Source organism: Solanum stenotomum, chromosome 2, assembly GCF_019186545.1.
Source record: "Solanum stenotomum isolate F172 chromosome 2, ASM1918654v1, whole genome shotgun sequence".
Lineage (NCBI taxonomy): Eukaryota > Viridiplantae > Streptophyta > Magnoliopsida > Solanales > Solanaceae > Solanum > Solanum stenotomum.
This window is the reverse complement of record NC_064283.1, coordinates 59,077,453-59,149,541: the sequence shown is the minus strand read 5'-3', so window position 1 is coordinate 59,149,541 and position 72,089 is coordinate 59,077,453. Positions and strand designations below refer to the sequence as shown.

Below are 72,089 nucleotides of genomic sequence, written 5' to 3'. Positions count from 1 at the left end.
CTTATTTTTTACCATAAAGATTGAATTTTTATCCTTTATATGTCATTTAATCGCCATTTACCCTTTGAATTATAAGTAGGTATTACTTAGGTGTAATTGTTAGACATGAATGGAGTTTAATGGAGATTCAAAATGGATATTACAACCAAATCCTACTAATTGAGATTGATATTTAGTTGATTGATTGATTCATGTATACCTTTGGGATGAGAAAAATAGCAGTTTATTTGAATAATGGTACCAACTTATAACAAATATTAAGGTCAAACTTCAAATTTATGTTTTGAAATTAGTAGTGAAATATGTCAAGATTTTCACTTCTAAGTTCTAAAAATAGTCACATGGAGTGTTCCCATTTTTGGGTATAGATTTGGTAGATGAACATGGAAAAGATGAGGGGATAAAAAGGAATTTTGGGTATGGACCTTTATAGTTGCCATGTGCCATTAATGAATACTGTGTTTTCTTGAATTTGTTAGTGTCATATTTTGAAAATTGGTGCTTGTTATGATGTAGACACTGAATGCTGGTAACATGATTGCTTTCAGTGATTGTGATGCATGATCTTGCGTATGCATTTTTATAGTAGTCTTTTATCGAATGATTTAATCTTAATGAAGCTTGGTTGTTTTCGGCAGGCAGAAACATTACTGACATACTTGAGGGAATCAAGACAAGAAGCTTCTACTTCAACTCCTTAGCGAGGTAGCTTAGACGGTCTTCTACATTTGAGTATTTTCTGTTTATAGGAAGTTATTTGAAGAGTTTGTACAGAGTGGTTTATAAATTTAGAAGTTCATGACATATGTCAAGGTAATCAAGAAAATAAATATCAAGTTAGTTTAAGGAAACTGACCAATTTAGGTAAATTTTTAACCAAGTTATTACATAGGAGCTGGCAAGGGTGGTGGGAAGGGTTCTCATGTCCCTTTTGAATTATTATCTGTCAGGTTGTTTGGTAAGAATTTGATAATGATCCCTTAGTTTTGTTTGGGTGGTCCAAATTCTTCTGAAAGGGTTACTAATTTTCTGATTCTTTAGTGTGTAAAAAAGCTACTATTTCAGTATGCTTTAGTCTTTTTTGGTTCTTGAACAATATGTCCAGTAATGAGATATTTTCTTGATTTTCTATGACTGAAATATGTCAAAGCTCAATTTTTTTCTTCAAGGTTGGGTTGTTGGCATTTTTACAGCTATTAAATTTGTGTCTCCATCTATACAACTAGAAGAGTATCAGATGTTTATATTTTCCGTTTGGTGTGAATACAGAGGGTATAGCAGCCCCACCTCTCCTTATTAGCATCATTTTTCCTAATATATACTTGTAATTATCTTATTATGCTTATATTTTGTCTATATCCATAGTGCATTATGACTTTTTAGCTGGCAGAGTTTGCTTAAGCTTTAGTCAATTGAGATGTGTTCAAAGGTATGCTTAAATGAGTTGGTTAGCCACACCATGTGGTCCTCCAACCCTTTTTGTTTTACACTGGTATACCAACTAGTTGGTGCGAATTTCGACTATTCAAACCTGATACCTGTCACTTGGTGTTCGGATTTGAACTTGAGAACTCATCTTTCTTCTTGTACTTTATAACCTTTGCTAAGATTTGACCAGATTTGAACCTGGAAATTCATGGTTCTTCTTCCACTTTAAACGGAGGATACGTATTATTTCTCACCTGCATAGGTATCGGTGCCTAATATTTTTTGCCTACAGAATATGAACTGAGAACTCATGGTTCTTCTCTCACTTCATTGACCACAAGACCATTTCATCGGGCGTGTGTCCCCTCTTCTACATTTTTTTTTGATAATCCAATACTTAATTCTATTTGGCTCCAATAAAGTTAAATTCAGGTGATAGTGAAATAGTTTTTGTTAATGTATCATGCCATGGGACCCTTTGGAATACTAGTAGTATCTCACAACTCTCAAACTGTGGCATATGATATGTTTGATAAAGTTCTCTCTGAGTCATTAATCATTTAGTAGTACAAATAGAGGGTTGTGACAGTTGAAATTTAATTGCTCTCCACTTTTATATGGACCAAAATGAGCACTGCATTTGCTCAAAGGCATGGGGTGGAGGTGGGGGGTCCTTTTGAATTATTACTCCTTGTTGTAAAGGGTATAGAAGTTGCTGTGGATTGGTCCTACTTGTAGCCAATGACCTATGCAAAATGGTGTAAACAGTGTGGGCTCTTTTTTATTTTTTTAAAAAAATGATAGGTTATGTCCAAGCCAGCTTGTGATGACTTCGAGTATTTCTCGAGATATCTCTCACCAATACAAGTAATCTTGTTGACCAATATTTAGATAGATGGTAGAAATCATCTAAGGTATTTTACCTTCGCTAAATGATGATCCTGCATGTATTTCGTGTGTATCCCACTGGCGATTTGAAAAACCCCGTGAATTGGTTTGGGTTCCACAGACCCCCCCCCCTCCCCCACCCAACCCCTCCAATAGTTGACATCAACGAGTAAAATCTCTTTATGCTTTAACTAAAAAATCAGTTTACTCCTCACATATTTATGACTTATTTTAAACTACAAATCTTTAATGTCTTTCTTTTATCTTAAATCTTGTTTCTAGTCAAATACTTTTACATAAATTGGGAGAAAAAACGTACCTTGTTTGTTATAACATGTTGTGTTGTTTCTATAAGTACATTTGACAGATAAAGAGGGCATTAGTTGTCACAACAAGTTGTATCATTTGTCTTGCTGTTTGGATGGGACAATTTCACTTTCAATATTTCAGTTTTCTAGCAATCTTCGAGAAAACAATGGGCAGTAGGTATAATCCATAATATGTATAAATATATACATGTAATTTCTTGATTCTATGAATTCTGTGGGTGGATAAGAATCTGCAACGCACTAGACCGCCCGTTGACGATCCTTTACTCCGACAATATCTAGGGTTCCTTGAACAATGTGATATCTCACACCGGATAAATCCTTAACCCTTTCCCCTCTTACTAAGACTACATAATGTTCTTGTGAATTATGGCCAATATCGGGTATATAAGCAGTGATTTCAAATCCAAAGGTTAATCGTATTCTGGCATGTTTCAATTGAACACTGTCCATTTTTTATTATTCTCAAAGGATAAGATTATTCTCTTTACCAAACATATGCGGATTCAATCACGATTTTATACATAAGAAGAACAAAAGATCTTTCTTGATCAATCCAGGGCGGCTTCTCCTATGTCGTGTCAAATTCGCATCAGAAAAAAGAGATTTGTGCTCTCCTATAAAGAAATAAAAAAAATTGGGGCGTGGAAAGGACACAGTCGATGTAGAATATCACTTGCAGAACTTATTTTCCATATTACCCCTCGAAAATTTATATTCTTCATTTTTAAGGAAATTTTATTTACTACATATTGAACACACCCTTAATCCTAAGGCGAAATCACTAATAGAAGATATATTGCATATCGTCGAGCTATTTGGCAACTTTGTCTATTCAGCCTTGACGTAACAATAAAATTTTATCCCCATGTGATTACATGTTCATGCGATGAAAATAGTTTTTCTTGTAGAATGCAAGAAAAGACTACATACAATAAGCTTAATGCTTAGTGAGCTTTTCAAGATAAGCACAATATGTCAAAACTTCTTTTATATTTAGTTTTTAATTTCTTTTGAATTTGATAGATAATAAGCCAAAGGAAAAGTATATGACAAGCATGAAGCACTCATAAATTCCCCCTTAATTTTAACCAAATTTGATTTGGACTCCTCACCTTTTCTTGATGGACCATCCCAACTATATTTTACAATTTTGAAGTGTTGATAGGGGGGCTAAAAGGGCCAAAAATTTATAATCAATCTAAATTTTTGAAAACAAAAACAAAATTGGAATCGGCTATATGAATCTTTCACTTACCATCATGATAACATAATATTATTAACACAACAGTGTGAAAGAATTTGAAACATCATTTGTATAGAAGTTTACCAAGAAACTGAAAAGTTGATCGAATTTGCAAGCAACATATATCCAGAAAGGGAAAGATAACAACTCAACAACCACCAGAACGGTTGTTGGACACTCTAGTAGAGAACGTAGAAACGAAGAAAAGAATCTCAACAATAAAATGAACATTTGCTTTAAGTTTCATAGTATCACCCAATATGCATTGGTACAATTATCGCAAGTATATTCCGTTATCCAACTTTACATCTCAATCAAATGCCAAATGTAGAAAAGAAGAAAGAAAATGAAGGCCTATAGTAAAGAAACACTATGTTCAAACGTTACAAGGAAGTCCCTTTACGTTGTAAACAATTGTTGACGATAAAGCTCTATAGTTGGTATTGAATTAGCTCTAAGTGAATGTACCTTTAGCCTGAAGTATGCTTAATCCACAATCTCTGACTTTGATCATGCTGTATTTTCCACCTACATTAAATATTCGATATCCAAATTCCATACATTAATCTTCCTAGGCAGCAATACCTGAAGAAAAAACAAGAGAATGTAAGTAAACGTAAGAAGGACGCCAACGAAGCAAGTTCATAGTAAATGCAGGACATGGAACATCATGGTCTGTGCTTTTGGCTAAAGTTTTGTTTCTAGTATCTAGTACAACTCATGTTGCTTGGATCCTTCAAAAATGTTGACGGGTGTGCGTCGGATCCTCCAAAAGTTATTCATATTTGGAGGATCTGATATGGAGTGGTGCCATTTTGTTGGATCCGAGCAAACATAGAGGACAACAAGAAGCATGTTATTGCTTATCAATGAGAGAAATGTTCTATGCAAAATCAGCAATAATATCATTTGGTTTCCGGCTAAATTCTACCCCCGCACATCCTCCTCATTTTGTTTACCCTTCCATATTGTAGAACAGTCCTGGTCTACCATTTAATCAGTTCTTGTGCATTTAAAATATATCAAAAAGTAATATTAAATAGAAAGACCCAAAAAAAGGAATAGGGAAATTACTTTTACCTCTAGTTGATCTATTTGCAACACTATAACCACCCACATAGCTGAGGGAGTCTGCACTCCCGAGTCCATAACTAAGAGCTCCAGCGCTGTCTAGCTCTGGAGAGGATGCACGCCAAGTAGAGTCCTCAAAAATCGAACTGCTTACCGTTCCATAAAAATCCCCAAAAGTGTTTGCATGAACACTTTGTGTTGGAGCATATGATGACTCAGCATCAGCATTGCTTCTTGCATTTTGTCCATACCCTGCCCCACCTGCAAATCCATTCTGTCCACCGCTGAAAGTGATGTTGTCATCGCTGAAAGAACCGTTACGTCCACCTTGGCCAGAAATTGGAGAGGTACCCCATGTTGTTCCAAGACCTCCAAAAACACCAGATAGTCCTGTATTCCCGCTTCCTGAACCAACAAACATGCTAGCGTTTGCAAAATTTGTACCATGAAAAAGACTATCATTCTCCCACTTGTTCTGACCTGTTGAATTCAACACAGGACCATTTCCAACTCTTCCAGAGCCATGCCCGACAGGAACATTGTATTTGTTTGAATTCTCGTTGTGAAAGGAATTTAAGTTACGTCCATAACCAAGAATGGAACTGAACTTTCCACTTCCACCATAGCTTGAGTTCAATCTGGAGTCTATTTCTGTTCCCATATTGTAGTCAGCTGGACCAAACAAAGAGTATCCATTGCGACCAACGGAGATTGGAGAATATCTACCTTCCGTTCCGACTCCATAGTTTCCCATCAGGCTTGGACTGTAACCTTGAGTGTACACATTAAGGAAATTGTTTACCCTGTTCATGCCATGGTTATATCTACCTACTAGTTGGCTTTGGGTTGGCCCAGGCGATAACTCTTTTGGAACAGCACGCTTGACTTCGACCCTTTTACCATTAAGTTCATGAAATGTTTTGCATAGTACATTGTCAACTGCTTCCTCTGAGTCATATGTGATGAATCCAAAACCTCTAGGCCTTTGTGTGTTATGGTCATACATCACCACGACATCTGTGATTTTCCCAAATTGGTCAAAATACTTCTTGAAGTCGCTCTCAGTGACTGAGGATGCCAAACCTCCGACAAAAATCTTTCTGGTGCGGGCAGGACCTGGAGAACCCTGTATGCTTCCGTTGGTTCGATTAACATGTTGATCGTCCCTCGGAACAGCTTTTTTTGCCTCTACCTGTTTTTGAAAGGGAATAATCAACAAAGTATACATTTGTTTCTTATCATAAGATTTCACATTATATCTGACTTTACCTAAAACAACACACGTTGTCTTGCTGAGAATACAATTACTGGACTATTTGAGTTTCCTTACCTTGCTATGGACGTACAGTTTTCTAAATAAGAGGTTACAAAGTCTTGACTGACCGTTCAAAGATAATTTTATGATAAATAGCCTAAATCAGCTGAGTTAATTCTGCTTAATTGAGCATGGTTTTCGATCAACATTTCCAAACACTAACTGCTACATCCTTTTATCTCATGCAACATGTTAGCTTTCTAACATTCAATATTTTATATTAGATCATTTGGAGCTAGTGACCAAGCGTGCTATAACTTGGTACTTGCATTACTTCCAATTGCATAGCTCCAAACAGATTCACATATGTAATACTAACACTCATCAAACCAAATCAATTTCTTCGGTCAAAGTGATGCGGTGTCAGCATTTTACACACATCCAACACATGGAACTGTGAAAATCTCATGAAAGTGCATTTCCAATGTATCTTACTGTAATCATAAGCTATTACAGGTCTCAAGAAAACAACAATTAGCATTCTCACAAATAAGAATCTCAGAGGGAGAATTTGAAAAAATCCGGACACAATTAGCATTCAATATGTTTCGTAGACAGCATGTGGATTTACTTGAAAATTGACATAACATTTCAATAAAAACGCCAAAAGAACACAATTAACCTTCGATTTTAAGCTTCATAGTCAGAGCATGTGGATTTGCTTAAAAATTTTGACATAACAGTTCAATGAGAACGTCAAAAGAACACCATATAGGATGTAATAAAAAAATAATAAGTCCAAGAATCACGGAGGTTACTTACAGTTCTACCATCAATAATGTGTTTTTCTTTAACAACTTTTTCAGCAATGGAAGGGTCTGCAAAGACAACAAAACCAAAACCACGAGCACGGCCAGTGATTCGATCTTTCATGATCACAGCTTCAACTACATCACCAAAAGCTTGAAAATATTCTCTGAGCCTATCATCATTTGTGTCCCAAGAAATCCCTCCAACAAATACTTTGCCACTCTCCATTTCCTCTCTGCAGATGACATTACGAAATCATCGATCCGAAAGTGAAACTTAACATAATTGTGAATTGATTGAGTCAACAAAAGACGATCTTCCAACTATAATTCAAATCATTCACTTGATCAAAGCAAAAGGCTTAACATAGGATCTAAACAACAACAATATACGCAGTGTAATCATACAAGAATTCCATAAGTGAGGTCTGGGGAGGGTATGATATATGCAGACCTTACCCCTACCTTGGTGGGGCAGAGTTTGTTTCCAATAGACCCTCAACTCTAAAGAAATGTAACCAATGTAGGAAAGTAAGAAAGAAAAGTGACAACAAAATAGCAAAATACAAAACAAATGTCGCAACAGATTATTAATACACATCGGAGAAAAGAAACTACGGATACCTGAATCATACAACTAGAAGTAAAAAAACAATATCATCTCAAACAAAAGAAACTACTAAGAACTTGGAGATTACAATACTCAATTAAAGAATGTATAATCTACAATTCAACTAGAGATCTCTAATCTTCAACCAAATCCAAATTCAACAAACCCCACAAACCAGAATTCTTGAAAAAGTCATAAAGATTGAAGCTTTGACTTGAAATATTCAACTATGGAAACAGACACAGACCCACAAACCATAATTCTGAATAAACCATAAAGGTTGAAACTTTACTTTATCATCAAACATCAAAAAACTATGAAAACAGATACAGACCCACAAACCAGAATTCTGAATAAACCATGAAGATTGAAACTTTATCATCAAACATCCAAAAACTATGAAAACAGACACAGACCCACAAACCAGAATTCTAATTCAACCGATTGAAACTTTACCATCAAACATCCAACAACTATGAAAACAGACACAGACCCACAAAACAGAATTCTGATAAATCCATAAAGATTGAATCTTTAATATGAAACATCCAAAAATATATCAATATGTATATATGGAAGAACTTAAAGAGGTCAAATTTACCAAAAAGATGAAGGCTCAGATTGAAGAAAAAAAAGATTGAAATTCAAGATCTGCTAGAGAGGCATAAAGCACAAGGCAGAGGGCTAAAATGCCCTCTTTTTCTTTTTCCTCTCTATTATTTTTTGCTTCTTCTTAAAATTTTTCAGTTTTGGTCTCAAATTGTTGGAGTTTTTATCAATGAAAAAGATGAAGGTCAGAGAAAAAAAGAGTGTGGTATAAAAAAAACTGATTGACAATCTGAAATGGCTAAAATTTATACGTATTATATATTATTATAGGTATATATACAATTTGCATATATAAGTTATAACCAACTACTATACTTATATATTTGTATCTATTTAATTAAAGTATATTAGTATATTATATTATACTTGGTTATCTCTTGGTGAGAAATGTTGAAGCTGACAAGAGGGTGGAAGATGGAGACTTTTGATTTCCCTTTATTTTATAAGTACTATTTGAAAAATAAATAGTTTATGGTCTAAATTATTTATTTTAGCGAGTTTCACATTTTAATTATTCATTTTTTTTTTCAATCTATTTTATGTATTGAAATATATTTCAACGGTAAAGTTACCTATTTTAAAATAATAATAATAATAATAATATATATCAACTGTTATTTATTTTTATTTTCTATCTCAAATATTATAATTATTTTGATAGAAAAAATAAATAACTAATAGTTAAAATGTGTTTGATAATTTAAATACAAAAAGAAAACAACTCATTATTATGTGGGAAACTTTGGGAAAAAGAAATAATTTAAATAACATTTCTATTATTATCTCTAAAAACCTTCAAAATAACTTAACGTCTTGAATTCGATTAATAAATTTAAATAACATTAGAATAAAACGTTTTATTCTCAAAATAAAACTTTTTGATTAATTTAGAATAGTTGGATTTCAAATATTATTTTTATTATGTGACCTTTTGTTATTAACCACGTGGAAGTATTGCCTTCATTTTATTTTATTTTTTTACCCACTGATTCTCAATTTTTTCAATGTCTCTCATTTTATTTTATTCCCTTTTCCTTTTGTGCTATTAGTTCTTAAAAAAAACGAATAATCAAACATGCATATAAAAGTGATGCAAAATAGTTTTTTTGGGATCTAAAATGAATAATAAAAGTTTTGGTTTGTTATGTTTCACACATTTTTTGTAATTTAATTTTGAAATAAAAGTAGATTCAAATTAAGAAAAATTATTTAAATACACAACTTATATTATATTATCTAAAATTCTCTACCACTTGAAAAAATTAGAAAAATTTCTACTTTACATAATGTTTCAGTCGGATACATCATTTTACGCGATATATTGAGACGTACATGATGAATCGGAACATTACTTTACGCAATGTACTAGTCGAATACATCATTTTATGCAATGTATCGAGACATACACGATGTATCGAAACGTTGAGTGATGTATCCGAAACTGAGACGTTATGTATTAGGACATTGAGAGATGTATCCGAAATCGAGATGTGATGTATCGGGACGTTTTGGGATGTATCCGAATTCCACCAAATTTAAGTGATTTTTGTAATTTGGAAAATAATAGAGATAGGATGTAATTAACTCTTTACTCGATGAGATTTGTGTAAAATCTACTAAATTAACCAATGTATTTAATAAACTAATGTTGCTATTCTAATTCTAGTTATATTCTAATTTCCGAAAAATGTTATCGGATTTACCACATTATCAATTTAATGATTTGGATATACTGTGTTATTGTTTCGAAAACGAATCGCCTAATTTTTATATAAGATAAATAGTATTCATTAAATTATTTTACACGTGCAGCCCAATCAATAACACTACTTCGCTCTAAAAAAAATTCCACAAAACATTTGTTTCCTTTCGCCGCTCACTCCAAAATTAATCAATTGCAAAATTAATAATGATGGATAATTGTTAAGTCGAACCAAATCAACCAATAATCTATCAGTTCGATAGTAATTTAATACGTATAATAGTTAATAACTAATAAATCAAATCATTAAATATAAAAATCAAACTTAACCATCCAATAAAGTTGATTTGACCAACAACAAAAAAAGTTGAATTCAAACACATTCAAATTCCATGCTTCTTCTTTTTCACCCCCATATATCTCATATTTGTCTATAAGTAATTAAAGGTTTAAAACTATTTTTTAAAAATGAAAGAGAAATTTAGGTAATTAATAGCAATAATTAAAATGAGAATCAAATTAATTTAATTAATCATTTCAAAAGTAATTGTGGCTTAGCTTTCTTCATGTGGAGGAAAGGGATGAACCCCAACTCAAACATTGGACGGTGGCACCCTGTCACATCCTCTAATACTAATAATAATAATAATAATTTAATTGAATAAATTTTTGTTGTTTTTGGCCCACAAAAAGAACAGAACAATTAATTGATTAAGACTTGATTAATTTAAACAAAATACCAAAAGGATGTAAATTTAATACAATCACATGGATGAGGCAAACAACAAGAAAGGGATTGATGAGTAAATATACTTCAACAACTATGTCTCGATCCTTGAATAAATTGAAGTCGACTGTGTGAATTTATTTATATTGTTAGTAAGTCTCAAATCGGATAAAGGAGGAAAGTTGATAGGTGAATAATCAGCGTAAAGCTATTCACATCACATTAACGAGAAAAACTATTCTGCAGGGGTATATTTACTGTGTTAGATTTGGAAAACTATCTTTCAAAGGCGGATCTATTGTATTAGGCATGTGTTTGGACTTTGGATGAACAATAACTTTTGCTTAGATCCTATGATTGTTTTCGGATTTTTTTTCTTTAATATTTGTAATTATAAATTCAATAACTACAACACATTATGGGTTTGGTGACAAATCTATAACCTGTATATATCATAAAATATTGGAATATATATATTTTAAAATAAAATAAAATGACAACTAATTAACAGTCCCTCTCAAACCGTTCCAATAACCTTTGCTTAGATTCTATGCTTCATCTTTAATCAAAAATTTTAGTTTAAGGTTAAGTGGAGGGTCTTTTTACGTAATTTTCCCTAAAAAATGGAAAAAATATTAGCAGGCCCCCTATAATGGATCTTAGGCGCAAATTTGAGTTAGTTGTTACCTTAACTTTATAGTTCATTTTACTTAACCATAATTAATTAACATGTGTTTTACTTCATTAAATCATGTAATAATGAAAATTGCATTAGATTGGTGTATACATCCAATGCGGGTAAGTTTTTTCCGTTTTCCTCTTGAGACCTCAAGTCAAAATATTTAGACATAGCACTAGTGTTCATACCTTCGACCTATGTTGCTCAAGTTCTTCAAAAATGTCGATATGTCTATTACATCCTTAAAAAGTAGCACATTTTTTTAGGATTCGACACAGATACAACTAACATATTTGAAAAGTTCGAGCAACGTAGCCTTCAACTATGCTTGAGATAAATGACAAACAAAGAGAACATATAAATAAAAACAAGAACAATGAGATATAGAATCCTTCAAAAGTAGCACATTTTTGAAGGATCCGACATAGGTACAACATTATATTTGCAAAGTTCGAGTAAAGTAGCCTTCAACTATGCTCAGGTCAAATGACAAACAAAGAGAGCATATAAGCAAAAACAAGAACAATAAGATGGAAACCTTAAAGGATGCCAAAACAGATTTATCATTACAAAGTTGGCACAGCAGAATACAAGTTCAACAGAAGTTCCAAATTCTGGTTAAGTAAGCTGGTAAGTTTACTTATGTTGCTCGGGCTCTTCAAGAATGTCGATAGAGGTGTGTCAAATCCTCCAAAAGTAGTGCAGTTATGAAAGACTTGACACATGTGTGACAACATTTTTGGAGAGTTGGAGCAATATAGCTTTCAACTACGATCGGGACAAATGAAAATCAAAGAGAACCATGTAAAAACTAAAAGAAAAACATAAGATAGAAACTTTATGCCCAAAACAGATTTATCATTACAAGTTGGCATAACAAACTAAACTTCTGGTTAAGTAAGCTGGTAAGTTTGGTTCATTACAACAAAATTCTCTGCTAATTTCATGTTTGATTAAACAGATGCCAACTGAGTTTATGGTGTCTACTATAGAAGAGCTTAACTACCTCTGCTAATTCCTACACTGGGATTTACAAGCTCGAGATTTCAGAGACTTACCTCTCTATAACAAGAAAAAAGTTTCAAAGAAACAGTCTCGGCTCTTCTGTTCTTCCAAATGCTAATATCAAGATCCCAAAGGCAACGAATGAGGTAATTGCCAAGCAGAAGAAGTTGCTAAAGCTCTGTTGTTCCATCCAATATAAAGCGCCCCCTGGCTTTCAGCAAGCCTATAATTTGAGCTATACTCCTTCAACATGACCTTGATGGTCTCAGCAACCAATGGACTCAGCGGGCATGGTGTAAATCCAGCCATCAAAAGTCTTGACCTCCACTTACCAAAAACTTCATGCCTTTCCACTCTATCGGCCCCTTCACATGCTATGAGATTGACAACATCCCGTGCAATACAATGCTCCTCTGATCTGATCCGCTGCATGTCATTCCTCGGGCGAGTTACATCGACTGATTCGAACATTGCTTTGTGGTAATCTAGAGTTTCACGGAACCTTGGAAGGAAAGGGGCAGTATTGGTGTTCATTTCTTGTTCAACTAGGGCCACGATTTTGGGAGACAAGCTCTTGACTAGTCTTAATAGGCGGTCTCGATGGTTCATAGTGCTTACGCTCTCGTCTGGCATGTGGTGCAACATGTAAGGGAAGTTAATTGCCAGGCTTTCTCCATGTCTAACTCGTAGGTTCTCTAGTTTGACCATACAGCCTGACAATGCAGCATTATGGAATTCGAAAGGCACTCCGCAGGACTTGGCAATGCTCGCTAACCTTTCGCCGATTAGCTGAAGTCCACCACCGCGTGCATGAGCTGATTGGGAATCATCAACGCCTGTGATGCGGAGAAATGGCGGACCACCAGGCCGACGAGCCAGATAGTGGATGAGGAACATCCATTGACTTCCCTGTGCAATTTGAAAATCAATGATATGGATTCTATTCTCGTTCTTCATGGCTTCGCTTATGACAACATTGGCGGACATATAAGCGAACTTGAAGTAAGGGGTGATGTGATAGAGAACTTGCATGTAGGACAACAATTCTGAGCTAGTTGGTTCGTTGCATTTAAGATTTTTGTATATGTTACTTCCGGAGGACAATAATCGTGCTCTTAGACCTTCCAACATGTATGCACTGAGTCGTTGCATAGGTTCCCCAGAAACCGATACCCTTTTCTCCAAAACATTCATCAGAACTTCTGCAGTCGAGGTATCAGCTTCATCTACTGCTTCAGCACAGGCAACAAGTAACTCTTTCAAGTCCAATCTTGAGGCTACATCCAATACTTGGTTCTGCCTTGTCAAGGAAAAATGTTTTGAGACTACACCATTTAACGAGCAACTGCAGCTGTCATCAATATCGGATTCAGGCCTTAGCAAATTATTATTCAGTTCCCGCAGCTCATGCTTCTTTCCGTTGCTGTCATCAACTGCTGAACACAAACTTACAGGTGAACCAGAAGTGTTCTCGTANAATGTTTTGAGACTACACCATTTAACGAGCAACTGCAGCTGTCATCAATATCGGATTCAGGCCTTAGCAAATTATTATTCAGTTCCCGCAGCTCATGCTTCTTTCCGTTGCTGTCATCAACTCCTGAACACAAACTTACAGGCGAACCAGAAGTGTTCTCGTAAGAACGACGTTGTTCAAACATGTTTGACTGAGAACATTGAGGAGAGAAAGGACTCCTGTTGGAAGAGATGCTTACGGAAGGATCTGCATCGTAGATGGCACAGTCAGTAGCCGGAAATGAGTCCATAGTGAAGAACTTTTCATTCTGTGTCTTTAAAGAAACCTCTGTTCCAGAGTTGCTACCATCGTTATAATTGCTGTTGTCAGAAGCATGGCAAGGGGTGTAGTATTGCTGAACTTGCTGCATTGGCTGATTGTACAATTTATGTACACCACACGGCCTTTGAGGTCCCTGAGATGCTTGCATCTGACAATAAGTAACTCACTCACTGTGGGCTGTGCCAAAGGAAGACACTGATCAGCAAATGTCTACACTAAAACTACTCACGACATCTCAAAAACCAAAGGCTCTTTCAGAAGAGAATGACTGCTGAATCTGAAGCACTAGAGCTAGAATGGATATCTCCAGTACACTGCCGATGCAGTTGTCAGAGCCAGCAAAATCTGCCAAGAAGTAAAACATGATCAGTATTCTTAGTGAGATCAAACTTTTAAAACGAATACTAAAGATCACAAGAGATTGTCACAATATAACAAAAAAGCCTTCCTTTTACAGCCAAAATGCAATTTTGATCAGTGTCAAAGAAGTTGTGGACAATATTCATGCTCATAAACAAAACAACACAGAATTAGGAAATGTTATGACAAGATTCCACATCATTTTGATGGAAAATTACGAAAGGATAGAATCAAAAGAAGAATATACCCAAAAAAAATGGTAATACACAAAGTATGATCATTCATCAAGGCCTAAAGCATTCGAGAAATGGAAATGCTTATCAGATCAGTAAATCTAACATTTGAAAACGTTGCACTCTCTCCTTGACCAAGACACATATATAGGAAAGAATTAGGGAAAACGTTAAGGGAGACTAATCAATGAAGTTGTTGTTGCAGTTCTAAATGAGGAACAATGAATTAGTTGAGGATTCAATGTAACTACCTGCATTTAGTAAATGAATGAAGAAAGCCAACAAATGCACCAGACTTGTTGGTCGATAACTCCGAAAATGACATGATAAAAAACACAAAGGCAGTAGTGGATTTACCAAGGGTTTAGAAACTTATCGAAAAATAATAAAAAGAAAGCCCCATTGTTGATTTTTTGAATAAAATGATACCCTTAACATCAAATATCCTTTTATATTACTACAAACAGTGGATTACCTTTAAACAAAGAGATAAATCTTCAAATTCAAGCACAATCACGAAGAATTAGCAAGATAATCGACAAATTATCAAACCTCGACTTAGGCTAGCACGGCTTGCTATGCTCTTCAACCTCCATCTCCCTAACTCAACCTCTTAATTTGTGGGGAAAAAAAGTCTATCTAAGGCTAGCTTTGAAACTGTAGGTTGTTGTTTTTTTGGTTATACAGTCAATAACAAATTAAATGAAACACGACGAAAAAGAAGTGAGCAGTTTGACTAGGAATAAATCTTCGTGTTTGTTTATCTTCAACCCTTCCACCCCCTACCCCACCCCACCCCACACATCTTCCCCTCGCTTTCCACAACTAACCAGGTCTACATTGATTTCCCCTTTCTTTACTAATAAGATTAAGATTTTTCTGTTTCTAACCCCAACCAGCACCTCAAACAAATATCTCTACAAAGATAACTCAGATCATTAACTCATAAACATCCCTCAGCTCTCAATAGGCACCCTTAACCAAAGGCTCAGATCGAGGTAGGAAGAAAAATCCTGGTAGGAAGCGCTAGAGCTTCCCTTAATAATGGGCCTTACACGGATTAATTTGGGACCCCAATGCAGTACCAAACACTGGATGAAAACAAAAAATCTCCAGTTCTACTGATTACTTAGCATGTAACATTGAACCTAAGTTAGCAAACAACAGAAGAAAAATAAAAAAGAAGCAACCTTCATACCTTAGAAATGGAAAACAGACAAACAGAAATGGAAAAGCAATAAAGCCGCAGTACAAATGACCAAAGCTCTAGTTTTATTTTTGGAAAACAGGGAAAATATATCCCTCAACTTTGCAATTTAGAGTGGAGATATCCCTCGTTAAGAAGTAGTACATATTTTCCCCTTCTCCCTTTATTTTTTTTGGAAAACAAATAAAAGAGAGACATAGACTGAACTCCAAGGAAAAAAGAAAGACATAGACTCCATATAAAAAAAATCTTTTCTTCTTTTCTAAGGTACGCGTTGAAACAGTAATTTCCTGGTTTTTTCAATATACAGTCAATAACAAATTAAATGAAACACGATGAAAAAGAAGTGAACAGTTTGACTAGTAATGAATCATCGTGTTTGTTTATTTCCTAAAAGATTGATTATCACCTTATTTCGTTGTTGTTACTATCCTTTCTACTGTATGTTGTGTATAGTTTTTCATTTCGCATTATTTTGTTATTGTTCTTCTAAACTAAGGGTCTATCGAAAAGAACCTCTCTCTATATATATAAGGTAGGAGTAACGTGTGCTTTCGCTCTACCCTCTCCAAACCCCACTTGGGTATGTTGTTGACTAAAACACTATACTTTAATTCTTTCCTTATTCATAGAATCAACTGAACTCCAAGGAAAAAACAGAAACATTGACTCCATATCAAAAAAGGCAATAACTTTACAAGAACCACTAAAGACTAACAACACCAGAAACTCAAACCAAACATTAAACAAATTAAACCAAAGGTCCATAGAAAATCAAACACTACTGACCAATTTTCCTACCCACCTCGACTAATTCCACGGCATATCTACATGGGCAGCTCAATGCCTTTAAAAATGAGGCATCTGCGAAAATTTGAAAGGCCCAATTTTTTTTTAGTAATTATAAGCCTTTTTAACAAAAACATATTCTATATTTTTTAATTTATTTGTCTTTTTTTTAGTTTGTTTTGAAACATTAATTAATATTTCTTTCTTTTTTGTCAATTTTTAAATTTAACTTCCACGTGATAGGTTTAAGACCACAAGATTAAAAAATATTTTGGTATATATATATATAGTTTAACATCATAGAAAAAATAAAGTTTTGTTACTAAAACGAAAGAAATTACGAACCTAAGACTTCACAGTTCTTAACCCCTTCATTGACCACTACGTCACACCCTTCGGTGCAAACCAGAGTTAAATAACTCATTAATAATTTTTAAAAAAACAATAGAAAAAGGGTAACAAGAAATTAGTTCAGTGAGTATGACAAACCTTCAAAACATTACTCAAAAAGATATATTTTTGAAGAATTCAGACGAAAGTTGGAACCTTTTTTTGCCTTCGGCTAAACACACATTAAAACAAACCAAAAGTCAGCAGTTGATAGAAACAATTTACACTAATTCAAAAATCAAACAGTTCTTAATAAGCCTAATCTTTCAAGAAACAATTTACTCTAATTCAAAAATCAAACAGTTCTTAATAAGCCTAATCTTCCAAGAAAAACAAGGATTATCACTCAATAAAGAATAAAAATAGAAAATTGCAACAAGAACCTACAATAACAAAGTATAGAGTATAATGCAGACCTTCGAGATAGAGAGAGTCCGTATACGAAAGGGCAACAGGAACATCATAGAATTAATTCAAAAGATCAATCAAAAAGATGTTTTTTTAAAAGAATTCAAATGAAACACATATTAAAACAAACAAAAAATCAGCATTTATAGAAACAATTTAGACTAATTTCAAAAATCAAACACTTCCCAGTAAAACTAATTTTTCAAGAAAACTAGTTTACATAACACAAGAACAAAAACATAAAAAGATAACAAGTCAAAAAGATGTTTTTTAAAGAATTCAAATGAAAATTGCAACTTTTTTTTTGCCCTTTTGCTAAACACACCTTAAAACAAACCATTCAAAACTCAAACACTTCCTAGTAGTACAATTTTTCAAGAAAATTAGATTATAAAACACCAACAAAAACAGAAAAGGTAACAAGATCATCATAGAATTAATAAAAAAGATGTTGTTTTAAAAAAGAAATTAAGAGGAGAGATAGAACCTTTTTGTCTTCTGTTAAAACAGAGATAGAAAAGGAATTTGCCTAGTGTGTTTTGCTGATGGAGAATATGAAGAATTTGGTATTGGCTTTATATAGTCAAAATAAAAGAACTCGGAAATAGAGGGAAATATTGCCATCGTAATTGTGATGTAATGCTTAGCATAACATAAAATAAATTACTCGTTTTATTCTTTAAATGGATTGATCTTTCAATGTAAATATGTAACTGAAGTTATGTCCCGTGAGATATTATGATAAGAAAATATAAAATGATTTTTGTCCCGTGGAAAACATTACTCACTCTATTTTAATTTACTTTTTCCTTTTAGGTATGTCCTTTAAAAAAAATATAATTTTTCTGTAATTAAAAATAAACTTTAAAGAAAAAATAGAGGTAATATTACTATTTTATCTTTTGACTTATTAAATTTAATTTTTGAGAAATGTGTTAGATGATAAATATTATTTAATAATAGCAAGGGTAAAATAAACACAAAAGGTAAATTATCTCTTGATTTTTTAAACTAGACAAGTATTGTTGGACAACTATTTTTAGTATAATGGACAACTATTATTGGACGGGTGGAGTATTTGTTTAGATCGGAAAAGAAGATTCATATCTCCAAATTTAANAATAGAGGTAATATTACTATTTTATCTTTTGACTTATTAAATTTAATTTTTGAGAAATGTGTTAGATGATAAATATTATTTAATAATAGCAAGGGTAAAATAAACACAAAAGGTAAATTATCTCTTGATTTTTTAAACTAGACAAGTATTGTTGAACAACTATTTTTAGTATAGTGGACAACTATTATTGGACGGATGGAGTATTTGTTTAGATCGGAAAAGAAGATTTATATCTCCAAATTTAACTTAGAAGTAAATATCTTTATTTTTTTTGGAGAGTACAAAGTCATACCAAATCAAAATATATTTAATCTTGTAAAAAAAGTAAAATTGTATATCAAATTATAACAATGCCACATACAATTAGGAGATATTACTTTTTATGAGGAACATAGATTAAAGATTAATACAAAATAGGAATAAATGTTCAAAGGACCCTTTTTATCTTTTCCTCTATTTTCTTGATTTTGCCATGTACTGATATTTTTCGCATAATCGAAAAATCTTCGAAAATCTATATAATTTAAAATTTGATTATTTTTTTCATACAAATGTTAAGTATTTCACTTGAAGGCTTTATGTGTGTGAATTTGATTAACTGAATTCTTACAAATTTTCAAAGTAGATGAAATTAAATTTATTTATAGTAAAATTAAATTCATGACGTATACATCACGTCATTTATGGATTTATAAAAAAATACCATTTGCTTACTAAATTTTAAAAAAAATTACTTAAATATATTAACTAAATCTTTAAGAAAACTATAATTTCAAGCATACATCACGAGTTACATTTTTACCATTAGATCAAAGCCTAAGCCCCTAACCCCCAATGCAACAATTTACCAATGAAGCGGAGAAGGAGTAAATACTTATTGGCGTGTTGAAAAATATACTCCTATATATTAGTTTTTAAACACATATTTTATGTGTGCATATCTCGTATAAATTATTTTTAAAAAATTATACATATTTTAAAACTATTTGTTTTTGAGTTATAAAATAGTAATTTAAGTATTTGAGAATCACTTAGTTCTTCAAATCTAGAATACCTAAAGAACATTCATCCAACTACTTCAAATGATCATGTGCTTGTTTTGAAATGATTGAAAAATATTTAAACTAACAATTAATTTAGTTAGATACAATGAAGTTTTTTTTAAGAGTTGCTAAAAAATTTGTGAGTGCTTAAATTATACGTATTTAATAAAAATTAAATTGATTATGTCTTCTTAATTATGTACATTCTTCTTTGATACTAAATTAGTCAAGATGCGTGTACTTTTATCATTCTGTCTTTTCATCTCCTTTCTTGTTTTTGCCATGTACTAATGTTTTTCATGTAAACGGAAAATCTTTAAGAATTTGTCCCATGTAATTTTAAATTCCATGAATTTGATTTTTTGTTTTTCTTCATGCAAATGTATGGTATTTCACTTGAATGCTTCATGTGTGTAGATCGATATTTCACTTGAATGTTTCATGTGTGTGGATCTGATTAACTAAACTTTTGCAAATTTCTAAAGTTAGTAAGATCAGATTTATTTATAGTAAGATTTGAACTTGTGCAAATCAGATCTCGTAGCGTATGCTTGAGTCACACATCACATCATTTATGAGTTTATAAAAAACATTTATTATCTGTTCACTGAATTTTAAATAAATTACTTAAGTATACTAAATAATCTTTAATACAAATGCATCATCTGAGCTTAAATTATTGAATTCTATTAATTACGCAAACATTGTAATTTTTGCAACCCCCCCCCCCCCCACCCACCCACCCCCAACATTATGAATTATGTTTTTACCATTAAGTCCAAGCCCTACCTCCTAATACAACAATTTACCAATGAAGAAGAGAAGGAGTAAATATTTATTCGTGTCTTTAGTATATGTATTAATTTTTTGACACATGTTTTATGCGTGCATATTTCGTGTAAATTATTCTTAAAAAAAATAAAAAATAGTTGCATACATATTCTAAAAATATTTGTTTTTGAGGTTGTAAAACAGTAGTTTATAAATTAGTTAGTTATTCGCAGCTAAAAAAAACCTCAAAAACATCCCTGCATAGTGCTTCAAATGATCTGCAGCTAATTGTTTCGAAATGATTGAAAAATATTTAAATCAAATAATAATTAATAATTAATTTAGTTAGATATAATAAAGTTCTATTAGGAGTTATGTGTGACTCTTATTAACAAAACTCCTACAAATTTTCAAAGTAGGTGAGATCAGATTCATCTACAATAAGATTTGAACTTGTGACATATGTTTAAGTCACGCATCACAATATTTATGAGTTTATATAAAATACATTCTGTTTATTAAATTTTAGTAAATTACTTAAACATATTAAATAAATTCTTAACACAAATACATCATTTAAGGTAAAATTATTGAATTCTAACAAATTTATAAATAAAACTGTAATTCTATTTCCAACAACACGAGTTACATTTTTTCCATTAGGCCAAAGCCCTAATTCTAAAACTAAGGGTAAACATATAATGTTGGCCCAAATGACCACGTAAGCAAGTGTCGTTAGGAGCTATTTGGTTGATGATCTTTAAATATAAGTTATTTTGGGATAAGCAATTTCGTATCATGATTTGAAATCATATTGTTTGAATATATGATTTGAAATCATAATTTCAAAACTCAAATTCCCAAAAATAAAAAAGACTCATACTTGGCATGATAAGATGTTCATACCAACTACCACATGAAAAATTATAGTAAAGAATAACTAGTTACTATTATTGTTGACAAATGAATCTTTATAAAATTATTTGTACTTGAAAGTTTGTAATCGCAGCATGTACTTATAAAAGAAACACGGAGATATATGATTTATCAATGTGGCGCCTTACGATATTTGGATATCATGTTTGTGAACCATGATTTGCTTATTTGGAAGATTGTATAATTGATTTTTTTTAAAATAGTTTTCACAACTTATAGAATTTTCATGTTTATAAGAAAATATACAAGTTAAAAAATTTAAAATTACATACCCGAATAAATTTTAAGTTTATATTATAGTTTTATATCACATATTCAAACGGGCCTAAGTTTCTAGTTAAGTAGAAAAAAACAAGTCACTGAATTTGTGGCTCTAACATTTTGTAAACCAAAACAAATTAGAATATGATGAAAGGAAAATTGCAGCCATTTTTCCTTCTTTTTTTTTAAAAGAAATTGACAACGGATAAATTCTATAATTAACAAATAAAATTAGTCGTTAATCTTATTTGGCCATGGATAAGTGATGAGTATTTAAAAATTGTCAGTTATGACTTATGAGTAATGTAGCAATGAATTAGCAATAAAGTTTACAACTAATTTAATTTTTTTTTAGTGATTTATTCATTTAAAAATTAGGTACTCTTCTGCTTTTATTTCGTTGTCATTATTTTGGTCAATCAGGCTCTTTGTATGTGAGTCAAATCATTTCAATAATAATATAATATAATATAATATAATATAATATAATATAATATAATATAATATAGAAAAAGATTCAAATGTACTATTAAATTATGCAAAATTTCAACGAAAGAAACAGAGGCCTTCATTTTATGACCTCGCAATCGCCTCTGAATATAATTTTAAATATATGCTCGATCAATTATATTTACAGTTGTAAAAGAGATTTACAATAAGGTGTTCGATATTTATATTAGAATCCCTCGACTAATTCAAATTCACGTAATATAATACCTATTTTAGATGGAAACTCTCCCAACATGATTTTTTCTACATTTAAAATTTGAACTCGAGACCTATCATAAAAAAGTTACATAGCATATTAATCCCACGACAAAATCTTTGTTTATAAATTACAAAAGTTGATATTATGTGATATGGTCTAAAATCTAAATATGTCATTTATTAAGGAGAAACCACATAATTAGATATACTTTACTATCATATATATTATTATTACATATACTTTTAAAATATTACGTATCTTACCACTAATTAAGTATTTTCTATCATATATTGAGAAAGATATATATATATATATATATATATATATATATATATATATTTGCTATCAAATACACTAAAATAGGGAGCGAGACGAGTGAGATGGAAATGGAGGCGAGTAAGATTTTATTATGTATCTCAGATACATGTGAATCACATTAGATATACATTAGCTACATGTATATGTATGTATTTTAGATATCGAATATATAGGAGAGTGGCGAGGGAGATTTGTTATGAATCCCAGACACATGCGAATCCACTTTGATACAATGTATCTAAAACAAATTTGACTCATGTATCCCGAGATACATGTATTTGGACGCACCAAAATCTGATAAGTTACATAATATTGCAAGCTAGAGTGTATCTAAATAATTAACGCTTAAAGTGGTAGAATTTATGTAAGATTTCCATTTATTAATAGTTTGGAGTCAATCATATTCTTGATATTGTAAACGGGATATATATATATATATATATATGGTATTTTTACAAATAATTTATGATATTTTTTTTGTTCCAATTTATGTAATGCATTTTTTTGTCAGTTTAAAAAATAATGATAAATTTCTATATTTAGAAACAATTTAACTTTAAAATGTTTATTTTATCCTTAATGAGATAGTAATTTATTGTCAAACAAACACATAAAACTTACTTCCTCCGTCCCATTTTATATGTCATCCCTTTCTATAAATAGTTGGTTCATAATACTTGTCATTTCATAAATCAATGCATAAATTACCATATTCTTCATTTTTTACCCTTGTGAGTTATTAGCCTTGAAAATATACATTTGACCAACTTAGAAAGCTAAGTAAATGATTCATGTTCATTGGTTAAATTAATTAATCAAAATAAATTAATTCATATTCATTGTTGAGTTCCAAAAAAATTAAATAAGGGTAAAAGGGTAAAGTTACATCATTTCTTAATGCAAGTGCAAAGTAAAAATGTGACATATAAAATGTGACGGAGAAAGTATTTTAGACCACAAGTTTCAAAAATATTTCTTAAACTTTGTGTCAAGTCAAACAACATCACATAAATTGAGATAGAAGAAATATTAATATATGCTATAAGTACTCCCTATGTCCCTAATTACTTGCCCACTTTTAAATTGACACACCTATAAAGAAATCAATTAATGACATAATGAGTTTACCATTTTACCCCTATTAATTATAAAGTGGATGAAAAGTTCTGCATTTTAAAAAGTAATTAGTCATTTAATTGAGGGTATAATAGGTAAAAAAATTTATCATTTCTTGATTTGTCAAATGGACAAGTAATTAGGGACAACTATAAAAGAAAAAACGAACAAGTAATTAGGGACAGAGGGAGTATCAGTTAACAATTTGGATATATCATTGTTATTATCATTGTTAATGGGAACATATTTACTTTATTTCAAGACCAAACTTTACCCCTCAATTAAAATAGACATAATACATAAATATGCATTTAATTTGACTTCAATTGACATCTATGTCCTTTAACTTAGGATGTATACAAATAGTCACTTATATTTTTATAAAATTAAACAAATAGACATACGTTCTACGTACATAATACATGTAGGATGCCACACGGAACGCAAAATTGTCATGTAGGATGCCCATATGATGAATATGTCTATTTTTGTTCAATTTTATACATTTTTAAATGTATACTTATGTACACTCAAAATTAGAGAATATAAATATCAATTAAAACTAAATTAAATGACATATTTATATATTATGCTTTTAAAATTCAACGATGAGTTCTTTCAAAATATTGACTCGTTCTTCTCTATTTAAAGGTACTACAGAAAGATCTGCAATTAAATAAATAGATCTACATACGAATGAATTGAATATAACTTGGTGGACCAAAAAAATGTTCATGATGTAATATATTTATGCTTATTATAAGGACATTTTTCTCCAACAAGATAAGACTAGCCTAATAATGCCAAAAAGTTGGCCAAAAGAAAAACAATAAACTTACGTTGTGCATATTGAAAGAATTATTTACACAATAAGATCATATCAAGTAATTATATTTTCATTTAATTTAGTCAGTGCGATAAGAATAATAATAATTTTATATTAAAATATAAGATTAGTTTTATCTAATTATAAGTATTATTTAATTTTAATATTATTTTCTTTCATAATATATATTAAAATGATGAAATTAACTACCCCATATACAAAACCGGATATATCTATAAAATAATTTTGTTTATTTCATTCAACCGATCAAACGATCTCTTAATTTCTTTTAATCTTCTAGAAAGATTGAATATTAACTATACGACGTATTGTAATATCAACCGGTCTTCAAAATCAATCAAGAATATAATCAAAAGAAAGAAGATTCATTGTCTTTAGGACAAAGCATCTAACATATGATACCTATTTATGTGGGGTAAAAAGAGTCTAAAAATGGTCAATTTAGTATCGAAAACTACAAATTATATAATGTCATAACAAGTGAATATAATTATTTCCTTAGTCCAACTATAGTTGTCCACTATTGACTTGACACATCCCTTAATAAACAATAAATAATCGGAATAGTATTATATATTATCCTTTGACTTTATTAAAATATGAAGTTTTAAAAATGTGTTAGATGATAAATAATATTTAATAGCAAGGGTATAATAGACACAAAAGGTAAATTATCTCTTAATTTTTAAAATTAGATAAATATTATCGAACAACTATTTTTAGTATAGTGAACAACTAGTATTGGACAGAGGGAGGGAGGGAGTATGTCCTAACTCACCTTAAATAATATTCACCAGAACTATTTAAGAAATAACAAATTTGATGACGTCAATATACCAATTTTTAACTATTAAACTAGATAATGTTGCCCAATAATATAAATGGTATGTTTTGGGGCTAATAACCGAGTTTTTGAAGCGATTGTTTGCGTGGATAAAGGAATAAGTTTTTTTTATCACAAACCTGTACTTTCTTTGACGCTATTTAAGGCATAATAAGACTACCCACATACAACATTTTTGAAATATTTTATGTTGTCAATTATCATGATTTACATTATTTTTACGATAGATTCACTTCAAGAATCAGTGGAATTTTTTGTATTTTTTTCAAAACATATTTTATGTTGTCAATTATCATGATTTATAGTATTTTTACGCAATTTTTAAATATAAAAAAAAACTGAAAAAAATAAGACAAATAAATTAAAATGGACCCAATATATGTTATTTTTGGTGTCTCAATTTATGTGACACAAATGAAATTTGGAGAGTCATCCAAATTTTTATTTTTTTTAAAAAAATATTTTAAGTTATTAATTATTGTGATTTATAATATTTTTATGTAACTTTCAAATAACGTACATTACTGATCACTTTGTCCTAATTTATGTGATATGGACAAAATTACAAAATTAACCCTTTTAAAATATCTTTAAGATATTTTAAGTTGTTAATTATTATTATTTATAATACTTTTTTGGTAATTTTAAAATGATATGTGTTATTTTTTCTGTCCCAATATTTGTGAGTCTGATAGAATTCTGAGAGTCAACCTATTTTATTATATAGCTTTTAAAAATTTTAAATTGGTAATTATTGTAATTTTAATGCTTTTTAAGTCATTTGTAAATGATATATGTTGCTTCCTTGATTGAGACTTTTCCATTTGTGATATATATATTATTTCAAAAGGGAGTTTATGCTTAAGTATAATATATAATATTCAAGATTGAGACTTTTAAAAGGGAGTTTATCTTCAAAGAAATGGAGTTTATGCCCAAGTATAATATATAATATTCAAGATTGAGACTTTTAAAAGGGAGTTTATCTTCAAAGAAAGGGAGTTTATGCCCAAGTATAATATATAATATTCAAGATTGGGAAAAGTCCCAATTGAGACTTTTAAAAGGGAGTTTATGTTCAAGATTGAGACTTTTAAAAGGGAGTTTATGCCCAAATATAATATATAATATTCAAGATTGGGAAAAGTCTCAATCTTGAATATTATCTATTATACTTGGACATAAACTCCATTTTATTATAGGGAAAATTTTCAAAACAATAATATTTTAGCTTTTAATGGGACTCCTTAGCAATAGTTTCACTATTTATTTAAAATGTCAATATTTTAGTTTGTTAAGGATTGAGTTATGTATTTATTTTATTTTGATTAATTTGAAAGAATACAAATAATTAATAACTGAATAGAGAAAATCATGGAACAAAAAATTTCAAAAAAGGTAATTTTTTTTTAAAATTTAACATCAGTTACGTTTTTGAAAAAGCATATGTTGCCATTTTTCTTTCTAGCGTTTTTTTCTTTGTTCTTAAGAATTTCAATTTTATTTTGGAAACAGTAGATTGTATTTTATATCTTATATGAGTGGAAGTGTTGGAAAATTTCTAATGCCCTCTGTTTTGGATATTTAAATGTTTGAACTTCTTTGAATATGTGTTCATCCGAAATGTATTCGAATACCTAATGATATGTATAACTAATTTAAAATACAAAAAATGTTGGTATTGATTTATTATGAATACAACTCTTTGGCATTCTAGTTCAAGTACAAAAATAAAGGCAGTTGTTATATACCAAAATATAAATACAAATTAGATGTAGATCAAAATGATATTGAAAAATACAATTGCGATGAATACATATATAATACATAGAATAAGTTTATTCAAAATAAATTGTATTTATATTTCAATATCCAATTTTGTTATATTATTATTTCACTTTAAATTTGCAGAAAGTATTTTCTAGCTTAGTATTTATTTCAAATATCATGTTGTATTTCAATAACATTTTGTATATCAAATGCAGAATGAATACCAATAATTTTGTATTCCCCTTCTTGTGATGTATTCATCACACAATTTTATATATTATGTATTCATAAAATTATATTGCTTTAGCCAAATAAAATACAAAATATGTCTTACTAAGTTTGTATTTCAAATATTAGGTTGTATTTCAGTATGATTTTGTATTTCAAACGAAAAAATGAATACCAATAAGTTTCCATTTCCCTTCTTATAATGTATTCGTCACAATTATATAAATTATGTATTCAATCATAATTGTGACGAATACATTATATACCTATTTAAATTACTACAAACTAAAAAAGAAATACAATGTTTTAAAATAAAAATACAAATGATGAGTAAAAGAAAAACAATTGACAAACAAAAATTAATAGGAATACAGTTGTGGTATGAATACAATTTTGTAACCTTCTTCTTTGACTTTGTCTTTCTTCTTCTTCTTCATCTACTATGTTCTTTTTTCCGATTTTTTTCCCATCAAAACCGAATCTGAATCCGTATTCACTTGTGCATTAGTAACCCTATAAGCAAAATTTGAAATTATTAAATATGAATGTATAAAAAAATCAAAGAATAGATGATGTATGTGTGCTAATGTAGTTACTACAATCTACTAAATCTCAAATATGAAGACAAAATTTTTGATAATTTGAATTTCGAAATTATCAAAAATTAGAATGTATTAAATATCAAACAAAATAAACATACATATGAATTTCTAGATTCTCCAAAATCTGAAAAATTAAAAGAAAATCACAAAAAAATTTGAAAAATCATAACTATTTGTTGAATAACTAACAAAATCACATAAAAATTGAAAAATTCAACTGAAAATCCGTAATATATAAAATCAGTGATTTAAACATCAAATCAAAATGGATAATGAAAATTACTTTGTCAATCGATAAATCTGCTTGAATTAATAAATAGATTTCATTTAACAATAAAGAAGATTTCTTGATTAACAACAATTTAGCACCTTGAAGAAAGATAAACTTGAAACATGAAAGGTGGGGAAGAAACGTGAAAAGTGGGGAAGAAACGTGAATGGAGTTGAAAAAAGGTTAATGTGTATTGGTTTAATTTTTCTTTCTTTAAACGGTTATGGTATATAATTTGGTCCAATATAGGACTCTTTCCATAAATAAAATTAATTTTTAAATACTAAAATCTGAATACATGTTATTTTATAAAAATATTGTCATTCTGCCATTTTAAATAAATATTTTAAAGTGTTGTTATTTTGACTAATTATGTTAGGTATTACGACTTAATTGCTAATTTTTCCTTTATTATATAGTAGAATAGAATACTTCAAGTCATTGAATATAATGGTATGAGATTTGATTTTGAGATTGGGCCCTTACTCTATAAATGGTAAGGTTTGACTTAAAGTCATTCAAAATAGGGAAAATTACGTCGATAGATAGATATATACTAGTTAATTAGCTAATATATATATATATATATCATACAAATATAAATTATACATATACATATACAATTTACAATTATATGATAGATATGCAATTGTCTCTCTCTACTACCTGCCCTCTCTAGCTCGCTTCTCTTCTTCCTCTCCCAATCTCTCTCCCCAGATATACAAATACATATGTATACTAGTTACATATATACAATTATCTGACAGATATACATAATTTGACAAATATACATATTCGCCTCTCTTCACTCTCCGCCCTCTCTCACTCGCCTCTCTCCTCCCTCTTCCAATCTCGCTCGCCTCTCTCATCCCCCTAACATGTAGCTACGAAGCGTAATTAGCAAACTATAGCTATGCATCCTAATTAAAATTATTTTAGTGGCTATTTGCGAAAGTTTCCCTCGAAAATAATAGCAAAATGGGATTTAAAATATGAATAAACAACGATAAAATAGTTAGAAAATATAATATATATATATATATATATACACTAGCGGGTGATACAGACCCAATATTATGAAAACTAATACTAATTTATTTTATTTTTGATATAAATTTGCAGTAAATAATTTGATACATGTTAACTTCACAGCAGATGATCACCGCATGCTAATTATTGAATATTATTGGCATGAAATTTGAAGAAAATATTCTCACATCTTTGTTTTATGATCAAATTGATGCACAAAGATTTGATTAAAAAATTGGATCTCTTCCAAAAAGAATAGCCTGGACTGCACGAATTACTCATAATAATAACAAATATAAATAAAAACATTGTGTTGCATCGATGACCAGTGCTTTGTTCACAAAGAACATGTAGCTAACTCTTTTTTTAACGTGGAAAAATAAATAAATAAAAACATAAAAATAGCAATTCAAAAATAGAAAAATCAAATAATAGAAGCGAAGTAAAATAGACAAACAAAACAACATATATCTAGTATATATATATGTATCTATGTGGTTTAAATATTAATGGAAATATTAGTGTCAATTGTCATCAGTTGGGCCAATATGATATGAAAATAAAGTTGAAAGCATTTCATTCGAAGTTCAACTCACCTTACTTTGTGGTGGAGATTTTCCAGTTGCTTTTAAGAGTCTTCTCGATCTCTTTCACTCTGGGTATTCATCTGATCAAAGCATCATGTTGTTACATGAAAAGTTGAACATCTATCAGAGAAAATGTGTTCTCGTATCTAGTCATATCACCTTTGAATCGAGAAATTCTCGATTGATAATAGTCATATCACCTTTCCATCTCTGAAATCATTTAATCTAGCTACCACATAGATATTAACCTTCTTTTCTTTTCTTTTTTTCATATGAAGTGTAGCCATTCAACTATTATACATAGAAACATACTATGAGATGGAAAGAGTAATTTTTCATTATATGTTTATTATCTAAATAACTAATTTTTGTATGAAACTAATTTTTACATTGTGATTTGATAGATATCAAATTGTATTAACACAATGCTAAATAATGTATGACCATGGAACATTAATGTGAGTAACTAAATCATATACAAACTAATTTTCTACAGTTATGAAACAAAAGGTATTTGTGTTGAACTGTTGATGGCCTTCTGATTTCTAACTAAATCAAATAGAATGTAATTTTCATTTCATCACCAAAACAGTATGAACAAAGACCAAAAGAATCAATATGTCTGTATCAACAAATAACATAAACAATAAAAATTAAATTAAAATCCCCCAACATATATATGCAAACACATAAATAATTTTAAAAAAATTGAATTGCATGCCATGATATTTGAGGTACTGGGATTCTTAAGCACACCAAATAAAAGAATATCTGTCGGTAAGCTACAATAAAACAATGAAAAGACAAAAACACCCTCAAATTTGAAACTACAAGACACGTAAGCTACAATAAAACTTTGAAAAGACAAAAACACCCTCAAATTTGAAATAATGGACATTAAGCACACATGCTGAACAAGCCTTTTCTACTATAATAGAAAAATATATATATAGTTCGATCACGAGATTCCTCCTTGCATCCCTTAGCTCCGCCCTTGCTCTCCATCACTATAAAGTATAAACCTAATTAATTAAAACTCTCATCTTTTAATTTTACATTATATTCTTCAACTAAATTATTATTACACATTATTGTTTTTTTTTTAAAAATAAATTATATATTAAATATTAAATACTGGATAAAACTATTATATATAGTAAGATAAATGTTGATTTACAAGTAGCACTTTAATATTTGCAAATAACATGTATGTCCAAAATAAAAAAAAAAGAAAAGTCAATAAACTACCCCAAATTAAATTAATAAAGTCTTCAATTCAATCAAATGCTTAATTATTTACTACTCTATTATTTAACTAGAACGAGCGTCATGATGATCTAATATATGAAAAGTCATCATTCTTATGTCATCTAAAATGATGACCAAGTCCACCAATTTTGTATTAAAATAAATTTCTAGTTACAAATCAATTACTATATGATAAAGATTAATTTTATATTAAAGAAGATTAAATCGCTTGTATGAGTCATTAGTGACTAGTAAGGAATGTTTTTTACTTCCTTCGTCTCAAATTAAACATTAATCAGGAGGAGTTTTTGACTATGTTAATTTTATTAATGTCTTAAAATATATTTATTTTCATCGAATATTTACTTTATTTATTTATTTATCATTATGAAATGTGTGTAGTCTACAAAAACGATCAATGTTAAGTGTAAAATGAGAAAAAATTAAGTTTGTCATGAACTTTTAAAATAATAAATAATTTGAGATAAGAAAATTCACGATAAATAATTTAAAATATGAGGAATAACTTTGATAAATTAATTCATCATTTCCTAGTCTCTCCCCTTATTTAGGGGGGCTAAATTGGTCCCTATACTATAATTTAGAATTGGGTAACTTTACCCTACATCCGACATTTGGTTTAATATTATTAGTACGGTTACGAAAGCGTGTAAAATAAATTTCTTTACCTTAATGGAATTGAAGATCTATCGAAAATATATAACTTTTCTATTTTTATAAAATAGAAATAAGACCGGTGTACATATCATACTCTTAAGTCCTTACTATAGAACTACATCATATATATTACTTTTGACCCCTAACGATATTTTACTTGAATGATAATTTGAAATTATAATTAAAACAAATCAAAGAGAAGCTCGATTATATGAATCATTAATAAATGTTCTTTCACTATTCTAAAATTGTTTATTTCTAAATATATCTAAGCAAAAGAAAAAAAGTACTCATTTTGCTCTTCTTACTTGTCATAATTTTCTTTTTAAGAGTTAAACAATATGAACTTTTGAATAATACTTTTAAATGTATTTCTTTATCATATTAATATGAAAAAAAATTATAACTTATAGTAATTTTCATATAATTTTTTAATATCTAATTTTTTATTTTAAAATATTACATTAATGTAATCTAATTTAGTTTTGAAAGTGAGTAATAGCGTGACAGGAGGAAGTAATTTCTTTTTTGCCGACAAGTCTTGTGTTTTTCATTAATTACACTTCCAACATTTCATGTTGAAGGATAAAAAAAGAAACTACTTTAATTTATTATCACATTTATTAAAGAATATACGCTCAATCATACGGCTCACTTTTACTTATCACATTTTATTATGTTTACTTATCACATTTTATTCTATGAGAGTCAATTTGATTGATTTTGGAATTAAATTTAGGCATAATACATAAATATGCCCTTTAACTTGACTTCAAATTTTAACTTTGACCTCCAACTTTCATAGTGCACAAATAGGCACTTTAACTTGTATAAAGTAGAACAAGTAAACACACATGTCCTACATGGCATCCTACATGTCATTTTTTGTCCTACGTGGTGTCCTACGTGTATTGTGCCATGTAGGACTCGTGTGTTTACTTGTTCTACTTTATACAAGTTAAAGTGCCTATTTATGCACTATGAAAATTGGAGGTCAAAGTTAAAATTTGAAGCCAAGTTTAGGGTCCAATATATGTATTATGCCTTAAATTTAATTAGATTTTGAAATATTTTAAATTAGACGTTTGAAAATTATACGAAACGTGTTATAAATTGTAATTTTTCTCATATTAAAGTGCATGCATCTTGCCTTTCAAAAAGCGAAACGTGACAAGTAAAAGTTAATATGAGAGTATAATATTGCAACACTAAAGGCATCTTCTTTCTTCTTCATTATCATATTTCAAATTAGTATAAAGTTCATATATAGTGCTTTTAACTACAACCAAAGCAACACATCAATGGTAAGAGCTAGTATCCTCCTTCCTCTCAGTATTATGCAGTTATTATATTTAATTGTAGTATTATTTTCTTTAATAATGTAATAATTACAATGAGGTTTGTGTTCCATTTTCAATATCAAATACATGTGAATTTAGAAATTTCGTTAAAAGTATTCAAGAGCAGAACCAGAACTAGAAGTTTTAATAGGGGATTCAAAATATTTGAACTTGTGATGTCAATTTTTTTTTAATTTATCTTTGTCATTATAAATATATATGAAAATATTTGTTTTTATGTGTAATTATTTTAAAGAAGGGATTCAAATTGAATCCCCTTCCTTAGTTTGTGGCTCCACACTTTTGTTCATGATTTAATGTATATGTAATATTTGATCAATATACATAATAATTTTATGATACTATGTGGCTCCGTCAAAAAATGAAGTCAGGCGATTTCAGAATTTAAAATTTATTTATTTATTTTGTGAAATTTTGTAGACAACTTCAAAAAGAGTTGCAGAGAAGAAAGTGGCTAAGTTTGAAAAGAATATAACAAAGAGGGGAATATTGCAAAATCAAAGAGGCAACAAAGGATTGGAGCCAATTCATATTTTTCTTGTTCTCTTTGCTGTTTTATTCATTGGATCTTGTAAGCTAATTTCCTAATCCCTCAAACCATTTTAATTCTTAATTAAGTTTAATCATATATTTTTCGTAGAAGGGTATGAAGGTTGCGAATTATAATAAAAGATAAGTAGGTAGGTGAATGTTGTCTCGCTTTTCTATGAGATATGACTGGTAATTGTTTGGAGCATTGTGTCTATTTTCGCTTTCTTACGGTGGTATTAGCATTATTCTCATAGTTTCTTGTCGTTGATTTTCTGTTATCATCAAAATTTCTTGACTCTTGTGCCTCGGTTATTGCATTATTTCATTGTTGTTACTATTCATTTTTGTCTGAATGCTATGTATTGCTTTCCTTTTGGTTTCCATATCTTCTTCATTTCCATATTTCCTTTTTCAAATATCTTTGAAATGCTTTTCAAAAGTATTGACTGCATACACCATATCCTCTCCAGACTCATATATGGCATATGGGATTACATTGAGTACATCATTGCATATTGTTCAAATTTAATTGGATATTCTTAAGCATTTGTCATGTTTACCCCTACTTAATGAAAGAGTCTGCCAACAACCTTAGTAGTCTCAAGTAAGTCACCTACGATGCCCTTTTAGTATGTGATTCACTATATTGATACAAAGAAAAGGCTAGATCAATCAATGAAGTGTAAATAGTATTTTTTGAATGATTAACGTATACTATATATTATTATTATTATTATTATTATTATATTTATTTATAGATGAAATGTTTAATTTTGATATATTGATAGTGTATATAATTTGTATACTTTCATAAAATGAACATATATTATGCCAAAAAACCAAGTTCTAACATATCTTTTAATGTCTGGATATGTGGCAGTTATTTTCCAGGTTGTGAGGATGGCACTTAATGGTGGATTGCTACCAAGATAGATGGAATATATGGAATACATCGCCTTCATTTCAATGTATTTGTCTTACGTACTTTTTAATACAATTTATAAAAATGTCGCCTTTCTATTCAATAACTCTTGGATTTCATCATTCTCATTTAACCTTTAATGGCACACCCTTATAGAACTGACATGACATGTTTAAGATTGAAAGATTCAAAATGATATCTTTGGTGTGTTATACACGCCTCTAGCTTAGGATCACGAGATTCAGAACTCTACATTCTTAAACTTCATGTCAAGACAAACTACGACAAAAAAAAACAATGAAACAAAGGGAGTACATACAAGTGTTTTATTGACTAATGAGCAATGTATATGGTTTTGAAGCTCAAAAAGCTCCAAATTTTGCACATAAATGTAAAGTAAACAAAATATACAAGTGCATCACATAATCTTAGTTGTAAAATGCAACAAAAATCCTTAAAAAAGACTTTGTGCCTCAATCCTAAATAAGTTGGATTCGGCTATATGAATACTCACTGGCCATGTTTCTTCAATTTAATTTCATCTCAATGTGGCCTTAATCAAACCAAAGCTATAAAGATGCTTGTTGAGGATCAAGAATAACCTTAGAACATATTGTGGATCTGCTTTCTGTATGTGTATTTGCTTTCATCAGATCCACGAGCTGTGCGAATTGAATTGTTGGCTGCCTTTGAACTTTGACAACAGCCTGAACTTTTCGATACTTTGCTTGCACAAGAATTGTAGCTGTAGCTAGTGTCATGGTACACTTGTATATTGTTTCTAAGCAAGTTCTTGTCATCAGGAGAATTGTCAAAATCCTAAAATAGATCACATTAGGCATCAAAATAGAGTTCACTTTGGTAAAAAGAATAGAACATCATGTTTTGAAATGAATCTTGAAAACTTCAAATGATTGTGAATTCAGAAACTATGCAATATACTGGTAGAGGTACTTTATTCGAATTTTCCAAACTATGACGGTTGAAAAGATTTAAGTATATAAAAATGTGTCATATTTGGCAGTTTAAGCTTTTAGATGAGATGACCACCCACTTTTAACATGGTATCAAAGCTGGCAAAAGTGTTGAATTCATGTCATATTGTCCCCCATTGTAGAAAAGAAACTCCACTTTCCTGTCTCGTTAAATAATCAATGAGGGGTGCGTTGAAAACATAATCTAACTTAAGGATTCTATATGAGAAACAACTTCCAGTAATCAAGTCGTGCTGCTTTTTTTGGCTCATGAGACACTCACCTTGGACTTCGTCTTGGCAGAATAAGGCGTTAAACATGGATTTAAGTCCTTGAGAAGCATGTCATCTGGACTACCGGGGGAAATTGTGTTCTCAGAACTGAATTCCTAGAGAAAAATGAAGAAAAACTTAGCTACTCTCTGAAACTTATGCTTAAAATGTCACAGTCAAATGCTTTCCGAAAGAATCTTAACATGGAGCAGAAAACAGATATCCAATTTTTATGCAAGATATCATTGGTTATCTTCTTACCACCATTTTTGTTTCTTCTAAACATAAAAATCTACTAACCAGAGAATTCCCTGCTTCTTCTTGATCGTATTCTGGTGACCTTGGGGAGCTATCAAGAGAATCATAACACCCTCTTAGAGAGTATTTTTCTGCTTTAACCTGTATGAAAAATATCATTTCAAAAACTAATGTTGGTTTTATAATATACTGAACATATTTGCATCATTACATCCAAAGCACATTCTATGTGGTAAAGGGATCAACTTCGATCACGAGGAGAGAAAAGCAGACCATTGAAAGTCTCAATTCCTATCCGCTCAAGGTAGAGAGTTTGATTTCAAATCCAATGATACATGGACTTACGAATCTGCAAGGCCTCTCCTTTGAAGGAAACCGGGGAAAGAAAGACCTATGCTATAGACTGGACCTTTTTTTCTCATTCTGTTTGAAGTCATGATCTCTTAGCCCTTATGTATAGTTAAAGAGTTTGGTTCAGGCTCACACCAAGAGAATATATCCAGCAGTAAATTTGAAACATTGAAGAACATCCATTAAAATTGTCTCGGTTTCATTACTTATAACTTTTAAGATGAAGATTGGTAAGGTAACTGAGAATATCAAACAATAAAGTGACTTCATTTAACTAATATCTGCTGATCTTAGGAATGCTGCAGTTCTTTTAATACTACGCCTATGGTACATTACTAATGTCTCCGTTAGAGGACAGACAGATACTAATAGACAAAAACTCTGCACAAGTTCAAGAAAATGAATTCTTCTAAGCACTTATGGTCTTATATTAAGAATATTAAACAACTAGCTTATGCATTTGTTAATAAATCCTCAATCATATTAAGTGGATACTGGCAACAACTTTCTCAAGGTTACCTCAGCAAGATCATAGACGAGGCATTGTAGTTGTCCTGTAAGAGAAGTGACTTGCTTTTGTAGACTTGGTATAAGCTGGTTTGCCTGTTTGAGTTCTGATCCCTGCTTCTCCACAAGTTCCTGAAGTTGAGAATTCATAACATCTGGGAATAGTACGGCATTTTTCAACGACTTTATCTCTTCCCTCTGCTTCAAACACAAATCCTTTAACTTCTCAACCTGTCATCATTTTAAAATAGCAAATGAGATAAAACAGCACCATATAATCAACGTACCATCGAAGGTACTATCATCCACCACATTTTTTACAACAAATGTGTCATTTCAGTAAGAGCATTCCTAAATTCACACAGTATACAATTAACAGCTACCACACAGAAGCTTACTCTAAAACGAAACTAGTTGCCATTAAGTAACTCAACATCTCTATGATCCCATTGTTCTAACACCGAAACTACTTTCATTAAAGAACCAAAAGATTTACAATCTACTATTATCATTTATCAGTATAACATATCACCTAATACTACTTTTAGAAAGTCTACTCAGACTTGTAATCCTTACATAATCTAAAAAGGTGCAACTTTTAGGCAAACTATTTCACTGCAAGTTACCATCCACTTAGAAATGTCGAACACACGAGCTTCCCTTATAAACTTTGCAGGAGTGCACAATCAATGGATGACGAGGCAGAGTTAAATTTTAAGCTATCAATCAAACCTCAATCTCAAATTAGTTGGATCGGCTGTATGGATCCTCTACATAAATTCCACTCTAAGAAGGCCATTTCATTCTAATACTAAATAATTGATACTTTAAAGGGTTCTCTAACCTCTCATTTACCCCTGAATGAAGTACAAATCTCTAACTTTTGTTAAAAAAGAACAGTTTTGGGTCAAAAATCGAACTTACTTTCATTGCTTCTTTTACTGGCAAGTGGACTCAACAGTATCAGGATTCAGTTATTTGTTTTCCAAAATTTGTGAAGCAAAACATTTGGGAAACATCAATTCATCAAATATTACTAAAAGCAATTGTTTACATAAACTCAGCACTATTTGTAAGCACAATGGTGGAGCCACATCCAATGAAGGGGTTCAATCATTGGAGAATCCTACTGCCCAAATAAGGATAAAACAACTTTCTCCTATATACATAAACTTTTGAATCCCCTCAACTTACATTAGGTTGTGAGTTTGAAGTTTTTGAATGGACTTGTTAAACATCCTAGCTACGCCACTGCTTAAGCACTAAATCAAGTATTAGGGGGGCAAACTAGGACTACAATGGATTCTAATAGAACTCTAGTATTAAGCAAATTACACAATTCAAGAACGAACCTTTCTGTTTTTCTCTTCAAGCATCAATTTGAGCTCAGCAAACACCAATTCGTTAATTATTACTAAATATAATCTTTTGAATAAACTTAGCACTAATCATGAGCACAATGGCAGAGCCACAACCTATAAAGGGGTTCAATTGTTGGAAAATCATAGTCCAAAATCAAATTTTTCGTATATATATAAACTTTTGAACCCCCTCAACTTACTTAAGGTCCCAAAATTGAAACTTTCGAATGCCCTCGTTAAAATTCCTAGCTACGCCAATGCTTAAGCACTAAATCAAGTACTAGGGGGCAAATCAAGAGTAAAATGGATCTAATCAAACTCTTGCATAAAACAAATTACACAATTCATAGTCACACCTCTATGTACTTCTCTTCAAGCATCACATTACATAAATTTTCGAGCCCCCTTGACTTACTATAGATTGCAAGTTTGAAACTTTTGAATGCACTCAATAAAATTCCTAGCTCCGCCACCTCTAAAATAGATTCTAATCAAACTCTAGCATTAAGCAAATTACACAATTCAAGAAAATACCTCTTTGTTTTTCTCTTCAATCATCAATTTGAGTTCATCAATCTCATTCTCTTGCTCCTTGTTCATACTCAACAACTCCCTTTCACTTCTCAACACCATAGCTAAACTCCTCGTATTCGCTTTAACTTCAGTTAAAGCCTTCTTCTTCTTCTCACTCCCTTCATCTCTTTTCACTACTCCCTTGAATAACTTCTTGTGCAAAGCACTCAATCCATTTCCCCTTTTCGCCACGAAATCCACCGGAACAATCAGTTTCAGCTCACCCTTAGGCTTCGATTTAATCGATGGCCCAGATTTGTGCTCCACCAATTTCTTGACCAAGGACCCGAAGTTGTGACGTGTGGTGGACGGCGCGTGAGGGCGCGTCAGAGCGCGTGACAAGGAGTGGGGGTTGTGAGGGCGAGGGGATAGGTCGGTGGAGGATGAGGGATCGGATTTGGAAGAAGATCGGAGAGAATCTATGGAAGAAGTGGCGGCGTTGGCGTACCGATACGATGGCTTGATTGAAGCCATTGGGGATTGGATTGTGTTTTTTGTTTTTACCTTTTTGGAGTGATAAAGGTTTGAATTTAAGATTGTAATTAAGAAAATATCATTTCTTGGCTGTTTTTGAGAGGGTGATAATGGAAGTTTGGAGCTGTCTGAATTCAAAAAGAAAAATTGGGGGGAAGAAGAAAGGGTGTTTAGCTTATTTATTATTTTAAGGCCCAAATATTGAAATTTATTTTAGTTTCATAATTTAAATGATGGTAACAATTTGTTATATCCCAAAAGTAAATCATGTATTATAATGTTATTTTTTTAATAAAAAAAACTTATTATCATACCCTTTTTTATGGGGGTTTTCCAAATTAAATAACATATTAAATAAGGATTATTTTAATTTTTCAGAGTCGTCACTTAGAATTGAGATATGATGTTCTAAGTCACATTGTTTAAATCTCTAATAAAAAAAAAGTTGACTTTTTATTTTTATTTGTCTGTGAACAAGAAATACATGTAAGAAATTCTGTTGACTGAAGGGAAGGTATGACGCACCCCTCGAATCCCGTGGTTTTAGCACAATCGTTTTTATCAACATATACTTATTTTAGACTATTATGAATATATGGTTACATGTTACGGTTTACACACATTTTTTATTATTGAACTTTTATTGGTCTCAACCTAGATTCGTCATTGTATACTTGGTCTTGACATACACCGGCTCAGAGGCATAATTGTCTTCTTTATGCGAGTGCATCACACCTAATAATCTCTATCTATCCATCTGATTGAATTAATGAAGTTTAATTATTGAAAATAATTGTTGTGCCGTAATTTTACTGTATTCAGAAAAATCACTTTTTGAAATGTTCTAAGTATAAAACAATTCAAGAAAAATACTTAGAAAAGAGTCGCCACTTAATTTTTTAAAGAAATTAAGAAAACTTATAATTTTCAAAGATTTAAACAGAAAAAATCATTTGAAAATACCAAAGAAGGTTCGGGGTTCAATTTACACTTCGAGAAGGGTTTAAGCATTCGAAGTGCCCGCTAACATGCGGTTAACCTGCGACTTGACTAAAATATATTTTGACTATTAATAATGATAAAAATAATACCTTACGATATTAACTTTGAGAAAATGATGACACATCTTATTTTATTTTATTTTTTATTTTTAGAAAGGAACCTTAAATGAAACATTTGGATTAAAATGCAAGTGAATAAAATTTTACAAAGAAGCTAGATTGACTAGAATTTATTTAATTCATTTTGAAATAATATGAGAATCATTTTAAATTAATTGACTAACCTTTTTGAGAAATTGACTAAGTAAGTAAATTTTATTTATTTACACTATTAGATTAACTTTGAAAAAAAAGTTAAACAAATAGCAAATTTTATCTTTTAGGAAAAAATGGGACCTTAATTGAAATATTTGATTTAGAGACAAGTAATATATTTTAACGAAACTAAATTAATTGGTTTTTATTTGAGTCATTTTTTTGGTTTATGAAAAAAAAAACTATTTTAAACTAAATAAAAAAAAGACTGAAGATTATAAATGAAAAAACAAAAAGTTGATAAAAATAAAATTTTTGTTAGAAACAAAACCACACAGAGAGATAGTTCGTCTTTTTGGGGAATTCGACTAAGTTGATTAGCGATTATAAAGTTAGAGTTAAACAATAAACAATAAATAATCACAATTACATAATTAAAGAGTAAGGGAGAAAAATGAATTTGGGCCTCCTTTGGGCCAAATTCGCTGGCATTTTTTGGGTTTTAACCCAATCCCGGTTTTGGTATACGGTGGATGTATATCAGTGTATATGAGCACATATATTAGCTCTTTTCAGGTATTTCTTGCTTCCAAACATATATATTCCGCCTCAGCCCTGTGTTTTTACATTTTGGGCCTGAATATCAGCGTATACTGCTGTATACAACATGTATACAACCCACTTTCGACTTTTCGGGACCTGTAATTTAACTTTCCAGCAACTCGAACAAGATGAGGCTGACTCGAAATAATTCATCGATATGCAGGGGTGGAGTCGAAAGAGAACTCAGATTGATGTCACATATAACAAAGAAGAAGAGAAAAAAAAACAAAGAAGAGGATTAGTGTCTATACTTGTACAAATGTTAAAAATAAAACAACACATCATCCATGAAGTCATTATCATGATCTTACTGCCCAAGGTAGAAAAAGAACAATGCAACAAGAGAAATGAATTGTAGAGCACCAAGAATCAATTGTAATTTAGTGCCACACTACCTATTGGACTTAAAATTAAGAGACAATTAAATGACGAAAAAACAAATTAAACAAGTAGGAGCATTAATTCTTACTATTTTCTTCACTGGAACAAGACCAAAATAAATCATGTGAATACCAAATCAGTCCATATTCAATTCTCACATTAGAAGTCCAACATTTTACTCTCTACAGCTGATCATAACTTGGCATATGTGTGAAGGAATTAACACATGATTTTGAAGAAAAATAAAGTGGTGGAGATAATATCAAATACTGTACATTCTTCTTTTATTATTATTATTATTATTTTGATAACCCAAATATCTATATACATTTAACACTAAGGGCATGGAGGAGGGTCAAAAGTCTTTAGCTTAGTGATTGAATCAATACATGGTAAAAAAAAATAATAATAAGACAACATCAACCCAACCCCTAACAAGTGTAAAATTCCAATTTAAATACAAATAGCTTACTGGAACATTATAGAAGAAAAAAAAACCCAATCAACACATGTTGAAGATACGGACATGCTTAGTTCGGATGTGAAGATCATATCAATGTTAACTAACAACGTACAATCTTTTTTAATTAAATTCACACATGACGGAGCATACATCTCAATAAGTGAACGAAGGGCATCTATTAGTCAAGATTTCAGATTTTACTCTATTCATCCTAAGCTCCTATCACACAAGTTAAATCCAGGAAGAAGTGTACAATGTTAGTACCTACTGCCTAACATATTCATTTGGATCAAACTTACATGAATGCTCGAATCCACAAGGTAAGCAACAATAAATAATCAGATCGGAAAAATGAATTAAAAGCTTAAGATGGAAAGAGTGGCGCAAAGAATGATGCTAAAGTAGGAGCTTATTTCTAGAATAAGTACTAGTTAACTTTAGATGATATCAAAATAAACCGACTAACAAAACATTGACAGGAAAGAGGACATGCCATGTAAAGTAAAAAAAAAGAAACAATAAGAACAAGATAAACTAGTGAACATAGACCTCTCGCAGGAAAATGCATATTTTTAATAGCTCACTAAATCTAGCAGGATCTCAAGCTAAGCAATTGTCCTAAATGACATGGCGAGATCAACAAATAATAGATAAGCCGAGCTCGAGAGAACCAAGCTCAGTCAGAGTCACCACTATACATATAAAGATAAGTGACTCCGGAAAGAGGTAAAAACTGAGCAGCCCATATCTTATGGAAAATACAAAACATGAGAGCCACATAGTTACAAACAACAAAGAAGTTAGGACAAGAAAGCAACAAACTCACACAATTTGATATCTTGTTATAAACAAGCCTTAACAGGAAGGGAGGGAGAAAATAAAAATAAAAAAAAAAATCTTAAACTCCAATTTATGTAAGTAATACAGTAACTTGTTTTATATATAAAAAAAGAAGAAGCAACGTTTAGCTATGTTCAAAAGCTAAAACGAAAATCTTATATTACGAGTAAGACTAGACATCGAAATCGTTTAAGAGGAGGTACATGGAACATTAAGAGGGAAAGAAAGTAGCAACGAGATTCCTAAAATATATTGGATGAGTAAGATAGATAATACACATAGATCCGAAGTTAAAACGACGAGTTGTAAGTTAGCAAATATTATGTTATAATTTATTAGAGATGAGAAACTATTTCAACATGAACTGTCTGTTGAATTCATCGCACTTAAGATAGAAAATAAAAAAAAATTCTCAACCTCAAAATAGGGAACTGGACAGCTACAGATTAAATCAACTACATATTCATACAGTTGAAGTACTTTTATTAAAATTATGTACAATGAGATCCTCGTATTAACAAGAACCAAGAAACTTCATCAACCAAAATGAATTGCAAACCATTGGAAACAAATAGTGAAGCTCGTAGGGAAGGGGGTATTACCTTTTTCGGAGCAGCGATACTGGAGACGACTAGCAAGAGGACTTCTCGCACACTTTCGACTCAAGTAGCAAACCAAGAATTTCTAAGTAACTTCAGACGAAACCTTTCTTAAAACCTAGAATTAGAAAAATCGTTTTAAAATTTCTTGAATGTATTGTCAAAGAACAAGCCCTAAAACGTCTCCCCTTTTTTAGACACAACGAGAAAGGGATCTTAAATAAAGTCGAGGATAGGGTTGATTTTTGGGTAAAATCCATTTGAATTTTGAATCCCCCGTTCCTTTTCGAGGCAACAGTAAAAGCAATAGAGAGTTGTTGTTGCTCTGAAACCTCGAAACAGGGGAAAATGGGGATGATTGGACGTGAGGGTGACATACGTATGGGCGGACACTGCCGCGCCGGGATTTACTGCTGGATTTTCGGGTTTGCCGGGATTTCTGCGTGAAGAAGACGTTATGGGCAGTGGGGTCGCGGCTGCTGATTGCTGATTTTCAGCGATGAAGATGAAGTTGGGCGGTGGGTACTCTGTATGTACGTATGGCTACTGGTTTTGTTGGAAAAGGGAATTGGGTTTGTTGGTATTGTTATTGGATGGGCTGATTGTATTGAAGGGTTTTGGGCTTGGTATTAAAAAGAATTGGGCTCAAATTGTGTCTGGAAATTGGATGGCAATGGGTTTTGAAAAGTAATTCAAGAATGTGGTCTATTTAACTTAAGAAAATTACCACGTGAATTGCAAATTTGATCAAATTGAGACTATCGGTCGAAATCGGCCAAAAATTAAATTAAAATAAGTTAATATAATTAATTAACAAGCTTCTTAATCTTAACGAAAAAAATAATAATAATTAATTTTAATCGTAAACTAATTACTCAAAATTATAACCATGACTTAACCAAACTAAACTAATAAAATATTTAACTAAAAAGATGTAAAATCTTTTTGATGATTTTAAAATAATTAACGTGATTGTAGAAGTATACGTGCTCATTATTTAAAATTATTACAAGAAGACAAAATTATTTTTAAAAATAACTTGCAAGTATTTTGAATTTCATAAGACTCATTAATTCAAAATTACAACCATCACTAATAAAATATTTAAAAAAAAAAAAAATCTTTTTGAGATGATTTTTGAATAATCATAAAATATACTAATTATATACATAATTATGTAAAACATATATATTATCTAAAAATTATGAAAAGTGACAAAACTATTAAAAGTCTTGCAAACTATATTATTATTTTATGGAAATTTTATAAAACTGATTATTTTTAAATCGTTTGAAATTGAAGAAGCTCGATAATTAATATATATTGTGGAGGTCCAAAATTGGGTGTCAACAATAATTTCGCCAAGATGTGTAACCGTATCCTTGAATGATTTTTAAGTGTTACAAAAATATTATGTGTAATCATATTCTTAATTGAAATCAATTTTTAAATTGTGTCTATGCTCGTCTAACGTTAAAAGCAATTAGTCGCTTACTTAAATCAAAGATTATTATTTTTAACAAATACTTAGGCCCAGACGTATAACTACGATCTTGACATTCTATTTTTCATGTCCTTATCGTAAACGCATTAACATGATCTTAGTTTACAAATATAAGACATGTTTAAAAAAATTCTAACATTCAATTTATCCTAATGTTTGTATATGATTTTTTTTTAATTGCCTAAATATGCTCTGAATAACCCGATTAATATATAGGGATATAATAACAAATTATCTAAAAATTAAAATTTCATTCGAGAAATCAAATCGTGCAACCATTCAAATATAATATTATAGTATCAAAGTCAAACATATATAGAATTTGAATAACTTCATAATATTGTAATTAGATTTTATATAATTGTGAAATCAAGTCATACAATAAAGATCAAGTGTTACTTTTTATAAAAATTAATTCACAAAAAAGAAAAAAATCACGAACTCAAAACTAGGAAAGCAAATTTCAAACTTAACCATTTTTTCTCAATGCATATTTTTTTTTTCTTTTCTTATTTGTTGGCTGGGTGGGTATGCTGTTGAGTGAGATGTTTGGTGAGTGGGGGAATGTCAGGGGGTTTATTGGGTTGTGAGTTTAGGATTAGCGGGAGGGATAATTAAATTTTTCTTCTTGCTTTATTAATTTAAAAGAAAAAACAATATTTTTAAAAAAAATAATGGCTGACTATTTTAAGCAAACAAAATATTAAAATTAAATAATTAGATTAAAATATCATCGATAATATATTAAAATTACTAGCTTATTTATTAAAACTTAAGTTTAAAAAAACATATTTTTTTTAAGTTTTCATTTCTTTTGAAAAAATTTAAAACAAAACTTACTTTAAAATATGACACTATTTTTTATATTTTCCAATGCAACATCCGCAATTTGAAATAACTATGAAGAAGCTTAGAATTCAAAATAATCATTTTTGGAAAGAATTGAAAATCTGGAAATTTAGCCAAGCATGGAAAAAAAATGAGTTTTTGGTCAACTTTGAGCAATCATAACTCCTAGCTCAGGATGAGTTAGGTGTATTTCCAGTTATGTTTGGAAAGCTCTTGGAATGATCTTTCCAACGCCGCCGAGTTTGCTCGATTCCGAGTTTGTATGAGTGAGTTATGCCCTTTGGAAGTTGGGCTGTTGTCAGGGCAGTTTAGTTCGAATTTGTAAGGGTATTTTGGTCTTTTCCCTAACCATTTCTTTTGGTTATATTAAGGTTTTAGACTGATTTTAAATCAGTTTTTCCTTTTTAAAAGTGAGAGTTAGGGTTCTTGAGAGAAAAAGAGAGAAGAGGAGAAAGAGAAGAAGAAGCAAGGATTCGTCAAGATCGTCGTGGATTTCGTCGGGGGTGATCCCTATTAAGGTATGTGAGATCATAGTGTTGGGTTGGTTCATTCCCCCACACGTCAAACTCGTTTTAATTCCGAGAAAAGATTGGTTGTGTTTGTTGAAGTTGTGGTTGTGTTGTTGAAGTTTCTTGTTGGTTTGGTGTATGTTTCCGGTTGTGATTTCGAGTTGAATCTATTGTATAGTAAGGGGATTTATGATTCTAAGTGTTTGGGGCTGGAAACTTTGAAGTTAAGAGGGTTTAGAGTTGGAAAAAGGAAGGAGAAAAGTCGGATTTTCAGGGGAAAAGGCTGGGGCGTCGCACCAGCTAGCGCGCCCCAACAGGGGTTCTGAGCTTCCACCCTTGGGGCGGCGCGCCATGAAGAGCCCTCCACCAGGCCTTCTGAGCTTTGAAGGCTGGCGCCCCGCGCCTCTGAAAGCGCCAAGAACGCCAATCCTTCCCATTAATTCTCCACTTTTTCATACATGTTCCTTGGTAATATACCTATGTTTTATAGTTGTTTTCAACACTCTAAGGTACATATAAACAATCCGAACTCATCCATAAACATGTGATCATACACCTTGAATCCATAATCCAATTCGAGGGAAGATAGGATCCAAGTCAAGTGAAGTTAGAGTCAAGCTTAGAAGTTAAGAAGAAAGTCTTTAGAGTTTTTCAAGAGTCTTTATTGAACGTTTTAACTTCATTTTAAGGCTCAAGTTTCAAGTTGAGTAAAGAGTATAGAGTTTTAAGTTAAGCCAAGAGTATAGAGTTTCAAGTTAAGCCAAGTGCATAAAGTTTCAAGTTAAGCCAAGAGTAAAGAGTCAAGTTCATTTCTCAAAAGTTATTAGGGAACTAAGTATTCCCAAAGAAGTTTATAAATGTTTTCACATTTAAGATGAGAGGAAATTGAGATTTCTAAAAGAGTTTTGAGCAGTTTGAGTACTATCTCTTTTAAGAAAAGATGAGTTTTGCGAAAAAGTTTCTAAAACATGATTAGTATGACGATTGAGTATGTCATCAATGTTTAAACAGTATGGTCTCTAGATATACCATCAATGTTTATGCAGTATGACTTCTCGAGTCATCAATGATCATATTAAAATATGGTTTTGATATGTTCTTTTTAGAAAGAGTTTTCAAAAGCGAGTATCTCTTTTAAGAGGGTAGTTTGAGCAATTATTTCAAACTAAAGAAAGATGTGTTTAAAACACTTATGAGCTAAAGTATTTTTGGGAGTAGTCTTGAGCATCGAATTGGGGACACGAGTTTATTTTAATTCAACTCTCCATAAGAACCATGTAGCCAAACATGGAATTTGACGAGTCATACTTTTTAGATGATCACGTAAAGTTAAGCTAGTGGATCCACTAAGTTAAAATGTTTTATATGACGGCAAAGTATATGACAGTTTTGGCAGCGTGGACAAGACGCTGTATCACCACTTAGGCATGTAGTAATGGCTGTTGGTTAGAGAAACTCCCACAGTAGAAATTGCATGGTTCCTCGAGGGGTTCTGCTTAGTATGGATTAGGGTATTAGACTTCATTCATGCATTGCACAAGTAGACTTTGAGAGGAAGCATGGTATTTTTATGATATTATAAATATGATTTTGATGTCATGTTTTAAATAGTTTTACAAGCTTTATATATATTGCATGTGTCTTATTGCTTTATATTGAGTTCAGTTACTCATGAGTTGAATAGAGCCAAGGTAAGTTCTCTTTTGTATCCCTTTCAAGCTTAAGTTGTTGTTTAGTTGTCCAGCTCACATACTCGTACATTCCATGTACTGATGCCAGTTGTCCTGCATCTTATTATGATGCAGACGCAGGTACCCAGGATCAGCATCCAACACACCGTTGATCCAGTTGAGCACTCCAGAGTCAGTGGTGAGCCTTTTTGCATTCTGGAGGACTCTGTTATTTCGTTTTTCCTAGTTTGTTTTATTAGGATGTTGCGGGGTCTGTCCCAACATCCATCTCGGTATTATAGAGGCTTCATAGACAGTCAGTCAGTTAGTGTTGAGTCTCTCATCTGTGTATATGTAAATATTCTATTTTGAGACTCGAGTTGTCTTTTTGGCCAGATTTTATCAGTTAGGTTGTTTTATGACCTTTCGTTGCATGGAGTTTTCTGTTGAGTTAGGTTTCCGCTGAGTTAAGAAGCCAGGCCAAGGGTTCGCTTAGGGGCCAGCAATGGTCTTCGAGTGTCGACCACGTCCAGGGTGTAGGCTCGAGGCGTGACATCTAAATCTTCGAAACACAAACTTACTAAATAAGATAAAATCAAAATATCCAATTAAAATATTTAAGTACTAACATATTGTAAAACATTAGGTTCAATCAATAATCACGTGTCTACACTTATATATTGTGCATGTTCAAACTTATTTTTTCGAGTTAGATCGAGAAAAAAAACTTATTAGTGATTCGGTTTGGAATTGAAAAGCTAATGCTAGTTTGGGGTGTGGAGACAGTCGGTCACCCTGGACTCTAAGGGGTCGTTTGGTACAAACATTGACAATGCAAGAATTAGTAGTGTAAGAATTATTTTTTGTCAAAGTGTTTGGTTCATTGCTTCCCACTTAATCTTGTGTTTGATTTAAAACTTTACAAAAAAATTATTTCCTATTATAAACTCTTGTGTTATTATGAGATTGTTTATTTCATGTAATTGAGTCAAGGTAGATAACCGCCGAATAATTTTTTAACTAGTTAAGTTATGTATATATATATATATTTTTTTTTTAATTTTTTGTTGGTCAAATATAGCTTAAACTTAATATAAATTTAAGATTACTTAAATTGTTCACTATCTAAAGCTTTTTTTTTTTTAAAAAAAAAACAAACCGTTCAAATGGTTAATCAACAAACTACAGTGAATAAAAAAATTCAAAAAAATGGAGAAAAAAATATTAGTGAAATCATTAAATTATATTAAACGGATTTGGAGAATTAAAAAGAACATTTATAACCATTCCGATATAAATAAAAAGGAAATCAAATTACAAAAGAAAATTTAGGAAAATGAATAAGGGGATAGTTAGGGGTCTTATCCAAGATTTGTTAAACCTTGAATTAGTTATCCCTTCATTTTCTAGAGATAAAATAAGACCACATATGGTGTATAAGCAATCCATGGATTAAATTAAATAAAGTAACAAAACAATGTATTAGATGTACTATATTTTAATCCATGAACTATTTTATTTAATACCGCCTATCAAACGAGTCCTAAAGGTTTAGGTTGAGCATGACTAAAATAGAATATGTGGAATATAAATTCAGTGGTGTTGCATGAGACAAATGTGAAAGTGAGGTTTGACACTTAGGTAGAGAAAAGTTTCAAGTATATTGAGTCTTTGTTGAAAAAATCTTATTTATGTCTCATATTATAAAAGCTCAAAAGTCAACTCATTTTACTATCTTAATCTAATTAAATATATTATGTTAAAACTAAAATGTATTATTCCTTTAACATCTCTTAATTATTGTAAAAAAAAAACTTCAAAAATCCTTATTTAATTTTTCCAATAACACACACACATATATAGATATTTTGTATGATCGAATACATAAATTATTATTTTTTATGACATTGTAAATGAAATGTACATATGTAATAAAAGTTATTTTATAATTTTGCTGTAGTAAATCTATATATGTGATTAATATGTATTTAACTTATAATTATTTAAAGCAAAAATTATTTATCTTGATTTTTCACATTAAAGAAGGAGTTATCTTTTGAAGAGTTGTTATCACATATTTTTTTTTTTTAACTAAAGACTACAATAATAATTAATATTAACAATTCGACTAACGTTATAAAACTCTTTAACTGCTTTATATGTGTTAGGTGTAAATATTATTCAACTTTTGGTATACCTTTTTATAACTTGATTATATGTACTCTCGAAAATTTAATAATTTGTCACTTTAGGTTAATCTCTATATAATCAAGTAGATAAGTAACACATCAAATTACTATGACATCATGACTTATTTCAAATATCATTTATTTTATATAATGTGTTTCAACTCTTTTATTTTATATTGTAAAGAATAATCTCCGATGTAATGTTTTATGAGATGTTTTTCTCAATAAATATTACGCATATAAAAATAAAAATTGAGATATGTGATCCTTTAATATTAATGAATCATATACGATGAAGTACACATTAGATGAATTCAATATGGAAAATAAAGTATATGAAAAAATCAAACAAAAAGTGGAAATGGAATTTTGCGAATTCTCCCCCAAATTGGAAGATCATTTCGAGATCTTTGAACATATTCGAGGGTTCAATGTTACTATTGTAACTTCGGCCAACACACAAGATGAGACTTTACCACAAAAAGATTTGACTAACTTCTTAATTTTGTGTATAACTATATTGAAACATAATTTAAGTATTTTTATTACTTTTATGCATCATAAATATATTTTTAATTATTTGTATTACAAATCAAGTCGTTTATATAAAAACAAAGTCATGTATGTTGTAAAATATAAGCAATATACTACAAATAGTATAGACAAGATATATGGGGAATAAAATGAAGAGATCATCTTATTCAAATGTCTTCTTGTCTCATCATGTGTCTTTTTACAACGGTGAATGAACAACTCTATTTATAGGTTGAAAAATCACTCCAAAAGTCACCATATTAAGTATCATAATAAATAGATACATTCTTATCCAAAAAGGTTCATAGAACCTACAAAATACATATAAATGATAAGTATAAGTTTATGGATAAACTCAATGATCAATCCACTTAGTTCAATTAATTTATAACAATGTAATTTTTAATCAATTAAATTTAATGTTATTTTGGTTGAACTAATATTATTGTTATTAAATTCATTGAATTTAATAAAAAAAAAATTTACGGTAATTAGATGGTCAATTTACTGAAACTTTTCATACTAACTTTGTTATGTTTCTTTTATTGGTAATATAAAGCGAAAATTACAGTTTGAAAATATTTTTCTAACTATCTTTTGAACAGATAATATTAAGACCATGACTCGATTTGTACTGTTTTCTTTTTATAAACTGCTTATTAAGAACTAGTCAATTAGCGACATCAATTATTTAAAAATATATTTAATCCCGCGTGAAACACAGATAAATACATTAATAAATAAATAATGAATGAAGTCTATCATTCTCTTAATTTGTTTTCTTTTTAAACTTTAATACGGCGTGAAACGTGGACAAGTTTCTTAGTTTCATGTAATTTTGAAAGATAATACAACATGTCCAGACATTATATTTATCCAAACAAAAATAATACGATTCAATACATTAGGAACCATTAGAAAACAACCATTTAGATATTCGAAAAATATAAATAAAATAAAATAAATAAATAATGCATGAACTCTATCATTCTCTTAGTTTCTTTAATTGTTGTTTTCATTTTAAATTTTATTACGGCGCGAAGTATGGACAAGTTTTCTAATGCCACATAAATGCGAAAGATAATACAATCTGTTCAAATATTATATTTGTCCGAATACTATACAATACAATACAATACAATATAATATGACTCAATACATTAGGAAACATGGGAAAGCAATCCTTGAGATCCCAACAAAATATATAAATGAAATTAAATAAAAAAAATAATAAAATGGTAGCATCCTTGTCGCGTGAAATCCCTTACCCAGGCCCCTAGTACACTTTCCTGTAACTGCAAGTGCTTCTTGAAGAAGCAAAGACACACTCCCTTTTGTTCTGATTTCTTGTATTTGTGTATTTGATCACTAAGTTCAGAAAGGTTAGTGGGGTTCTCTTATTTTTCCTTTTTTCTCAATTGGGTATCTTAAAGTTTGCATCTTGTTGAAGTTCTTGATCAAAATTTGCATCCATGGTTGATTTGCTTTACTGCATTTTTTTATATGGGTTTTCCGTTTTTCTCAATTGGGTATCTTAAAGTTTGTATCTTGATTCAAATTTGCATTTATGGGTGATTTTGCTTTACTGTATGGTTTATACTGTTTTTTTTTTTCTCAATTGGGTTTCTTAAAGTTTGTATCTTGTTGAAGTTCTTGTTCAAAATTCGCATCATGGTTGATTTGCTTTACTGCATTTTTTATATAGGTTTTCCGTTTTTCTCAATTGGGTATCTTAAAGTTTGTGTCTTGATCCAAATTTGCATCTATGGGTGATTTGCTTTACTGTATGGTTTATACTGTTTTTCCATTTTTCTCAATTGGGTTTCTTAAAGTTTGTATCTTGTTGAAGTTCTTGATCCCAATTTGCATCTATGGTTTATTTGCTTTACTGCATTGAGTGTACAGTTTTTCCCTAAATACAGAAAGTGGGGTTCTTTAGTTTTCTATTTTTCTGAATTGGGTTGTAAAGTTTGTATCTTGTTGAAGTTCTTGATCCAAATTTGCATCTTTGCTTGATTTGCTTTACTGGTTTATACAGTTTTTTCCTTTAGTTACAGAAGCGGGGTTCTCTTGTTATGTATTTTTCTCCATTTGGTTTCTAAAAATTTGTATCTTTGATGTTTTGAATCCAAATTTGTATCTATGGTTGATGTGGTTTACTGCATTTTTTATACGGTTCTTTCCTTTAATTACAGAAAGTGGGGTTATTTTCCCCTTTTCTCAATTGGGGTTCTTAAAGTTTGTATCTTACTGAAGTTATTGATCCAAATTTGCATCTATGGTTGTTGTTGTTGTGTTCTTGTTGAGTTTCTTACATATTGTTCTTGCTACCCTGTTTTGTAGTAGTTTTTGTTGAGCCAAGGGTCTATCGGAAACAAACTATCTACCCCCACAAAGGTGGGTGGTAAGGTCTGTGTACATTCTACTCTTCGGACCCCACTTGTGGAATCATACTGGGTATGTTATTGTTGAGTTTCTTACATTTTGCATCTTTTCTAAGTTCTGACCCAGATTCTCATCAATTGGTGATTTGTCCTTCACCAAGGGAAATGAGGTGAAATTTTGGGAAAAGAATTAGGCATAATTTTGTTTGATTAGCTATTTTTCACTCACTGTTTGGGATGTATCTTCTGGAGGAGTAGAGAGCTGGTGCTAGAACACAATTACTTATAGGACACAAAAGATCTTTCTTTTGCGAAATGGCTAGTATATTTTTTTGTACTTGCTTCACTTCATGTTATGGAATGATACTGCAAATAAAGTGGTGTGTTTATATAGGCTTTTCTTCTTCAGAGAAAATCAAATTTAGGCTAAGAGCTCTTTTCTGAGATTGCTTGACTAGTTATATGTTATTGCTATCTGAATGTCTTAATTTCACAAAGCCAGATAAACGGTATTCAAAGGCCAGTTGTTAGATGTTTTCACATAACTGATAATCAGATGTAAGAATAGGAGTTTTGGACAAAAATATGACAAATACCTAAAGGTAGAAATACTGATCTACAGATGTCTGGTTTTCAAATTCTCAACTGGGAAATAAGTGAATCTATTAGCTCATGTTGTCCTCTTGATCACTCTCTTTTACAGTGTCTCATCACCGTCTGATTACTAAAATGCAGCGTACATATATTTCATCTTCTTGTTCTTGATTGGTTAGTTTATTTAATATTTGTTCTGCACTTGGAAGGTAGAAAAGCTTAAGGATGTTTCAGAAGGTTATCTATGTGGTCTAAATGAATAATCAACATTTCGATTGGTATGGTTGTGAACTATGATTTCCAGCTCATGGATGGCTTTTCTTAGCAACCTGATGCTCTATCATATTCTATAAATAGTTAAATATTTTGTTGCCTCATACATTGTCCATTCTATAAGATTTGTTATGTTGTTTCGTTTTATTCACAAATTTTTGGTCAGGTAACAGGTGAACTTGGAGGCTGTGTGAATAAGTGAGTCCAAAAGTCCGCGTGACTCCTTCAAGAAAAAGATGGGATCAGAGGGTTCTGAAAAGGACCTCGTAGTGACTCAAATTAGTGTTGGCGGGTTCTGCAATGATGTCAATGCGAAAATGCTTTCAGAATATCTGGAAGAACAAGTTGGACAAGTGTGGAGGTGTAGATTAAAGACTTCATCCACTCCTCCTGACTCTTACCCGACTTATGACATTGATGTAGAGAACGTGCGAAGAATGAACAATTACATAAAAGTGGAACCTCATGCATTCGTTCATTTTGCATCTTCAGAGTCCGCACAGAATGCTCTTGCTGCTGCTAGGCGTGATGAACTCTTCTTAGAAGAGAAGCCTTTGAAGGTTAGTTTGGGTCCTGAGAATCCCTTTAATATGAATAAGAGGAGAAGAACTATCATGCCTTTTAAGTTTTCGGACGTTGGTGTAGAAATTGGAGTACTGGTTAGTAATGATGACTTTGTGGTTGGTTGGAGGGGACCTCATTCTGGTGTTAACTTTCTTGTGGATCCATTTAATGGGACATGCAAAATACTTTTCACAAGGGATACTGCTTTCTGTTTCAAGGGTGAAGGAAAACATGCCGTTATAAAATGCAATTTCAAGATTGAGTTTTTGCTGAGGGAAATCAATGAGATTAACGAATGCAAAGACTTTGCATCTTTGGTATTATTGTTGCAGCTGGCTTCATCTCCATTGGTTTTCTATAGAACTGCTGATGATGACATTGAAGAATCAGTTGCTTTTGACTTATTAGATGACGATGATCAGTGGATCCGAACCACAGACATTACATGTAGTGGAGCCATTGGTAGGTTTAATACCTACCGTATTTCAATTCGACCTCGCAATGGTCCTAGCCTTAAGAAGGCCATGAACTATTTCAGAGAAAGTAGGGTGCCTGTGGTAGAACAGGGTAACAGGCAGATGCTCCGGGTGAGAGATGAGCCTGATTTTGGGGTGTCCGTCTCAGAACCTTTCTTCTGCTTTCAAAACCATGAAGGTATAAGCTTTAAGGTCTTGTTTCTGGTAAATGCAGTTTTGCACAAAGGCATAGTTAATCAGCATCAGATGACTGCTGGATTCTTTTCTTTGCTTAGAAAGCATCAGGAGGGGGTAAATTTAGCTGCACTGAAGCACATCTTTTCTTACAAAAGGCCTGTCAATGATGCTATTCAGAAGTTAGCAAGTGTCCAGAAATGGCTATTTAGTAATCCTAACCTTCTCGAGAGAACTGGACAGTTGGATGATGTTGTAGAGGTTAGAAGGTTGGTTATTACCCCAACCAAAGCATACTGTCTTCCGCCAACTGTTGAGCTATCCAATAGAGTCCTCAGGAAGTATAAGCAGGTTTCAGATCGATTTTTGCGAGTTACTTTTATGGATGAGGGCATGCGTAACTTGAACAGGAATGTTCTGACATACTATGCTGCTACTATTGTGAGAGAAATTACATCAAGTTCTAATCCCCAGAGAACTGGAATCTTCCAAAGGGTGAAAAGTATTCTGAGTAAAGGATTTTATCTGTGTGGTCGAAGGTATTCTTTTTTGGCTTTCTCAGCTAACCAACTGAGGGATCGTTCTGCCTGGTTTTTTGCTGAAGCCCCGGAAATTAGGGTGCCCAACATCATAAACTGGATGGGTAAGTTCGGTAACAGGAATGTTGCAAAATGTGCTGCTAGGATGGGACAGTGCTTTTCATCAACCTATGCAACAGTGGAAGTCCTTCCAAGCGAGGTTAACTCCGAGCTTCCAGATGTAGAAAGGAATGGGTATGTTTTCTCTGATGGAATCGGCATGATGTCAGCAGATCTATCTATAGAAGTTGCAGCGAAGTTGCAGTTAAGTGTCAATCCTCCTTGTGCTTATCAGATAAGGTATGCTGGTTGTAAAGGTGTTGTCGCATGTTGGCCGGCAGAGAAAGATGGTATCCGCCTTTCTCTGAGACCAAGTATGAAGAAATTTGACTCAAATCACACTATCCTTGAAATCTGCTCTTGGACGAGATTACAGCCTGGTTTTCTGAACCGGCAAATAATAACCTTGCTCTCGTCCTTGGAAGTTAAAGATGAAATGTTTTGGGAAATGCAGAAAGAAATGTTATCAAAGTTGGATAAGATACTTGTGGATTCGGACGTGGCTTTTGATGTAATTACAGCTTCATGTGCCGAGGCAGGAAATACAGCGGCTATAATGTTGAGTGCAGGGTTTAAACCTCAAAGTGAACCTCATTTGAGAGGGATGTTGGCTAGCATTAGAGCTGCTCAACTCGGCGACCTCAGGAATAAGGCAAGGATGTTTGTTCCTTCAGGAAGGTGGTTGATGGGCTGTTTGGATGAATTAGGTAAACTTGAGCAAGGCCAATGCTTTATTCAAGTGTCAAGCCCTTCTTTGGAGACCTGTTTTGTTAAGCATGGTCCAAAGTTTTCTGAAATCAAGAAAAATCTTCAAGTAATAAAGGGCCTTGTTGTAATTGCAAAGAACCCGTGTCTTCATCCTGGGGATGTGAGGATTCTGGAGGCTGTAGATGTTCCTGGTTTACACCATCTCTTTGATTGTCTGGTCTTCCCTCAGAAAGGGGATAGGCCACATTCAAATGAAGCATCAGGGAGTGACCTTGATGGTGATCTCTACTTTGTGACTTGGGATGAAAATCTCATTCCACCCAGTAAGAAAAGCTGGATGCCAATGGACTATGCACCTGCAGAAGCCAAACAGTTGGGTCGGCAAGTTCAGCATACGGTAACTATCCAACTATAATGATATTTCTTGAAGCTTTGTTCATATCTTCCTATATTTGGTTAGCTTTTCCAGATCTGTATAAGTTTGTTTTACGGCTTAATGCTCACTTGGTTAGAATACTGATGAGATAATTGTATGCCTTCTTGAAAAGCTAGCATTACTTGTTCTTTAGCAAATGTTAACTATCATTTAACAACTGTATTGAGTTTTGTTGCATTTATTGCTCACTTTTCTTGTATAATGCATCCCAATTGCATTCGACCATATTTAAGTTGTATGGTTTATCCATAATGTATTTGGTTGTAATAGAAGGAGACTCTTTTTCTGTAGGTACACTCACTATAATAAAAAGAAAAATTTAAAGACACTTACAATAGATCTTGTGCTCTTCTTGCACTTGATGAGGAATTTAGGTCTTCTTTATGACACTTATTATTTGTTGGATCATTCAACTAGTTGCATAATATTCTTTTGTATTTTATTTTTCCGGTGTACTGTTTATTTTTTTAGTTTTTTAACTATTGTCTTCTTTTTTTACAGGACATAATAGATTTTTTCTCAAAGAACATGGTCCAAGAGAGTCTAGGAGAAATCTGCAACGCACATGTGGTTCATGCTGACCTCAGTGAATTTGGAGCTTTGGATGAGAAGTGCCTTAAATTGGCAGAACTTGCTGCTCTAGCCGTTGATTTCCCCAAAACTGGAAAACTTGTCACCATGCCATTTGACCTCAAACCAAAAATGTATCCAGACTTCATGGGGAAAGAGCCGTTTCAAACATACGAGTCAAAGAAAATTTTGGGCAAATTATATAGGCAAGTTATAGATGTATATGATGCAGAGGATGGAGAATCTTCTGGACTTGAGTTTGTCCCTAAAGACATCCCATATGACACTAATATTGAGATTCTGGGATATGAAGATTTCATAGATGATGCATGGAACCACAAATGTTCTTATGATGGTCAGTTGAATGGGCTCTTAGGACAATACAAAGTTAACGGGGAGGAAGAGGTGGTTACTGGACATATATGGTCCATGCCGAAGTACAGTGCTAAGAAGCAAGGGGAATTAAAAGAGAGGCTGAAGCACGCATATAATACGTTGAGGAAGGAGTTCAGGAATGTTTTTGAGCAGATGGAGCCTGATTTTGATATGCTTCCCGTTGATGAGAAGAATGATATGTATGAAAGAAAGGCATCTGCGTGGTATCGGGTCACCTACCATCCTCATTGGGTGACTAGATCACTAGAGTTGCAATTGCCAGATGCTGTTTCAAATGGTGTTATGTTAAGTTTTGCTTGGATTGCAGCAGATTACATTGCTCGAATTAAAATTAGACAACGGGGAATGCAAAATTCTGACTCTACCAAGCCTATCGATTCCCTTGGAAGGTATCTTGTTAACAAAATATAACAACCAAAACTCTCATGCGGTTAAATGGAAATATATTGGCTGCTTATCAGCTATTTGGCTGTAAGGCCACTCTGCCATTATCAATACCTGGTTTGATGTCCTTTCGAACCTCCTAAATCCTACTATTGGATTGTTTCCTTGTGTTGATCAGTTATTAGATGAAATGTCATCCATGAGTTTGCCTGCTGATCGATGAAAATCTTTTCTCTCTTCATCATTGCTGTTTTCTGGTTTGTATCATATGGCATTTGCTTGCTACTAGTTTGTATCTGTTGTTGTTGCTGCTGTAAAGGACATTATGGTTACTCTCGAACTGCTTATGTACTTTCTCTTACTTTTCTCGCGGTTGGTCCCTATCCTCTGTAATCCATTGATTTCGGACAAGGGAGACCAGAAATGTGCAATTGGCGAAGTTGAACTTAGCAATGCCACATAGATATATGGACATTTTCAGTCCAAGAAAACAAAGAGTGAATATAACAACATATCCAGTGTAATCCCACAAGTGGGGTCTGAGGAGGATAGAGTGTACACAGACCTTATCCTACCTTGGGAGGTAGAGACTCTTTCCTTCGAGATACCTTCACTGTCATTCATGATGAACGTTGTCCTGTTTTGGGACGATACAGTAAGTGGATTTACATCAATCTAGCTCTAGTCTCAGCTGAAGTAATACTCTCACTCATTTGTTTGGGTACTATGTACAGGAAATGAACATCAAGTTTGTGTTTATACAGAACGCCCCTCGCGTTTATTTCCTTAATTTCGTGTGACTAAAGAGTGTTGTTACTTGTTAGAGACAAAATTCTGTTTCTCCTACAAGGGACTTATGTTTAAAGCTATGTTGATGGAGTCTCAAAATGTTGCAACACCCGTGTCGAATTCTCCAAAAATGCACTACATTTAAAGAGTCCAACACGACTTGTCGACATTTTCATAGAGTCTTGGGCAACATAGGCTTAAAGTATTTCAACAGATTACATTTTAACAGCACTGTAAGGCAATCAGATAATGATACAAATCTCTGAAAAATAACACATGATCTTACTTCTACTTGTGTGGGGTAGAGACGTTGGTTCTAATAGGCACTCGTAAAGTAACTAACATATGATATGGAAAGAAAAGAAACAATAATCATGCAAAAAATCAGATTGAATGATAAATATGGTAAGTTAATTAAAATTAAGCCAGGTGAAAATAGAGTAACCATATATTATTGTTGAAAAATTAGAATCAATTGAAAGCCTCCAATAAATTTTGTAAGGTGAGTGGACAACATTAATTTATTTGTGATTCACAATTACATGTCATTTTTATCCTCTAATCATAAACCCCTTTTTGTAGCCGTAACTAAAAAAACTTTTTTTTTTCATGCTCATTATTCTTTTTTCCTTCTGATTTTTTTTTTATTGCTTTCTGTTTTCATCCAAAAGAAAAAGATTGCATGGATTTGAAAAGAGTCTATTTGCTGAATATGATAGTTTTTTTAACATAAGGTAATATAACATTCTCCACCTTATATATTTTTTTTGGAAATTTTCTCTAGATTTTCTTTATTACATATTTGTTTATTGTTTTGAAGTTGGATTTAACATAATTCAAAGTTGTTGGATTTGCATACTCATAGGATTTCTCTCATTAATGTTGATTTCTTGATTTCTGTTCATCGTGTGTTTATTTCTTTATATTTTGACTCACCTAATTGAAAATCCCGATTTCGCCACCTTTAGTATTTATGGTGTTTTTTGACTGGATTGTTGAAACAAGTGACCATAAAGAGTTATATGTGTATGCAATTCCCCTTTTTCTAACTTTTATGGTTGAAGCCAATGTTGCAAAAGATTGAAACTTAACATGGTGGAACCATTATTTTCACTTAGAGAATCCAAAATATAAAGAAGTAAATTAACGAAGTAGTCAATTGGATTCAACATTAACTAAAAATAATAATTTTAACCTTGTATATAATAAATCTTTCAACGAAGGGGGCTTGGATGAACCCTATTCGAAACCCCCTTCTAGTACCCTAGCTCCGCCCATGGTTGTTATGCATTGTACAAGGTTATATATTTCATTAACAATAGTTTGAACTATATTCTAATTAAGAAAACAAATGATTGAAACTTAAATATTTGAAAAGCTTAGAAAGATTACAATCATATGCATAGGAATAGTTGAGATGAGCCGAGGGACTATTGGAAACAACCTCTTTATGTTCCAAGAGGGGGGTAAGGTCTGCGTACACACTACCCTTCCCAGACTCCAGTTGTGGGATTCCAGTGGTATGTTGTTATTATTATTGATGTACATTATCTTGATTGCAGTTTGGTTTTGGTAGTTAAAAGCATGTTTTTTGTGTCATGGCGAATGGTGATGTTGAAGAACCTCTACTACGAGGCAATGCAAATTCATCGATTCGATTTAGTGATGTAAACTCATTCAAGCGAAGGCGGTCTCAATCTAGCAGCACTTGTTGTACTATTAGTCATATACAGAGAAATAATGAGGAATCCCTTCATTACCCTGAGTTCATTTCAACAAAGAGTTTTAGACTCAGAGATGTACTATTGTTTTTGGCTGTCTATATAGGAGTCGGAGCGATTTGCTTCTTCATCATAAGCGATCAAATCGAGGGAAAAAAGACTAATGGGATTCTTGATGCAATATACTTGTGTATTGTTACAATGACTACTGTTGGATATGGTGATCTTGTTCCTAAAAGCATCTTAGCTAAGTTTCTCGCGTGTGTTTTTGTGTTCACCGGTATGGCTCTTGTTGGATTTGTTCTGAGTAAAGCAGCAGATAGTTTTCTTGAGAGGCAACAAATCATGTTCCTCAAAGCCATAAAGATGAGGAAAGATAGTACTAGTTCAACAGAGGTTTTGAAAGAGGTAGAAACGAACATCGAAAAGTACAAATTGTTAAGTACTGTGGCACTTCTTGTTGTACTTACTATGCTTGGAACAATTTTTCTATGCCAAGTTGAGGATTTGAGTTTGTGTGATGCTTTTTATTGTGTTTGTGCTACTATTACTACTCTGGGGTATGGAGACAAGAGTTTCTCGACGAAATGGGGACGTTTATTTGCTTCTTTTTGGATATTGATGAGCACAATTTGTTTGGGACAGTTATTTTACTCCCTTGCTGAGTTATATACAGAACAAAGGCGAAAATCTATGTTCAAATGGGCTCTAACTCGCGAGTTGACAAATTCAGACCTTCAGGCTGCAGATCTTGATCATGACAGTGAAGTGAGGTAAGTCGTTAACGTGCAACAGACATAGAGCACAACGAAAGAAAATGATCTATATGTGATAACAATTAGTTGGGAATATGTTTTAGTCATGTTAGTACGTTTACGAAGGGGAGCCTTGGTGCAATAGAAACAGGGTTGTCATGTGACCAGGAGGTCACAGGTTCAAGTAGCGAAAACAACCTCTTGCAAAATTGCAAGGTAAGGCTGCGTACATTAGATCTAATGTGGTCTGGGCCTTCCTTAGACCCTGCACTTAACATGAGCTTAGTGCACGGGAATGTCCTTTTAGTACATTTACGTTCCTATGCTTTCCAACACCAACTTGCTTAGAACTGAGGCACAGTTGTTATTGTTATATTGCGTTCAAGTTTCTGTGTTACATTCTAATTATCATTTTCATTGTTCTTCATCCAGCGCTGCAGAATTCATCGTCTATAAACTTAAAGAGTTGGGGAAGATAACTGAGGAAGACATCTCTATAGTCATGGAGAGTTTCAAATTGTTTGATGTTGATCATTCAGGCACATTGACTGAAAATGATATTGCACTTTTGCAGTCGTCGTCTCGATCCAAGAGCTGATAATACCCCTCTAAACATCTTATGTTTTATTCATAGATGATAGAACTATGGAAATTGCACAGAAAATTTTGCAAACTTTCAATCCTATGCACTTGATGTTTGGAAAAAGGGATCATAGATACATTCAAGATTCAAGAACTTGTCACAATTTTGAACCATTGGGAGAATGTAAGTTAAGCCATGATTTAAACAGATTGAAACATGGTTAGTGAGGATTCATATAGTCAACACAAACTTGTTTAAAATTGAGGCATAGTTATCGTCGTTGTTATTTCACGTCGTCTATAAACTAATTTTCTTCAAGACTTTTGAGAAAAATGTAAGTTTAAGGCATGTAAAATTTGTACAAATTGAGACATGTTACATTACTAATATCATCTTAGTAGTTCTTTAAACATGAACAAGAATGTACATTTATCAATCATTTACCATTAACTTTCCACCAAAAGCAGAGGCAGATCCAGAATTTTAAGAAACACCGCTTCCAAGGTCCTGGATAAACTATTTACACATTTTAAGTAGTTTTATTAACATAAATACAGAGTTTTGGCCCAAGCTACTAAATTCTGCCGAACCCTTAAAAGGCCTGAGGATCGTTGCAGGCGACCGAGTATTAGAACTCTTCAAGTTGCTCCTGGTGTTGGTGCCCTGCAAGAAAATCAAGTAATGATCCTTCACTTTCTTTTACATTGGAGAATTCAACAGCTAACGGTGGTACATTGTTGAAGGCAAGAATTGTGACCAAAAGTAGAGTTGTGGATAGCAAAAGAGGCCAGAAATAAGTAAGAATATTAGGTGCCAACATTAAAAAAAAAGTTATGAAAATTGATAAGGAAATCAATGTGACAATGTGATTTTTGAAGTGCAAAATCTTGGCAAAGATATCCATATTGGGATTCATATTTAGAGATTAATTAATCAATCAAACACAATATGTGTGTTATGAAAGAAGTGAGGTTTTTGTCTTTGTGCTAAAGATTCTTTGTCCAAAGTGACAAGATTTTGTGTTGTGTCTAAATTGTTTCACAAGTAATTCTAATCTTTGATACCTTTGCATTTAGTTTTATCTTAATGGATTGTGCATTCTTGTCTAGTTGTTTTTAGATTTCTTCATGTTGAGGGATATGCTAAGATTAAAAAAGTTGTGAGTATGGGAAACCTCTCACAATTGGTGTCTGGGAGGGTGATGTGTACACAATTTTATTCCTATCTTGTGTTAAAGGTAGAGAGACACTTTCGAAACATCCGGCTCAAATAAGACATATCTAAATCGGTAAAAAGTGAAATACAGAAGTAAGGAACCATATAAAAAATAATTTATTGATGATCATTATTATTGTCGATTTATTACCGCGTTACGAGTAGTTTCCTATTCTTGAGGAAATTTTTCACATTGCGGTAAAAACATTCCTTAATGGGATGGCTCTATATCCAATAGAGTTCGAACCGGTCGAGACTGTTTGCTAAGGACGAAGGAGTGATTTTATCACTCCATCACAATCCTCATTGATACGCTACAAGTAGTTATGTTTAAATGTATAGAAGTTAATTTTTTTTATATATGATCTTTTAACCATCTCAAAGTGAGCAAAACTCCTCTTTCGTGAAATTTTAAGGATCAATAATAATCTAATTAGTGCAAATTTAGCATTATAACACTGTAAATTATTAGTTGTAATAATGCATCTTCTAAGTTCTAATAAGTGCAAAATAGTACTTTAATTGTCCTTAAATGATGGTGTTTGACTAGGTAAAGAGATTAAATATAAAATAAAAAATTTTGAACTTAAAATGTAAAATAAGTCATAAATATTTTTACAAAGTGACCTTTATTACAATCATTCTTGCAAATAATTTACATGGGATATATATATGTGCAACACACGTTACACAAAAACTAGTATACTCACACACATTTTCATATACTTGAGTTCTTCCATATTTATAATCCCCATAATATTATCCCCTTTAGGTTTTTGAACCCTACTAGTATCTAGTAGGATAATAAGACCTTAAAAGAGTTTATGTTTAATTATATAGTTGATAAGTAGGTGCCCTTATTCATCGTAATTAATGTGGTGGTGACTATTTAAGTTAATTAACCTGAGAATCTCCATTATGTACTCATCTATTTTTATCGGGTTAAAATGGATTATAATAGCTTGACGACTCCATTAAAGAAATGAGGTTCTGACCATAATGTGTAAAAACTATTGAATTGTTAGGATCTGGTCTTTCATTCACCTGCAAAATTCACCAACTCCAAATAAGCATTCCATTTATTAAATAGTTGAATATGAAGTAGAGGCAAGCAGAAAGTAAATTAGTGCAGCTAAACACTTTCTTAATTTTTTTCAAGCATTCAAAACATATTAAAGACTACTCAAATCTAAAATCACAAAATGAGGGAAATGCAACACTGTGAAGAACAAACAGTACGAACGACTAAAGAAATTAGGTAAACAAAAAGCATCATATTAATTTGCAGCTCAGAAAAGAACACCACCGGAATAGATACTGATCACTACTATGTTTCCAGAAATGTGTTGTTGATTTTGTTAAGCCTCTTCACTACTTCTTTCATGCTTATTCTTGATTCTGGCATTTCCTTTGTGCAGTCTAAACCCAATTCTATCATGGACGCAATGCAGATTTCACTTTCTGAAGTGATCTGTTCTTCCTCGGAGAAAAGATTGGCATCCACAACGTCCATCATACTCCCTGAAAATGATTGTGTGATCCATTTCCTCAACTCAAGATTTTCATTGCATATCTCTTCATCTGTTGGCCTTCTTTTCGTCAAAACCTCCATCAACATGATGCCGTAACTATAAACATCGCCACTAGCAGACACTATTCCATCCGAGCCATATTCTTAAAAAAGAATTGAAAAAAAAGTTAATTCAATTGAAATACAACAATAATTCTCTTTTTACTGCTACAACTTGGAGAGGCTTAATTATGATAAGAGAAAATCAATGAGAGTAGATTTTCTTTTACCTGGTGCAATATATCCAAGAGTGCCCAATGTCTCTGTATAAGCCATTGACTTGCTTATGGCTAAAATTTTAGAGATTCCAAAATCACCAACATGAGCCACCATATCTTCATCCAAAAGAACGTTGGCTGGCTTCAGGTCGCAATGAACTATTGGAGTGTTATGACCATGGTGTAGATATTCAACTGCCATAGCTGCATCAAGCATTACAGTGACTCTTTGATGAAGGTTCAAGTGTCGATCTTCTTTGTACAGCCAATTCTCAAGACTTCCATTGGGCATAAATTGCAGAACAAAGGCTCTTATATAGTCACTAGAACATGTAGTAATCACTGAAACAAGATTTCTATGTCTAACATTTCTCATCACTTTACATTCGGTATCAAACCTCTTGCATACTTGCTCGTTTTCCAAATCCAGAACCTTAATGGCCACTGCAGTTCCACCAAACAATGTGCCTTTGTACACAGAGGCAGAGCTTCCCTCACCAATTAAATTGGATTCATCAAAATTATTTGTTGCTCGTTGAATCTCATGATAAGAAACTAATTGATGAGTCTCAATCTCCGGTACCTTCTCTACATCTTTGGACTTTCCTTTCTTCTGTCGTTTCATTATCCAAATTGAAATGAACAAGAATATAAGAAAGGATGCAATAGCCACTGGAGTAACAATTTTTAGCACAACCTCCTTAAGCTTTGATTGTTTTCCATGATTAGTGATAGCACAAGTAGGAATTTCCAATATGTGCATTCCACAAAGACCTTTGTTCCCGAGAAATGATTGCAAAGTGGAATTTGCAAACACGCCACCACTCGGTATTTCACCTTCTAAATCATTAAATGAAACATTAATGTTTTTCAGGTATGAGAGTTTTTCCAAAGATTTAGGAATAGTACCTGACAATACATTTAAAGACAAATTCAAGAATTCCAAGCTTATCAAGTTGGCAAAGGATAATGGAATTTGGCCAAAAAATGAATTGTTGGATAGGTCAAGATGCTGCAGGTTTTGGAGTTCCCCCAATCTGGTTGGTATCACACCTGAAAAGTGGTTATCGTAAAGATATATTTCTACAATGGCTTTCAGTCCTCCAATATCTGATGGAACTTCTCCCTCTATTGAATTCTGTGACACACTTAGATAGAGAAGACTACTCATCTTCCAAAGGCTCACCAAAAAATTTGATGAAAATTTATTAGAACCCAAATAAAGCTTTTGTAGCATGCTAAGATTTCCAAAGCATTCTGGAATTAATCCAGAGAGCTCATTACCATCCAGATATAGTTCAACCAAATTAGACAAATGGCATGCCGCCTCTGGAATATGTCCCTGCAATTTATTGGTACGTAGACACAGCCCTTGGAGTTGTTTAAGCTTACCAACATCAGAAGGAATACTCCCTATCAAGTTGTTTCCTTGAATGTCTAGGGAAGTAAGACCGCTCATGTTGCCTATACTTGTGGGGATGAGTCCATTGATGTGTGCATATCCTATATGAAAGTTTTGAATAGTAGATGAATTCCCAATAGAATTGGGCAGAATGCCATTCAATGGATTGGAACCCACTTGTAGATATCGCAGCATCTTACAGTCCGCCAAAGAAATGAAGAATCGCAACTCATGCACTCTTGGTTCATTGGTAAGTTGATTAGTATGTAGGAGCAGTGCTCGCAGCTCACGGAGATTCCCCAAATTGTTAGGAACAGTTCCTGTGAGAGAGTTACGATCTAGCTCCAGTATCTCAAGCTTGGAAGCATTTGTTATGAACAATGGAATTTCCCCTTCAAGCTGATTGACTGACAAGATAAGTTCCTTAAGGTTAGGAAGACCTATAGTGGTTGGAATTCTCCCCGAGAGGTTGTTGAAACTGAAATCAATCATTTCCAAAGAAGATATGTTGAAAATAGCCTCTGGAATTTCACCCATAAGATTATAATTATGGGCAAAGCTTAATTGCCTCAAATTTGATAGCTTCCCTAATTCCGGAGGTATTCCCCCCACTATGCGATTGTTTCGACAGTAAAGACTATGCAGAGTGGAAATATTTCCCAATGAAGTGGGAATTGCCCCTTTTATTAGATTATCACCAATATAAAACTTCTCGATTTTGGATAAACAACCAATATTTCTGGGTATGTCTCCAGTTATATTGTTGAAATATATGGACAAAACTTTGAGCTGTGTGAGTTGGCATATGTTGGAAGGAATGCAACCAGAAATTTGGTTGTACGATATGCTTAAGATGTTGAGATTTGAGACAATATTTCCTTCATCAAGCAAGAGAGAACCGGAAAGGCTATTGTTTGCCAGAGATACAAAAAGTAGAGACGAGATATTAAACAATGTTGGAGGAATGAAACCTATTAATTGGTTGTCAAACAATAATAGCTCTACAAGTTGGCTCATATTACCAATCTCCTTTGGAATGTTGCCGCTCACTCTATTCCCAGACATACTGAAGTTCATCATTTTTGGGCATTTCCAACAGAAGGAGGGACTATATCGGTGAGGCTATTGTTCCCGAGATTTAAGACTCTCAGTTTTGGTACATACCATGGCCCTCTCCACATTTCACCACTGAGTTCATTGAAAGCCAATGAAATTACTTGAACTCTCCGGTTTTGAAATAGACTTGTTGGTATACTTCCGCTGAGCTGATTGTTTTTAACATCAATAACTTTCAAGCGAGGCATGTCACCAAGTCCATAAGGGATGCCACCATGGAAGCTGTTGTTCTCGAGATTGAGAACACTGAGAACGGACAAATTGGCCAAAGACGGGGAAATTGTGCCTTGAAGTTGCAAATTAGGAAGAGTCAAGGCCACAACCCTTTGGCTTTTTGGAGTGCAAGTGACACCAGACCAAGAGCAAAAAGAAGTATTTTTTGTCCAATTATTGGCCAAAAAATGAGTGGTACTTGTAATAAGATTTTGGAAAGCTAATAGAGCTTGTTGGTCAGTCTCATTAGAGGAAGCAAGTGATATAGAAAATTGGATTAGAAAAAGAAGAATCAATAAGAAAATGTGCTTCTCCATATTAATTTGTGTGTGTTGTATTTCCAATGATCAAAGTTACTCTACTATATATATATATACTAGTTCTGGAAACGCGTGTTGAACGTTTATCCCAAAACATTTCATATAAATTTTGTATTGCAAATGACATATTTTATCCCCTTCACTATTGGTATTTACTAAAAAAGGTCCACCGTTTTTATGATAGAAAGTACATATATCTTCCTAATAAAAAGAATACATTCTTAATTATAAAATTGACTAAAAGTTCATAAAGTAAAAATAACTAATTATTGTACAAATACAATATTCAAATAAGGATACGAAAATACCATATGCTAGGTTAATGTATACAAAGCAACAAACCAATGTAAATTCTCATTAATAATAACAATCAAACAATAAAATGTTATACAATAAAAACAAACAAGAAGCATAAGCATTAAAAAAAACAAATAAAAAGAGACAAGAGAAGAGAGCATAGAGATTTTCTCCTTTTCTTTCAACTGTATTAAGTGTGTACAATATTGAGTTCTATATATATATTATCATCTTAGTTTAATTTTCTTAATCAATTGTTAATTATGTTGTTTTTTTAGTGTGAATAAGTCATGAGAAGTTGGTATTATTGATAATGTATTATATTTGGTATTATTGGGATTGTTGAAGGCTAAAGGATTGTAATTTATTTAACTCCTAAATCTCGTAGCTTTTCATTTTTCTACTTTCTGGTAATTAAATCCAAGTTTCACTATGCCTCTTTTTGGCATTGATGAAATAAAGATTTAGATTTAACAATTTTAAGATCCAATATGAATGCAATTACAGCTACTACAGGAAATTAGATCATTTACAGTTGTCTTCTCTCGAACTAATTAAAGAGGGCGATTTAATAAATATAACTCATCAGGGTTATTTAAATGTTGAACAAAGACGTCCATGATGTGATATGTATATATATACTTCTTGTTTGTTCATGCTAGTAGCATTTTTAACTGCATCTGTTGTCCCTTGTGTCGCGGCATAATTATTAGCAGCGCAAGAATCCCTCATAATCAGGCACAATTAATAACTTAAAACATATGGTTAAGAGAGACGAAATATATGAGCAATAACAATGGAATTATGGAACCCCTTAACAAACATATTGAAGATAAATAATGAAAAAGAAGGAGAGGAGGAAGATTGGTGGTATTGAAACTCCGGAAGAGAACCTCAATGAATTTACCATGATTTACTGATCTGGCAATTTATAAAATTCTAAAGCTACACTTGAAAGTTGAAACAAACTTTCAAACAATGAATTAGTTTAGGAAGATGAAAAGTTATTCTAGAGTACTGAATAGGCTGCAATAAGTGGCAATTGCAAGAAAATTAATCCACCCCTTTGTATACTCAAATACGTGATTGATTGTCATTAAACTTTAAGTATGCAACGTATGTGTTCATTCTGGAGTAGTATTGGATAAGATGATTTTCTTAATTAATAATATAATATTTAATTAATTATATTTTATAATAATTTAATTTAGTGTAGGGATAAAATGGTAATTCAACTTTTCACTTTGGAGCTTTCCACTTTTAGTAAGATATGATATATGATATATATACATATATATAGCACTAAAACAAATAAAATGTTGAAAAGTATAGACTATAATTTCCAAAAAGAAAAAAAGACACTAATTGGGTTGTGTTTCACAAAACGAAATAAAAGTCATAATAGAAAGAATAATTGTTAAGAGCAAAGTCAATGGGAGTCAATCTTTCAAATCAAATTTACAAGGCTGTGTTACACAACACACATTCTCTAATTAGCACAAAATGGAAGAAATTTTAATGTTTTCTTTAGAAGAAAATCAAACGTGACACACACTACTACACACGTTGTCACGTGTGGTTTCACTTTTTTAATTTTTTTTTCTAATCTATTTTATTATAATAAAATAGATTAGAAATAATTATTTCTATTTTTGTTTTCTTTTAATTCCAAAATATAATATATTCAATCAAATTCAAATGAAAAGGGCAACATTTATTTTTATAATAATATGAACCTGAAAAAAGAATCGGAGGCTAAGATTTCCTATATTCACAACTTCACGTAAGCAAAAAGTAAATTATATGAACCTGATATTTAGTTTATTGTTTTTTTTAACCTCCTCATATTTTATTTTTGCTAAAATACATAGATAGATACTTAAATTTTGCCTCAATTATCCGTTTGATATTAAAATTATTTATCCAGTGATCATCTAGATGCATTAACTTAATTATAATGTCTCTTAAACACAAGTATCTGATATAGAAAATTATGTATCTCAAAATCAATTTTGAGTACATGAAATTTTATTTAATTTTGAACAACTTTCACATATAGCAAACATAAAAATTATATTTGTATGATATAACTATAGTTTGCATAACTGCGCTCCATAACAAATTTTATGTTTGCTATGGAGCTTTTGATTTGTATAATTCGCTACAAACATCCAATTTTATAAAAATTGTTCAATTTTGTATAAATTCATTTATACATTATAATTTGTATAATAAGATCTGTATTTGTATAATTATAAGTGTATAGGACGAAAGTATATGCATTTGTATTTGTATATACACTTTTCTCTCGCTTTATACAAACACAAACGCATTCTATACATTTTATACCGAAATGTATAAAATGGCTAATTGTATACCGAAAATGACTAATTGTATATCGAATCAGATGGCAAAAAAAGGGGATGTTTGCTGCGAATTACAATTAAAATAAACTATGGCTATATCATTTAATTTGAATTAATAGTTTGCTATTTCATACAATTTTCCCTTTTACCTGTATTTCTTATCTAGAAAGGACCTTGATTTCACTATTGTTGTTACGTATTGTTTCATAATGTATCGTATTGTGAATCTAAACTTTTGTTTATAACCATCTAAACGGCTTATCCTTATCCTGATTTAAATTGGTTCTATAAACATACTCTAATGCATGAATTGCACTCGTCAATAATAAGGCAAAGTAACAAAATAACAAAATTATTTTTATGAATGGAAATTGTCATATGAATACTTTTTTAACAAGGGGTATTCAAGTTCATTGTCACATGAACATCCATTTTTTCAACTAAGTCGGGCCTGAAGAGATTAAAAAAAAAAAATGGATAAGGAAATTCTTTAAAGGTTACATCGTATTTTTAGAAGTTAAAATAAGTACTTTAAGATTATTATTTTTTCTAATTCAATGAGTTTGTCAACGAAAGAGTAATCATGCTTTAGATAGACGATAAGTATAAACGCGTCAGTTTTTAAATGAGGATATATCACCTGCAAAGTTAGAAATGTACATTTTCCCTTTTCCCAATTTTTAATATTATTTATCATTTGATATTGAATATTCATATTGAAATCCAACTAATTTGAAATCGTGTAGCGTAGGGCTCGTTCCGATAGGGCTCACCCTCTGCGGGAGATACTGAGGCAAATACATTATCAACAGGTGCTTAATCTATTCATGTTTTTAATCTCATTAGAGTTTATGTTCTACACATTGACTATGTAAAAATTCTGAGGCAAATACAAATGAAGGAGAGAGGTGAAAAGAGAGACAAAAAGCAAAGACATAATACATATATTGGACCTTAAACTTGGCTTCAAATTTTAACTTTGACCTCCAACTTTCATAGTGCACAAACAAGCACTTTAACTATCC

The 72,089-nt window shown here is 31.7% G+C and overlaps 8 protein-coding genes across 9 annotated transcripts in view; 4 read left to right on the top strand and 4 right to left on the bottom strand.

The window, feature by feature from the left end:
* The window catches only part of LOC125856908 (U-box domain-containing protein 4-like), a 2,820-nt gene extending 1,689 nt beyond the window's left edge, over positions 1-1,131 (top strand). The window contains exon 2 of the mRNA XM_049536565.1: positions 639-1,131. Within this exon, the coding sequence (XP_049392522.1) occupies positions 639-701 (63 nt within the window). The 3' untranslated portion in view covers positions 702-1,131. The remainder of the gene's footprint in view (positions 1-638) is intronic.
* A 3,011-nt stretch (positions 1,132-4,142) lies between these two features.
* Positions 4,143-8,485, bottom strand: LOC125856907 (heterogeneous nuclear ribonucleoprotein 1-like). The gene is made up of 4 exons (XM_049536564.1): positions 8,238-8,485; positions 7,040-7,262; positions 4,972-6,154; positions 4,143-4,476 (listed from the first exon to the last, which is right to left on the bottom strand). The coding sequence occupies exons 2-4, from the start codon at positions 7,253-7,255 to the stop codon at positions 4,463-4,465; spliced, it is 1,413 nt and encodes a 470-aa protein (XP_049392521.1). The 5' UTR covers positions 7,256-7,262; positions 8,238-8,485; the 3' UTR covers positions 4,143-4,462.
* A 3,677-nt stretch (positions 8,486-12,162) lies between these two features.
* Positions 12,163-18,073, bottom strand: LOC125856968 (scarecrow-like protein 21). The gene is made up of 4 exons (XM_049536632.1): positions 18,031-18,073; positions 17,235-17,307; positions 13,836-14,501; positions 12,163-13,662 (listed from the first exon to the last, which is right to left on the bottom strand). The coding sequence occupies exons 3-4, from the start codon at positions 14,302-14,304 to the stop codon at positions 12,479-12,481; spliced, it is 1,653 nt and encodes a 550-aa protein (XP_049392589.1). The 5' UTR covers positions 14,305-14,501; positions 17,235-17,307; positions 18,031-18,073; the 3' UTR covers positions 12,163-12,478.
* Positions 18,074-30,493: 12,420 nt separating this feature from the next.
* Positions 30,494-34,915, top strand: LOC125856151 (uncharacterized). Its single transcript, XM_049535707.1, has 4 exons — positions 30,494-30,505; positions 33,115-33,225; positions 33,703-33,853; positions 34,694-34,915. Exons 1-4 carry the CDS (start codon positions 30,494-30,496, stop codon positions 34,744-34,746), a joined length of 327 nt encoding a protein of 108 aa, XP_049391664.1. The 3' UTR covers positions 34,747-34,915.
* Positions 34,916-35,054: 139 nt separating this feature from the next.
* Positions 35,055-39,649, bottom strand: LOC125856969 (uncharacterized). The gene is made up of 5 exons (XM_049536633.1): positions 38,993-39,649; positions 37,110-37,328; positions 36,282-36,380; positions 35,993-36,097; positions 35,055-35,554 (listed from the first exon to the last, which is right to left on the bottom strand). Exons 1-5 carry the CDS (start codon positions 39,503-39,505, stop codon positions 35,339-35,341), a joined length of 1,152 nt encoding a protein of 383 aa, XP_049392590.1. The 5' UTR covers positions 39,506-39,649; the 3' UTR covers positions 35,055-35,338.
* A 12,497-nt stretch (positions 39,650-52,146) lies between these two features.
* LOC125856892 (RNA-dependent RNA polymerase 6-like) lies at positions 52,147-58,710 on the top strand. Of its 2 annotated transcripts, XM_049536548.1 has the most exons (4): positions 52,147-52,284; positions 53,246-53,359; positions 54,327-57,110; positions 57,651-58,710. In XM_049536548.1, the coding sequence occupies exons 3-4, from the start codon at positions 54,390-54,392 to the stop codon at positions 58,524-58,526; spliced, it is 3,597 nt and encodes a 1,198-aa protein (XP_049392505.1). In that variant the 5' UTR covers positions 52,147-52,284; positions 53,246-53,359; positions 54,327-54,389; the 3' UTR covers positions 58,527-58,710. The 2 variants fall into 2 exon arrangements, with proteins under 2 accessions (XP_049392505.1, XP_049392506.1); XM_049536549.1 differs by lacking the exon at positions 53,246-53,359 and having other exon boundaries at positions 52,170-52,284.
* A 2,176-nt stretch (positions 58,711-60,886) lies between these two features.
* On the top strand, positions 60,887-63,295 carry LOC125856917 (two-pore potassium channel 1-like). The gene is made up of 2 exons (XM_049536578.1): positions 60,887-61,782; positions 62,197-63,295. The coding sequence occupies exons 1-2, from the start codon at positions 60,887-60,889 to the stop codon at positions 62,360-62,362; spliced, it is 1,062 nt and encodes a 353-aa protein (XP_049392535.1). The 3' UTR covers positions 62,363-63,295.
* A 1,407-nt stretch (positions 63,296-64,702) lies between these two features.
* On the bottom strand, positions 64,703-66,521 carry LOC125856903 (receptor kinase-like protein Xa21). The gene is made up of 2 exons (XM_049536559.1): positions 65,363-66,521; positions 64,703-65,236 (listed from the first exon to the last, which is right to left on the bottom strand). Exons 1-2 carry the CDS (start codon positions 66,519-66,521, stop codon positions 64,890-64,892), a joined length of 1,506 nt encoding a protein of 501 aa, XP_049392516.1. The 3' UTR covers positions 64,703-64,889.
* Positions 66,522-72,089: the final 5,568 nt, after the last annotated feature.

Excerpts from the sequence above, each read along its gene's own strand:
- LOC125856907 (XM_049536564.1), bottom strand. The coding sequence starts at position 7,255 with ATGGAGAGTGGCAAAGTATTTGTTGGAGGGATTTCTTGGGACACAAAT. Across the intron at positions 6,155-7,039 it reads ACATTATTGATGGTAGAACT|GTAGAGGCAAAAAAAGCTGT; the intron begins GTAAGTAACCTC and ends TTTCAAAAACAG.
- LOC125856969 (XM_049536633.1), bottom strand. The coding sequence starts at position 39,505 with ATGGCTTCAATCAAGCCATCGTATCGGTACGCCAACGCCGCCACTTCT. Across the intron at positions 37,329-38,992 it reads TTGAAGAGAAAAACAAAGAG|GTTGAGAAGTTAAAGGATTT; the intron begins GTATTTTCTTGA and ends AAATGATGACAG. Across the intron at positions 35,555-35,992 it reads CTGCCAAGACGAAGTCCAAG|GATTTTGACAATTCTCCTGA; the intron begins GTGAGTGTCTCA and ends GATCTATTTTAG.
- LOC125856917 (XM_049536578.1), top strand. The coding sequence starts at position 60,887 with ATGGCGAATGGTGATGTTGAAGAACCTCTACTACGAGGCAATGCAAAT. Across the intron at positions 61,783-62,196 it reads GATCATGACAGTGAAGTGAG|CGCTGCAGAATTCATCGTCT; the intron begins GTAAGTCGTTAA and ends TTCTTCATCCAG.
- LOC125856903 (XM_049536559.1), bottom strand. The coding sequence starts at position 66,521 with ATGAGTAGTCTTCTCTATCTAAGTGTGTCACAGAATTCAATAGAGGGA. Across the intron at positions 65,237-65,362 it reads TCTTGGATATATTGCACCAG|AATATGGCTCGGATGGAATA; the intron begins GTAAAAGAAAAT and ends TTCTTTTTTAAG.
- LOC125856892 (XM_049536548.1), top strand. The coding sequence starts at position 54,390 with ATGGGATCAGAGGGTTCTGAAAAGGACCTCGTAGTGACTCAAATTAGT. Across the intron at positions 57,111-57,650 it reads GTCGGCAAGTTCAGCATACG|GACATAATAGATTTTTTCTC; the intron begins GTAACTATCCAA and ends CTTTTTTTACAG.
- LOC125856151 (XM_049535707.1), top strand. Across the intron at positions 33,226-33,702 it reads ACCAAAGCAACACATCAATG|ACAACTTCAAAAAGAGTTGC; the intron begins GTAAGAGCTAGT and ends GAAATTTTGTAG. Across the intron at positions 33,854-34,693 it reads TGTTTTATTCATTGGATCTT|TTATTTTCCAGGTTGTGAGG; the intron begins GTAAGCTAATTT and ends GATATGTGGCAG.
- LOC125856968 (XM_049536632.1), bottom strand. The coding sequence starts at position 14,304 with ATGCAAGCATCTCAGGGACCTCAAAGGCCGTGTGGTGTACATAAATTG.